We start from the raw sequence: 60,948 nt of genomic DNA, 5'->3' as shown, positions 1-60,948 counted from the left end.
GGAGAGAGGGAGAGCAGAAGATTGAGAAGAGACACTGAAACCCTCAATCACTCATCCCCACCACCACGGAAACCCTCCACCACATCAAACCCATCTGCCACCACATCAAAACCTTGATTCAAGGGAAACTAGAGAGGAAAAAAAAAATGAAAGGGAAGTGAGGGACAAGAGGAGGGGAGGGCCAAAACGGAAAATTAACCTTAATTTTCAAACATTATAATTAGTAGGCTAAGTTTTCAAACTATATTTTTTACTAGCATCTTGAGGATAAGAGGGTCGATTTTGGACTATAAATCGAGTCTTTAAGGGTCGGTTTTCATGTTCTGATCAAGTCCGAGGTGGCAATTTGTCCACGTGACGACTACCTGGAAATTGAGTGTTAGAATCTCGATTTATATATCGATGTTCAAAGGCTCGATTTGTTTTTGAAATTTCATGAAATTTCAGCAAGCGTTGGAGTACAAAACACAAACACAGATCAGCCAAAACATCCAACCAAATCTACCCCTAACAACCACCTAAAATCCAGATTTAAAAATAAATAAAATAAAAACTCAAAAACCCATTAGATCAGAGAGAGAAACAACCCATCAAATTAGATTCAGATCAGAAAGAGAAGCAACCCATCAGATCAGAGAGAGAAAGACCTGGGTCGCGGTGCGGCGACCTGGTTCGCGCCGCGGCGACCTGGGTCGCGTTGCTGCAACCTGGGTCCTAGGTCGCACTGCTCTTGGAAGGCTTGATGTTTAGGCCAGACCTCGTCGTCCAAGGCTTGATGTTCTTGGAAGGCGGCTCCTGCTCTGGTAGTAGCACCAAGAAATGTTTTGCTGGGTAAAAGAATGTGAGATGATGAAGATAATAATAAGGAATGGAACCATCAGACACGTGCTGGGAACGGGAAATGAGAAAACATTATATAAATCGAGTATCAGAAACTCGATTTCCAGGTAGTTGCCACATGGAAAAAATGTCACATTAGATGTGATCAACTCATGAAAATTGAGTTTTTAAGATTCAATTTATAGGTCCTAAATCGAGCTTCTTAGACTCGAGATGCTAGTAAAAAATATAATTTGAACACTTAGCCTACTAATTATAATGTTTGAAATTTAAGATTAATTTCCCGTTTTGGCCGAGGGGGAGGGATTGAATGAGTGAACTGGAAAAAAGAAAAGAAAAAAAAGATGAGTGTGACCGGTGAGAGAGAGGGAGGAATTGATAAAGTAAACAATGAAAATAAATAAAATATTAATATTTTTTTTTTTTACAATTGAGTTACAGTGCAATTCTAAAGGTAAAATTGCACTGTAGCACAATTACAAATTTTTTTTTGCAATAATTGGTTTTTACAAATTCAGGTGTGTGGGGAGTTTTGGACTTTTATGCTAAATTTTTCCTATTCCCAATGTGAATACTCTAATAATGTATTAGACTGTAGGGTTAACTTTTTAATTTTTTTGGAGAAGAACTATTGGGTTAATTAGAAGAGAAAAAGTAATGGCTTTTACCTAGAACTAGAATTTAGGTAAAAGCTTAAAAGGTTAACATGAATGCAGTTGGTCTAGGTCCAGGAAATAGTCAAATGTTGAATGGGCTGCCAAGACCAGAAACAAAATGGTGGTATACCGGTATACGGTATGCCGTATAGACTCCACGTTACGCGTTTGACGAGCTTGACTTCTGCTCCAAATGTGCACTGTGTTATACAGATTGTATGTGTGCAAATCTGGTTAAACGAGTGTGACATAACAGGAAAGGACTATAGTATGGACAAAATACAAAAGACTCGTTGCATTCTTCTCATCCGTCTCCTTTAAAAAAATTCACCTTCTTTGTGTTTTTTTTTTATGGTGTTTAAAAAAATACACTTATAAATCTAAGACTAGAGACAGCTCATAGTTAACACTAAACATCAAAAAGTCAAAGTTGGGGAGCCTCAAGCTTCCCCACGTCACTTCTCTTCTCTTTAATTACCTCTTATCTCCTCTATCCATCTTCATCTCCATTTTCATGGAGATCAAAATGAAGAGGTCTAAATTCTACTACATTTGCTCCCTTTTCTTGTTGGTATTGATGTTGAAACAAAACCCATCAAACGCCCAACAAGCTTATGTGAATAACAAACAGCTCAACTGCTACGAAGACGTGACCATCACAGATGGATTTGAGTGCAACGGCTTCCAATCAAGTTGCCAATCCTACCTCACCTTCCGATCCAACTCACTTTACAATTCTGCAGCCTCCATAGGCTTACTCTTAGGCGCTGAGCCCTCACTCATCTCAGAAATCAACAACTACACCAATTTCCAAACCATCCCCACCAACACCCAGATCATAATCCCAGTCAATTGTTCATGTTCAGGTAAGTATTACCAACACAACAGCACCTACGAGTTACAGGACGCCACAGAGACTTATTTTACCGTGTCCAACAACACATACCAAGGCCTGACCACTTGTCAAGCCATGATGAATCAGAACCCATATGGTGATAGGAATTTATCGGTGGGGTTGGATCTAAAGGTACCACTTAGGTGTGCTTGTCCCACAAGTGACCAAAGAGCAAGTGGGTTCAATTACTTGCTCAGTTATATGATCACATGGGGTGATGACTACTCTGCAATTGCCAAATTATTTGATGCGGATGTTCAGAGCATATTGGATGCAAATGAGCTAAAAGCGGATAGCATTATATTTCCATTCACACCTCTTCTTGTTCCATTGAAAAACAAGCCAAGTAAAATTCAGGTCTCACAGCCCACACCTGCTCCAGACTCGCCTCCACAATTACCAACTACTCCCATTGAACACAAATCTTCTACAAAGAAATGGGTATTTGTTGGTGTTGGAATTGGAGCTGGTGTGTTGCTTCTTCTCTCAGCTTTTCTGATTTGGTTCTTTTGTGGGTCTCGAAAGGCTAAGCCACAGCCAATTCCAGTCCCACCTATTAAGAGGCCCCCCCCACAATCACACTCCTACTCTGACCAGAAATCTTGGTCTGTTTCAACTGAAGGTGTTCGTTATGCCATTGAATCCTTAACGGTGTACAAATTCGATGACATTGAAAAAGCCACGGGGTTCTTCGGAGAAGCTAATAAAATCAAAGGCTCTGTCTACCGAGGTGCTTTTAAGGGTGATGATGCGGCTGTTAAGGTCATGAGAGGTGATGTGTCGAATGAGATCAACTTGTTGAAGCGAATCAATCACAGCAACATTATAAGGCTCTCTGGTTTCTGTGTGCATGAGGGAAACACTTACCTTGTTTATGAGTATGCTGAGAATGGTTCTGTTACTGATTGGCTTCACTCGAACAAGTATGAAACTAGTTCTACTTTGACGTGGAAACAGAGGGTTCAGATTGCTTATGATGTGGCCGATGCGCTTAACTACCTTCACAACTATACAAACCCACCTTATGTCCACAAGAACTTGAAGACAAGTAACATTCTTCTGGATGGAAACTTGAGAGGCAAGGTATCGAATTTCGGGTTGGCGAGAACGCTGGAGAATGAGGATGAAGGAGGGTTCCAATTGACAAGACATGTGGTGGGTACTCATGGTTACATGGCACCTGAGTACATTGAGAATGGAGTGATTACTCCAAAACTTGATGTTTTTGCATTTGGGGTTGTTATGTTAGAGCTCTTATCTGGAAAGGAAGCCACCGCTGGTGACAGGGATGGTGGAGGAGAGGAATTGCTATCTGCATCAATAAGAGTGGTGCTTGAAGGAGACAATGTCAGAGAGAAACTGCGTGGCTTTATTGATCCTTCTCTTAGGCATAAGTATCCTCTGGATTTAGCATTTTCCATGGCTCAGCTGGCTAAAAACTGTGTTGCTCATGATATCAACTCCCGCCCTGCCATACCTGAAGTTTTCATGACTCTGTCCAAGATTTTCTCTTCCTCATTGGACTGGGATCCATCCGACGAGCTTCAACGTTCCAGCTCACTTACTCAGACTTACGCCAGATAAGATGGTACAACATATATAAGATGTTTGCTACTAGAGATTATGAAATGCATTATAGACTTGTATAGTAGTAGTATTAGCAACAATAATCATTATTGTGGTTGGACTCAAGCTCCACAATATGATCCTATCATGTGTTTTTTTTTATAATCTATCATGTGTTTGTTCTCTCGCTGAGTGTATCCAGCATTTTGCAGTTCAATCAAGTTCAATATCAGTATCATGCTTTACTCTTCAAAAATGTCCAATCAAATTATTATTAAGTTATAAAGTGTCAAATCTTTCATTCCAAATGTGAGATTCAATTACTCGCATTAACATTCTGCACAGATATTTTTCCATTTTGATGCATCTGTTATATCCATATACATCCTGCCTTGCATTTGTGGAACAATAAGCTTCAATTTTCATAGAGTAATGCTACAAACACAATAAACAGATTTTTTTTTTTTCATTAAGATGACAAATTATAATTGATTTTGAGCCCACTACTAAATCATTTTGTTGTCTATCATTGACAAATTTCCACCTCAATAGTTGTGAAAATTTTGCATGTAGACTCATTGCTAAACAATGTCTTGTTGCTTGATTTTTTTTGGAAAAAAAAAGAAAAAAAGAAAAAGAAGACAAGACTTACATTTATATGGGAATTTCATGAACTAATAAAAATCCTGATAAGCATGACCAGAAAAATAAATGATCAGTTGCAAAGAATAAGTTATAATAATAAATAAATAAAGATTATAGCAGCATCTAAATACAAGACAAAAACCAAACTAGTCAAATACAGTAAACTTGGCACAGAAAATCGAAATAAGGATCAATAATATTAGAAGCACCTGTGTAAATGTTACAAATGGATAAATGTTTCTGCAATGACTAAAACCTAATCTACAGAAGCATGCTACAGTAAAAAATAACATTACATAATTTACATACAGTGGGGAGTAACAACATGACATAATGGGCATACAATTAAACATGAGGCCCTTCAGCAGCACCAGAGCCTGAGAGAGCAACAGAGGGATTTATTTCCCAGACAGATCGGTGAGCCCGATACTGCAACCTTTTGTGCAGCTCATGCTTACTTTCTAAGCAAATGTGGCACAGTTGCATATACAAATAAGTCAATCAAGTAAGAGATTTTGAACAACCGGGTGCTGAATTTGGAGGTATGCCATATCCTACTCCGAATCATGTCATAAGCTTCTGCAAAACCTTCCAATATCTAATACAGGAAGGGTTTGTATGGATCGCCCGAAGAACCCATTTCTCCGGACTCTGACAGAACTCCACATTGGATGGAGATTTGGGATCTGATTTTGATTGTCTTGCAAGCAAATGCATTTGAAAAAAGAGTTCTGCAGGCCTCATCTCTGTCAATAACAGAAAGCACATCAGAATACAAAATATCTATCAACTGTACTCTTGATTATATTGCCAATATAACCATCAATATATTGAATGTTGCTACCTCTATTTAGAAAACTATATTTCCCTTTATTACATAGGCTCTGTAATTTTTTCTTTATTTTTCTCTTTCAGCATTTCCTTAAGTTCTATTACAAACTTTGTTCATTAACTTTTTAGTTTTTACACCTTTTCAAAGTTTCTGCAACACTTTCACCATCCATGTTATCATCAAAAGTCTGAATTCAAATAATACCATGGGCAGCACCTAGCTGTAGATGCAACCTACTGGCCCTTTTTAAGAAAGAATTGTACTTCTCTTTTTCAGCTGAGATAAAAAGATAAGCCCAAAACACAATCATTAAAAGGACCAATAAATGGTGTACCAGCACACAAGTTTGGCAAACACCCCCGAACTCTTTTAGAGAGAGAGCAATGTCTTCCAATTTTGGAATATATGCATCTTCAAATAAAAACATTTAATAGGAGTACTAGGAAAGCCAAGTGAGAGTACAATTAAATATCAAGGGCCAAATCCCTAGCTAAAGCATTGAAAAGAAATCCTAAAAGAAATTATAAAATCTTCCATAAAGTATTGCTAATGTGCCTACATCTTGAAAGGGTCTACCTGATCATTATAAACAATTGTATCACACTCAGACATACTTCACACAGATATCATACCTGGTGGCCAAGCAAACCATTCAAGACGGAGGTTTCTCTCCCACTTCTCTTTAGAACTGAGGCTTCCCTCGGCCTGAGCCAGCAACACCGAGACAACAGGTAAGGGAATGAGAGAAGTTTTTTGAGCTTCAGTGAGACTCTTTACAGCAAGTGATAAGAACTGTGAACCACGTGACTGCCTGGCAAGCTCCATACAGGTGGCACCTACACCAAGAGTTTCAAGAGATGATAAACGAATTCTTTAATCCTTAGAGAGGGGGAAAAGAAAAGAATCCCAATCATCATTAAGAGACAACAACTGGAAAAATGTCTACCGCCATCCAATTAGACCAAATGTATTACAACACCATTACATATATTTAATTTTCATTGGATATATATATTCATGGTCAAGTCATCTTTCCAGTCAGAGAATCTTATCTGAATATAAAACAAAGCAGTAAATATGACAAGTAATCTTCAGTAGAACAAATTACAGTAAAAAAGTACTCAAAGAACCCAATCTGATACGGATAAATACCATGACAGAGAAAGAGGCAGCTCTCAGCACCAGCCAATGAACAAGCTTGTGCAAGAAACTCTTCTGCAGAAAGGAAATCCTGGTTCCATATAGAAATCAAACCAAACACCAGATTAAATATAGCCATCCACATATTCCATGAATAATCCCTCTCTGTTGAGCATTCTTTAAAGCACAAGTCTAAGATGTTCAAATCAGTTTGCACATGATATTGAGATTCCACAAATTTAAGACATATCCAACCAATATGATAATCTGTCTTGAGCTCCAAGCATCTTATGTACTCTTTCTGAAGATTTATAATATCACCTTCTACAACATAGGCACGACATAATTGTAAGTGTGAAAAGAAGAGATAAGCATCAGGAAGCAAAAGCTTTGAAGCATTTTTGGCATGGTCGATGCAGCAAGTTTTATTCCCACTATGCAAGCTGATCTCAGAAGCACAAAGTAAAAGCTGAAACTTTTGATAACAATTGTCTGTCTTAGAGTAAACTTCACTAGGAAGGGCCACAGACATTAACCGCTTGAGTATAATACAGAGATGATGAGGAAATCTCTCTTCACGAGCCTTTTGTAGTAAATTGAGTATAAGCAAGTAACGGATATTATGATTCCATGGTTCTCGACGCAGGCATCTGCATATGAAAACAAGAGCAATATATGTGTAAATGTTATTTTCCTTGGGAAGAGCAACAGTTTCTTCAATTAAGACGTGGAGAAAGGAACTCTTGAAAAAATAAAATTATGAAGATTTCTTAGCAAAGAATTCTTGGAAAAATCTCAATTAATAAAATAATAAGAGAAATTTAGAGTGCAAATCAACATTTTAGGAGAAAGAAAGGAATCTACTAAAGAATTGTGAAGCCAGTCACCAATTGATGACATTATATCCACAAATTTCCAAAACAGCACAACATCTTCCATGCTGTAACCACAAGAAACTGATTTTGAAAAATATAAAAACTTGTAGATTTACTTCAATGATTCATAAAGCAGAGAGACAAATTGCAACAGAAAATTCATATTTAGATCAATAACAGAAAGTTACAGTACTTCTGCAACTGCTGGATAGCTCCATGTCCATTCAGGCACTGGTATGTACATGATGGGAAAGAAAACTTGGGATTGCTATTGCCAACGGCATAACAAGCAACTGCTCCAGCACCAAGGATTTCGCTTGCTGATTTCAAACCTCCTTTATTTTGATAGTTAGTGCTGTCTACATTGCAGCACCTAGTTGCAACGTGAGTATCATTCCATTCCTTGCTAGATAGCAAAAGATAGCCAAGTAGGTTCCTGTTCCAGCAAAGTTTATCAGAAGAGCCTCCCGGGGACCATAATTAAAGACAATAATACGGTTTTCAAAACAAATATAATGCATCAGAACACAAAATAATAGACAGTTAAAAGATATGTTGATACAACATTAAATTAAGAATAGTTGATATAATAATGTCAACAGAAGCTGCCTAGAACAAAGAACACAAAAGGGAACAGCAAACTTAAAGGGAAAACAAGTCATGGAAAGAAGGAATAAAAACATGAACTGAGAAAGACTTTGAAAACTAAGTTATCTTTTATAATTCTCCATTTTGTTTTGTGATGCAATTTATTTCTTGTTTCATCTTTTATTTCTTACAATAATGTTCCAACAATTTTCCCCCTTTTTATAAGTAGCAGTAATACCTAGCAATTAATGCTATATTAGGTCTATTTTATTTCAACATATATGAACAAATAAAATATATATAATATATTTGTATGTATGTATTACACTAGCTTAGTCCAAGAAGCTGCTTTTGTATTCAAATCATGATTTATGAACATAATTATTCTATAAGGTTTAATCTCCGAGTTGCCACTAGCTCTTCTGGATAAGCAGTGACATCAATAAACTAATTTTAAACAAGTTGTCAGACCATCTGAAAAAAATAAAAATAAAAATAAAAATGAAGGAAGACACTATGGAAGTAGATTTAATAAGAACTAGACCAAGATGGCAGATTCCTAGCAAGGAAAGAAAACCAGACTCAGATGAGAGTCACAAAATTCAGGATAGCTTAGAAATCAATGCCCTCTTTTCATTGAATATTACATGTACCTTATCAAACTACTGTTAGGGTACATGTGAAGAGCTTTTCTAAGATGAGCCACACCAGACTGAAATCCAAGGCAAAATTCTGTTCCATGTTTAACCTGCATGACCCAGAAACATTGCAAAATCAAATCCAATTAATAATCACATCCCATAAATTAAAGTAATAAACCCAAGTTGGTTTAAGAGGCTCAAATTCCAACAGCTGGAATAAGAAGCTTACCAGTTTACCAAGTGCTATCAAAAAGTGCATTTCAGTGATCTCTTCATGAGATTTAAGAGCGCGCCGGCTGCTTGAAACAACTGGCTCAAGCCGATCACATGTATCAAGAGTATGAATGGCAGACACTATAAAACTAATTCCTGAATTCTGAAAGAGTTCCTTTGGCATTTTCAGTATACTACTAATTGCTGAATCTAGTCCAGACATGAAATACAGCATTCTACAGATGAAACTAACAGGGGAGGCCACAGATGTCTGCTCCATTGCAGAAACACTCGCAGCCAGATTTCTCAACACAGAAAGAGCCAAGTCATGTTTATCAAGTTTCCATAAAGAGAAAGCATATACTTGAAGGCCTTCCACGTCAAGCATACCTTAAATATCAATAATGCAATATGACATATCAGCTAAGTGAAACAAATAGTACATGTTCCAACATACAATCTAACCAAATCTGTCCAAACCTTCTTTCTTCAAATCTTCACATTCCTGTAAAGCATCTATAGCATTCCCTGCCTGCACCATGTGAAACTGTTTGCTAAAGAAAGGAACAAAATGGAAACTACAGATGTATTGCTAATACCATTTGTGGCAAGATCAGATTTTGATTTAGAAATGTCCATCCCTACAGACCAGAAAGAAGTGCAAAAAAAAAACAAGGTCCAATATGTTTACCTTACAAAGAGATCTTGCCAAATTTAATGATATATCTCTGGTATGAGATTTTGGAACACTGTCTGGAAAACTGCAGATTGCACAGCGTGCTAGCCGATAAGCAGCAGCAGCAGATTGATAATCAAATCTTGCCTCACAAACCAGCCCATATAAATTATGGGATTCAGGATATTGAGGCGCATGTTGGACGGCCTGCTGGATAGCTCCAAAAACCTGTAATGGTGATTGACAGAAGTATTAAACTAACACCTTTTGCAGCATGTACCATATTAGCTCTTATTTCACAACAAAGAAAACATATGCTACTCCTAAAGTTGATTAATCAGAGATGGTAAAACCTGTGAAGATGAGAGATGCCCTGAAAACAGAGCAAGCTTTGCAAGACCAATTTGGAATTCTGCAAACTGCGCAAGAGACAAATTTTAAGTGTAGCAAAGTACAATACTTACAATGATTCAAAATTATTTCTTATTCAAAAAAACATATAAAGGAAAGAATAATTACAGGTGATATCTGCACAGCTCGCAGGCAGCTTTCAAAAGCTTCATCTGGTGAAGGATCCCTTAAGAATGGTGTAGGTCTCATTGTTAGTAGAAACTAAGCAGCAAATAAATTTACATAAAACAATGATTCACATAACAATGATCACAAATTCCGAAAAAAAGAAAATAATTGAGATACACACTCACGCACACCCCACAAAAATAAGAATTTACCTAGCATTAAAATCCGCTGACATGCCTGCCCATGGTAATGAAAGTGAAGGATCTATACTTCTGGCACAATCAAATGCTTTCCTTGCCAATTGGTTTTCACCCTCTTCCCGATAGAGCTGTAAAAAGCACAAATTTACCACACCTATAGGAAAATATAGAACTTCCAAAGCTGCATCTAGGACGTTTTATACTGTATGATGCACCAAGAAATGGCACTCTTATGATGTTTAGATTTCATGAAAATAAGTTTACATTAGCTACACATTTTCCTCTTTTTTGATATAAGCAGTCAGGCTACAACGCCAAAAGTGAAAGCCAAGTCACAGTCAAAAACCCAGTTCATAAAAGCCCTTAATCCAAGCTCTATCCACATGATCTTTAGTTCATAAACCCTCAGGAAGCGCTTTGCCCACTCTATGGACAAACTTCAATGCAAGTTGGACCTGCTTGGTTTAGACAGCATACAAACAACAAGAAAAGCCTAATATTTGGAGTTGGCCATGGATCCTTAACAATTTAGTTAGGTCAGCCACATGTTTTTCCTCCATTCTATTCATCTAAAGTAATATCTTTGTTCCTTCATAAATTGATAAGTCTTTTTTTTTTTTTTTTTTTTTTGATAGGTAATACAAGAACTATTATTAATGTGAAAAAAAAGACAAGTACAAGTTGTTCATGATGATGAACAACAAGAAACAAATAAAACAAACAACAAAACAATAGAGAGGGTGATGCAGGACAACCAGAACAATATTGAAAGAACGGAAAAATAAAGGATATGACCTAGGAGTCAGCACCTAGGCCTTACTTGGAGTCAGCACCAAGCGGGGAAACCACTAGGAGTCAGCACCTAGGGTAGACCTGGAGTTAGCACCAGACCAAAAGAGACCAAACGTCCATTGTTTTCATTCATCAAAATATCAACTCTCCCCTCAAGGAGTACAATAGGTTGCTTATAAAGGATTACTAAACCCTAGTTCTAATTGGCTAGGAAACCCTAATTGCCTTATTACAAAAATACCCTTGCTGGCTAGGAAACCCTAATTGCCTTATTACAAAAATAACCTTACTTCTAAATTAAAATACTAAAAGCCCAATAAACTACTAGGACCTAAAACATAAAAATACAATTAACTTGCAAGCATAAATAATATTAAATAATAATTCTCTTTCATCTCCCGCATCATTCTCCTCTGGTTGGAGAAAACTCGACCTCGAGTTTTAAAGCATTGAAGGATTAGGATGCTGACAAACAACACTTGCCTCAAGTTTGAAATCACCTTAGGGAGCATAGGGAAAAGAAAAACCTTGAATTCCACCGCATCAAACTCATTTGGAATAACAAAATCAATGTGTGGAATCAGTATAATCTCTTCTTGAACCTTATGAGTCATAGGAAGCACTTTGGTTTCAACCTCTTCGACTTCACCAAGATGTAGATCTTCAAGGACTGTGGAGGGTTGATCAGAAGCACATTCAACAACTTCAACTTTCACATTATGTGCACCCTCTAACGTAATACTCTCTTTAGGCGCCATCTTTTCACCTGGTTGTTCTTCAATAGATTCATTTCCTTGCACGCTTGTTAAAGCAACACTTGTCGAGGCATGTACGTCTATGTCAACATTAGGCTTTGGTGTTGTTGGAGGATTCTCCACGACCAAGATATCACCATCAATGTTGTCTTCTATGGGGGCAGCAATAAGTTCATTGTGATCAATTATCCTTGGTTTCCCAATTGAATCAGGTTGAGTCTTCATTTGCTTCATCTGAGCAATCCTGTCTTGAATCTCTTTCATAGGCTTTACAATTAATTCCGTTGCTTTCCTGGTAGATAATTCCTTGGTAGATTGTTCAAAAGTGCACTGAGGACATGATATGGGATGAGGATGCGGATTCATCGCATTTGCTTCAACTTGAAAAGTACTACACTGAGATTGGGGTAGATACTTAGCTCGATAGTACGGTGACAAATACTCATCACAAAACTTTTATTTCATATCTTCCCACACAGTAATGGCAGGTTCATAATCCATATAGCGGAAACGTTCAAGATTCTCCCAAAACCTTTGTGCTTTACCTATTAACTTCGACTTGGCATACCTAACCTTTATGTTATCTGCAAAATTTGCTTGCTCAAAGAATCGCTCCATCCCATTCATCCAGTTGACAAAATCTCGTGGATAAGTTTCATAACCATCAAAATAAGGTGCTTCTAATATTTCCATGATTCTCTAAAATAGTTTGTCAAAAAAATAGTTTGGAGTTGGAACAAGAACCTGGGCTGCTGTGATGTTCTCTGGACAGGTAGTGCTGGAACTGAGCTTGGACTGGCTTGTCATGGGCCTGGACTTTGCTTGGTCTTTTTTTTTTTTTTTTTTTTTTTTTGCAAAATAATAAAATACACTGCTGGAATACAGACACGGACTTAAGAAACTCAAATGAAGGACTTTAAATGAAACTCAAGTACAGACTCAAAAGAAAACCACAGAAACTAAAAGAGATGAGATAATCGGCTCGGCGATGGACGGCGGTGCTAGTGGTCGACGACTGCGGCGGCGCAAGACGGGGAAGACTGCGGCGGAGTGGCAGCTGCCTGTCTTGGGTCTTGCATTGACGGTGGCTGACGTCCTCAGCGGAGGTGGGCAGGGGCGAAGATGGTGTCGGCGACGGTGGCTGATGGGTCTGCAGCTGGTGGCTGATGGGCGGCGGCGGCTGCGGGTTGATTTGTTGGTCTCGGCTGGTGGCTAATGGCTTGCGTGGGTTGTTTTTTTTTTTTTTTTTTTTAGTTGTTTGTGGGTTGTGGTGGCTGGCTTTTCTGGCAGCTGGTGTGGTGTTTCAACGGTGGCCAAGATTGACAGATGGGGTTTGTTGGTTGTTGGGTCAAAGGGCTTTGGTTGACGGGTAACCTTCTGGTGGCTTGATACGTGTGGGTATTGAAAGATGGTTTTCTGACATGGTTTGGGCAGAGATGTCGTGAAGGGATTTTGAAGGTGGTGTGGTGGCTGGATTTCTGGTGGTGGAAAATATACGGTGAAAGTTTTTTTTTTTTTTTTTTTGTCTGGTTCCGGATTGACTTGCGATGATGCTTCAAACAGATCGGTGTTTGCTCTGATACCAAAACTGACGCAGGACAACCAGAACAATATTGAAAGAACGGAAAAATAAAGGATATGACCTAGGAGTCAGCACCTAGGCCTTGCTTGGAGTCAGCACCAAGCGGGGAAACCACTAGGAGTCAGCACCTAGGGTAGACCTGGAGTCAGCACCAGACCAAAAGAGACCAAACGTCCATTGTTTTCATTCATCAAAATATCAACTCTCCCCTCAAGGAGTACAATAGGTTGCTTATAAAGGATTACTAAACCCTAGTTCTAATTGGCTAGGAAACCCTAATTGCCTTATTACAAAAATACCCTTGCTGGCTAGGAAACCCTAATTGCCTTATTACAAAAATAACCTTACTTCTAAATTAAAATACTAAAAGCCCAATAAACTACTAGGACCTAAAACATAAAAATACAATTGACTTGCAAGCATAAATAATATTAAATAATAATTCTCTTTCATCTCCCGCATCAGAGGGAGATCAGAAAGATAATCTAAGGGAAAACATAAACTCTGAAAGAGACGAAGAATCAGTAAAGCCCCAACAGCGAGACCACTCAAAAAGACTACGTTGGCATAAAACCTTTAACTCATCCAACGTCTTCTCCTTGTTCTCAAAGGAGCGACGATTTCATTCTAACCAGACCATCCACATTAAGCACCCTGGAATCAAATTCCAAATATTCGAGTTATGCTTCCCAAGCCATTGATACCAACAAGATAACAATCCCGCCACTGATCCTGGCATAACCCAATGAATACCAAAAGCCTGAAGCATGACGGTCCATAAGGTGTGTGTAACAGGACAATGAAGAAGAAGATGGGCTACCGACTCCCCATCACAACAACACATACAACACCAATTAACCAAAGGGCGACCCTTAAGCATGATCAATTCTACTAATGTTATTTTGGGTCTTCCTCTACCTTTTTTATTTCCCTCAACTTGGATCAACTTACTCTTTCTTACTGGTGCATTAATCGCTCTCCTCTAAACATGATCAAACCATCTCAAGTGACTCTCTCATCTTTTCATCAATAGGAGCTACCCCTATCTTTAAGCAGATTTCCTCATTTTGGATCCCATCTTTCTGTGTATTTTCACTTATCCATCACAACATTCTCATTTCAGCTACACGCATTTTATGAATATGTTGCTTCTAAGCAACTCAACATTCAATACCATTGGTTTTGACAGCATATTAACCAGAAATAGTGATCAAGCAATTATTGCACTCCTAAATAAGATTTTGCAACCTTCTTGCCTCTAACCATCTATTTACGTAGTTTTTACAAAGCAATCACCTACCTCGCATAAAAGAAAAAATAGATGGTTAGAGGCAATGCATAGATTCTTTTCCTTACAAGTATGACTACATTGCTCACTCATCTGCCACATATCCAGAATAAATTGCATCTACATATAATTGAGACTTGTTTGAGGAGTACATAAACATTACTCTTTGTAAGGATGGCTGTGGGTTTGGCTTCAGGTTTTTATATGATTAGTTAGCTTTTTCAGAATTTGTAACAGTTGTAGATTGGGCCCTGCTGTAGGGGTCAAGGGTGCTCAGATGGCATCCAAGTGGATAGAACATCAGAAAGATGCCATATGCATAACAGCGCATATTCTTCTTAGGTGAATGAAAGTCTTGACATCAATAAAAGAATTCCTTTGATTACATAGCTTTCAAATATTTAACTATTCTTATGTCTTCTTTGCTTCTTCTTTTTCCTTTTTCAGATAGAGCAACAAGTTAACACGCGCACACATTCACACATACAAACTAGAACAAAAAAAAAAAAAAAAAAAAATTATTGGTAAGTTACACACACACCCAATGGTACTTGATCCCATGACCTCATCCTCTACCTAGACCTTATAAGGGGAGCACGTGCCAATTGAGCTAGAGCTCATTGGCAAACTAGAACAAAAACTAAAGTATATGAAAAGAACAATTGAATAATGTAAGAGACAATACCTTCCCAAGGTATGCCCAACCAACAGCTAGAGATACGTCCAATTGCAATCCCCTAATTAAGGCATGTTGTTTCAATGCATTATGGTCAGACAAGCATCCCAATGCTACCCAAAACTCATAATTGTCACCCTCAAGTAACAAAGCCCCCAAAGCCATCTTCTCTGATAGCTGCCTGGTAAAAAGGATAGTAAGTTAACAGAGCTAATATATAGCAAAATGAAATGATCTATATAAGTGGAAAATACAGAAAGATCATACCAATCATTGAAGTCGTTTCCATCACTCATGGTTAGGGAGGATATAAGATCTGCAGTTATTGCAATGTCAGTATAGATATTAGCTTCCCATGGGGCCAAGTGCAAAGCTCGCTGATAAGAACATTTGGCAGATATGGCAGCTAAAATGCAGGTTTTCTTCCAAGAAAGAATAGAAGCATTAAAAGTTTCCACATCAAATTCTAAACCCTGGCCTTCCTCCATCCATGGAAAACACTTTGCATATGCAAGCTGTCAAAAAGCTAATTACTAAATAAGTCAAGTTAAAAAAAAATCCTGAATAAATTGATAAATATCTCCCCCACCCCCGGTTTTTTATTAGACAAATTGGTAAACATCCTGCATAGAAGAATACAGCAATCTTCCACAAATGGTGCCAAAGGCTTGATATTAATATCCGAGGGTGGTCAAAACTAGATTTAATTTTACCTGAATATCACCATGTAACTTCCAAATACATGACATATTCTCAGCCAAATGTGTACTTGTTTTTGCAACCTCAGATGCTTCCTGCAACCAATTTGAAGTGTTCGTCTTTTAATATTGCAAGGCAGATAAATTTTTAAAAACTTTAGAAAACAACTAACCTCTAATAATGAAGCTCCCCATCTGAATGCTCCCAAGTTAATCCATGCCTTTGCCAAACCAAGTAGCCCAGAAGCAAGCCCATACCGTGCAGACACACTTTCAGGTGAAATCTCTAGAGCTTGCTTAAACCGCTCAACTCCCTTAATGCAGAAAGAACACATATGAAATGTTATACAATAGGCTGCAAGTAAGCAGTTAAACATTAAGGGAAAACATCTATATACTTTCATGCTATACCCTATGTCATGAGAGTTGACTAGCAATTTGAATTGTAAGTCATTAGGCCAGTTATGTAGTAATGATACAATTTAAACACTAATAAGATCATATCTTGTGCTTGGTAAATTATCAAACCATGCTGATTTCTGAAAAGCATGTGGTTCAGTTTCTAGCATCTAGTAAAATTCCATTTCAGAAGAGATAAATGTGATCATATGACTGAACAGATAGTTTGTCAAGCACAACGTAAATTGCAAAGACAGATGTAAAGAATAAAAAACTGTGTAAATGGATGCCCATAACCAAGTACAATGACAAGCAAAACCTCACGTGATTACTATGAACAAACATGAGAACAAATCATACCTCTTTAAAGGAGCCAAGCATCAAAAAGATGTTTCCACTTTCAATCATAGCAAATACATTTGTATTGTCCAATTCAATGGCTCGCCCATAAGACTGTTCGAACGCATAGGAAGTTGGTCATGGAAGAATTGAATAACAGAGAGTGAAAGAAAAACAAAAGCATTGGAAAAGTATGACCAACATACTTAACCATAAAAAATCACACTTCACCAACATTGAATTATTAAATAAATCAAGAAACATTAAGTACCTTAAGAGCAGCAGTGAACCTGCCCAAACGCTGGTAAGCAAGACCCAAAGCCTAACACAAAGAAAGCATAATTTATTAATAATACACAAAACCAATAACAATGAAGATTTAAAAATAAATAAATAAAAAAGTAAAAAAACAAGAGAAAATATATGATCCATAGAAGACATACTTGCCATAACTCAGGGCAGGCAGGATAGCCCCGAATGGCATGTTGAAGACTTTGTACAGCTTCAGGCCATTTCTTTTGATGTGCCTGATGGACAGTAATAACAAATCAATTAATCGATTAATATCAACATAAAACAGAAAGAAATAGATACGTAGATAAATAAGGACCTGCAAGTAACCCAATCTCCGAAATGCCCAAAAAGCTCTCGGTGACTTTTCCGAAGCTTCTCTGCACACTGCCACCTCCAAACTCTCCTTCCCATCTCTATCCAACAAATCACACAATGCTTCCTATTTTTTTTTTTTTTTCAATTTCACCACAATTTGTTGTTATTCCACAAAATTAAATATCCGCGCTACTTAAGTAGTGAAGTTCCACATTGAATAATGATGACGGAATTTAAATTTTAAAACAAAAAAAATAAAAAAAATTACCCCGGATTGGAGGTCATCAGGATTGAGTGAAACAGCTCTCTGATAACACTTGAGACCCCGTTGGGTATCAAGGGAAACTCCTGAGTAATAATGCCCTAAATATCTAAATGCGGCACCGTTTTGAGGGTTTAGTTTCGCCGATATTACAAAGTGCTCCGCCGCCTTTTCCTTATTGTTCGATTCTTCTCCATTCTCCCACAACCTCACTCCCTTTTTTTTTTTGGAAGAAAAATTAGTACACAAAGAAAGAAAAGAGAAGCTAAACAAAGAATTAGAGAGTCCAATCAAGTTAAAAAGAGAGGAAAATACGAGATCAAAGTGAAGAGAAGGATCATCAGGATGTGCATTCACTGACTCCTCTAACCGTCTCAGAACAACTTCTTTGCTTTCTTCTTCTTCCTGAAATCCAATCAAAAAAAAAAACGTAACTCACAGAGAGATCTTCATTTGTTCAAAATTTAGAAGAGAAGAAAAGAGAAAAGAGACCGTTTTTTCCATTTGGGATTTTTTTTTGGTGCTAAAACCCTAAACCGCGCTTGCTTTGCTTTGTTTTTGTTCTTGATTTGAAACAGAGGAAAGGATAAAGTGAACCGAATATAGTAATAATGTAATATAGGCTCCACTCAGGTGACGGACGTTACTTTATGCGTTAGTGTCTGGACCCACCACATGACATGGCACAACCTTAGAGGATTAACGGCTTGGCGGGAATTATTTCAGATTTCAGTTTTTTTTTTTTACTCATTTTAGATCAAGTTTATTGAAATTGATGCTTTTTTTTTATGTGTTTATTTAGCAAAGTGATCTAAATTGATCAAGACTAAGTTTAGTATTTTTTTTTTCCTTTTTTTTTTTGAAGAATAAATATCTCGTACTTTCATTTAAGGAAATTAGCTATAACTTATAATCGGATTAGATTAGATTGTGTATGTTTGTAAATAAGTTTATGAGATATCAAATTATTACTTGTGAATTTTTTTTAGAATATATATAAATCCATTTTGTGGAAAAAATGGTGAATCTTATAAATTCCTAAGGATTTTGTATGTTGTGAGTGATGTGTGTGTAGAAAAATGTGTTGAGAAAATCATAATTTCATAGCTTGGATGGTAAGGTGGTAAAGTAGTGCACTAAGACTTTTAAGAGTTACCTTAAGCCAAGAGTCTTGTAACTCTAGAACCTTCTAGTATTTCCAAAAGGGACATTTCAATATTTAAATTCCTTCACCTCGTTATAATTGTAAATAAATAAATAAATAAAGACAAAATTTAGTTACAAAATTGCTTGTAGTTTAATACTACAAACTCACTCAATATATTTTTATTAGAAATGAATTTTGACAAATCCACCTTTGGATTATACTTTCTTCTTATATCCTCCATACTTGCAAAATTTCAAGAAAATTAAAGATTAATAGCTATGTCATCAATATATTTTTTAAATTGCAAGTTTTTATAATTTAAAATATAAGTTTATAGATCATATTAGGGCTGTCTAGACTTGACCGAAGCTCGACAACCCGGCCAAACCATCCAACACTAACTCGATTCCGGCTCAAACCGAAGGTCCAATTAGTTGGCGGCGGGTTTCTATTTTCAAGAACCGACACTAGCAAGTTGAGTGGCGGGTTTGCTTCTCCAAAACCCCAGCAACTCGAACTCAACCAAAGCCATGTAAAAAATCCGGCCAAATCTGCAAAAACAAGCTAAATCCAGCAAGATTTCGACCAGATCTAACCAAATTTCAACAATTTTTAGCGAAAAATGCAGATTTTGGGGACTTTTTCCAAATTCCAACGACTTTTTCACAGATTTCGATGACTTTTTTTAGTTTCCAGTGACTGACTAAATTGACTGACGCTTACCCTCACCCGAAATCGACTCAACCGATTGATTTTGGTGGTCGGTTTCGGGTTCCTCCACCCAACGTCAGTGGGTCGAGTCTGGGTTGGGTCCAAAACCGACCTGGCCCGACCCGTGAACAGGCCTAGATCATATAATAAATAATATCCGATTGACACAAAATTTGACGTGTATTAAGAGTATAAAGAACATGCAATTCACAGATTAGATTTTCAAAATATGTTGCAATATTTATTTTATTGAGTGAGTTTGTAATTTTAAGTTACAACCAATTTTATAATTAAACTTTGTTCAATAAATAAGTAAATAAAGAGCTACCTTACAAGAAAATTTGGACCCTTTTTTTTAGTTAGGATAACTCTCACATGCATAAAGATATATATTTTACCACTTACTTTCAGTCATTAGCATTACTCCAATACTTAATAGATGTCTATCAATTAGATGGCTCAATCATTTGTTGGCCATCTTTGATGACAAAATCTTTGTTTAAAAATTTCATCCATAAAACGCGTACTTTAGCAATCAGTCTGTTTGGATACTGCTTATTACTGAAAACTGAAAATACTATAACAAAATCATTTTTAAATGTGTGAATAGTGCTGTGGGACCAATTTTTAATAAAAAATTTTGCTAAAAAAAGAGATTTGTGGGTCCCGTGAACAATGCACAGGACCCAGGTTTGGACGCAAACGCACACGTAAATTACGTCTTCAATAAATTACATGAACGATCGTTTCAACTCAAAAGAACGCGATTATTTCCATACATTTAGAAACCAAACGGAAAACATGCATAATTCTCAATCTTACGCACGTACGTGTACTCTACGCATAAGATACACATAAAAACTAACTGAATAAATTCCTCATCAATTGATTAAATATAATCTTTTCAAAACATTAGTATTAATGATACAATGATTACTTGATTGACTTTTTTTTTTTTTTTGATATTAGATAGAATTTATACTCTAGTTTAATCTAAGTGTATATGTGTATGAAGCTCATTCCTGAGACTTGAACCCCGGCCTTTGCTCTTCACACCCCACAAACACTTATACATGATTGACTTGGCAATGGAGCACATGTAAGGCAGAAAATCAACCTTAGAGGCACAACCTATGGTCTCCAAAGCTTAATTTAGTGATTTTTCAGGGATATAACACTTTATTGTAGTGTTTTTTTTTTTTTTGAGTAAATCTATTTTAGTGTATTGATTGCTCATATCTCATTCCGGTGAAGAAACCATGAATTTATGGGCTTGATGGTGACGAATATTGCTTCTTAATTATAGCCACTAATGACCAATATGATTTTCATCATGAGTTTTTCTTTGATTAACAATCCTCGTATCAACTTGGTGATTGTACACTTATAATGTTACCCCATTGCTATGCTAGATCAGTTTATATGTACTTTTTTTAGCAACCATCCATGACTCCATTAACAATCCCTGATGACATTGGATTTTTGCCAACCATCCATGACTCCAATGACATTGATGTTCAAGCAATTCTAGTCATATTTTTATTTTTGACATATTATTTACCCATTTATTTTGATAATTCCATAGTTAAGAAAATGAGATTTAAACTCTGGACGTCCTAGTTAGAAATATAAGGAAGTGTGATTTGAGCTACATGACTATTGACAGATTATTTACACATTTATTTTATTATGTATGGTTTAAAGGAGGGTTAGCACAGGGTAGGGTGGGAGGCCTGGGGTTTGCCTGTGGCCAAATTGGGAAAAGGTCAATTAGTTTCATGTCCTCGCCCTATCATATTCATGGATATAAGACAACGATAAGTCTAGATGCACAAAGAAGTTTACAAAAAAAAATTTACAACTATCGAGATGACAATTTGTTATCGGTAGATATCAAAGTGGGCTCAAATAAGAACCAGTAAAAATTTATTAACTAAATGTTGTGAAAATTATTGTCAGTAGCATTATTCCATGAGACAATGCTTAAATGGCTGAGGATACATAGAACACTAGTCATCCCCTTTTCATGGTGACCCATTGTTAGCTGCAGATCGCAGCATGAAGTAGAAGCATCTAGATTATTCAATAGATAAAAAGGAAAAAAGTACAGTACTCTGTTGTGCTAAATGCCGGCACACTTTCCCTCACGCCGTTTGATTTTGGCGGGGGAAGGAGGAGGGGAGCATGCACCAAGTAACATTCGAATGCAGAAATCACATACACAGTGCCACTATCATTTAGGAAACTTGTGTTCATCAGTCACTGAAAAGAGTAAGAGTTACCATAAGAGGTTGCTCGAGATTGTATGTTTTGATTATTTTCCACAAGTGTAGATATAAAACCATTTGTCGATTTGGTGGCCTGCCTGATCACATGGCCTGCTTGACCAAATCCCCTAGTAAACTGGCCTGCTCTCGAGCAGTCTCTACTAATGAATCCTACAATAAATTAATATACCCAAGCCATATATCAAATCGGAATCTTGTGAAAAAATTGCATTACAATTGGTAACAAACCATACCTGTGCAGCTACCAGCCTTGCAATTGTTCTCCTGCTTGACTCTTGAAGCTCCCCAGCAAGCAAGAGCTCATCCAGTATATAATAAGCCTGCCAATTCCAAGGTTTTACAACAGTCATTCATCCAAAATTAAGAAAAGAGAAGCAACTCCCTCCTCCCCGCAAGTGCAAGTAAAATCGCATTCTTCCCCTTTGATAAATGGTCTCAAATCTGGTTTTTCAAGCACCTTTGATTTGTTCTTTACCTTTAATTTCCCATTTTAGTCTCTGCATACTCAAAACAGATATCTCGTATAATTGGTTCATTTAAAACAGAAGAAATAGACAAAAAAAGAAAAACTGTTGTAATTCAATTAAAAATATTTTCTGTCTGGCGTTCACTGAATTATATAAACATTGAAAGTTATAACTCCAAAAAAATTTATGCTGTTATACGTATACTTAGGACCAGCAGCACATGTCCTCTTCCACCATTAAATGAAATGCCATATCTCTAGCTACTCTTGTTACATACTAAAATATACTTTGGGAAGTAAAATGAGAAAATATAAAAAAAAGATCTCAAACACAAACCAGAATAACAAAAAGAGATACCTTGTGAAAATTATAAATCAAGTCCAGCTCACAGACCTAATAAGAACGCAGAAGGAAATGACAAAAACTCAGTTTCAGATATTACAGTCATCAGCAGTCTATTTTCGGGTGAGGGTCTAACATGCTTACATTGAGAAAATAGCGGTCCAGCATCTCAACATAATGGTGAATTATATCAAGGGTCTCCAATTCATTGTCATCCTGGTCAATGCACATACTGAAATAGAGGCCGGCGTAACTGGACATGATGACATGTGAAGTGAAACAGTTATGCCTCTTCAAGATATGTAAAAACATAGAGCAGTGACACTATAAGAGAGCAGACAGGAAGTTGGAACAAAGAGATTAACAATCACACCATACCGTTTATAGACAACTTTAAGTCCCCTCCACTCCACAAAGTTACAAAGCTTGGGGCCCCGACTTAGTATAATGCCAGTGAGTTCTCGAATTACCTTTACAAAGTGTGCACCCATATAACATTTTAAGAATTTAATAACTGCATATCACTTTCAAGAAATTTCAACAGTCATAAATATAAATCCAAAAGGCTTTGTTATGTGGAAACAAACAAAATTTGAAAAAGAGATAGCTTATAGCAGCATGTTCCAAACACAAGACAACAATTTTATTAATTAACAAAGGGAAATAGAAATTCATATAGAAGAAAAGTTGGTTGGTTCTCCAATTCTTTACAAGAAATTTATGATATTTGTCAAGCAATGCACTCATTATCTGTAAGACCAAGATTCTGAAAGAAGCAAAAATAAAGGATTTTATCTCTCTGGTAGCATTAGTTAAGTAGGAATAGGAAGCATGGACACAAACACGGATGTGGGTACAACACAACGATACGAGCAATTTTTGAAAAATTATAACATGACATAGCAGGTACGACATTAATACAACACGGGTACGTAACTCCAAATAAAGTGTCCGTACTTCCTTGCAGAAAAGTTTCATTAGGATGGTCCTTTCAAGGACCCAAGTAGAAATGTGGAGCTGTTTGGCTTACATTGTTGAAAGGAAATTCAATTGCAGACAATGCAGTTAGAAAGTAGAAAATACCTTGGATCTTTCCTTTTGAGAATAAGTTGAATACCATTTCGTCAGCCTAACCTTTCCTTGCCTATTATTGAGAATGACAAAGTGAATCTGCAATGCATCAATTGAAAGAAGCACAAACAAACAAGCCAATTACACCAACAGCAACACAAAACAAATGCTAAATGTTACATAGATTCATCAAGTAGTAACACTTATCAAAGGGCTACAAGCCCAATCCTTTGAGACCAAGCTAATAAGTTATCAGGTAAAAGAATTCCATAAATTTTGGCTTGAATGAAATGGAAGAAACCAATTATTCGTTAACAAAAAAAAAAAAAAAAAAAAAAAAATTTGTTACATTACATTACATAATATAAAATTAAAATAATAAATCGTACCATTGTGATTGCGGTGATGGCGAAACGAGGCTTTTTCTTTTTGATCAGATTAGATTTGTTTCTGCAGCTTGGCCTGAAAATGCTAAAATAAATGGTATTATGAGTAAATAGAAAGAGTGAAAAAAGAGTGAGAGCTCATCCATTAAGATTTGGGCAGCTCCTTAAGCCACGGCGGATCAATCATTCACGATTTCATTTCATATGCCTCTTTATTTTATTTTATTTTATTTTAATTTCAACACTCTATTTCTTCGTAGTTCGTACTAGGCAAGCGGGTGTTAACAGAACGATCCCCTTTTTTTGGGCTCTGTATCTGTAATCTGTTTTCCGTTTTTGGGAGAGTTCTCTTCTCTTGCAATTGCAAAACAAAACGGTGCGTTTCAACTCTCATTCACAGCAGCAATGACACGTCGACATGTTATCGGTGTCACACTCTAATTTTATTTTTTCCAGTTCCAGCCCTGGGGGATTGTAAGGAAAAAAAAAATGGTTTGACAAAAAAGAAAGCCACTTTTATATATATATATATATATATATATATATATATACATACACATATACATATACATAGGCAAATGTTAACAAGCACCCTAAGTGCTTGTTAAGGTGGTACAAAAGTGAGTCCTATCTAATAAATAAATAAAATAAATAAATGAAAATGACATAAAATTAGTCCTTTTGATTATTTTAATATTTTTTTCCTTTATAAAGTTGACCCCACACTGAGAAATATGATATAAAACTGTAAAAAAAGACAAAAAATTGTAAAAAAAAAAAATCAACGGTGTTCGTTAACACAATCCTATGAAAAAATGCCTCTCATAAATATGTGTGGGGTCCACCTGCTTGTAAGAGGTTAGTCTCATACGCCTGACACATGAGATACTAGCTCATATATATTTATTAACAAACACTAATCACAGCTTGTTAAGGTGCAAAAAAGACAAAAAAAGATATCAGAATAAAAAGTCAAAAAAGACACCAAGCTGTATTTATAAAACTGAAAAAAAAAAAATTGAGATAAAGCCGTAAAAAAAACAACCTCTCTCTCTCTCTCTCTCTCTCTCTCTCTCTCTCTCTCTATATATATATATATATATATTCTTGAATTGGAAGGCACTTATTGATTCACTTGTAATTTACTGCATTTCAGGAGCCAGCTATGGGATCATGAATTACAACTTACAAGGCAATTTAGCACCGAGAGACAAGGCTAGAGCCTAGAATAAGCAATATCATGTTCTTCTATAAAATTTGTACGAGTGATTTTTGTGATCCCAAGGGAAGAGGAATGACGGATTTGAACTAGTGACATCTGTTTCATAAATTAATGACCTCCATTTCATGAGACGTGATTCTTAAGGAATTGTTTTATTTTTCATTTTTTGATAGAATTGTGTTCTCTCTCTTTTTCCTTTTTTTTTTTTTTTTTTGGAAAAATATTGATCCAAACTTATTTATCAAGCAGTGCATTTTGAAATAGCTGATTCCTCATTGAACGTATCTTTAGCCATGAAATAACTTATTTTCTTATCTATTTTACAACCAATAAACAGTGATACTATCCCTTTGTTCTCAGTCTCATTGTTTCAAGCCTTCCAAATGGTTTACTTTGTAAGCAAGTTACTGTAAGATGATAATGGACAACACTCAACGGTGGAAACAATAGACTTTCTCAAACAACCTAAATGTATGTACAAAGAAAGTGGATGTGGAAAATCCTGTAGTTTTTTCACTCTAATTACCCCTGTACAGCTTGACATTTATCCCTTATTTGGTTAAGAAAAAACAAACTCTTTACGATCCCTCGTACATACAGAGTAACGGTCAATCACACTGTTGTTCTCCCTTTGGCTAATTCTGCATGGATCACATATCGAAATGTTAAACTCGGTGGTAACCAATGGATGCACTTATCGACCCTTCCCTTAATGCATTTTTTGATAGCCTTCTGTTGAACTTCTGATAGATTCTCATGTATAACCTCCAAGAGCCCATGCATGCTTAGTGACATATCCTTTGAATAGTAGTATAGGATTTTTGGCAGATAAACCTTTGTTTCCTTGTTGATGTGGACACTGGTTTGAATGAACTCTTCTTTAGCAAGTCTGAGATCCTGAAATATATTCTTTGCTGTGTAGGCTCGAACCTAGATCCAATAAGAAATGTGTGACCACATCAGACTATACCAAATGCACATACTTTAAAAATAAATCCGAAAGTATGGTTTCAAACTAGATTGTGGAATTAGATAATGTTACCAATCACAAAGTTGAAGAAAAAAAAATGCATACCAGAGGGTCAGAGTATGCCCCTGAGCATAGCGCAAAATGAACCAGTGGCTCAGGGTATTCTAAGGCATATATATGTCTGATGCTCCCTGTCTTGAACTTCCTTCCTGGATAAAACAGTGTAGCCAGCCACTGCATTCCATTTTGTTAAAGAAGAGATTATATGTATGTTAACTATGCTTGAAATAATTATATCTTGCTTTATGCAGAATGAGCTTATACTTAGCTTGAAATTATGTTAAATCAGTCTACTAGTACTGTATAGTATGACTCAAACCCCAATTGAAATATTTGAGGCACCAGTGTAAGTGCAGATGGCCGAAGGCTACTTATCATCTGTACCGTAGTTGACATGCTGCTTTTCATAAAAATAGAACATGTGGGAAATAGAGGACCAACCCTATGGAGCCACGTGGGCCAATAAGATGAGGATTATGGTACTATAAATAGTAAATTGTAATCACTTTTTGGGGATTGAATGAAATTGCCAATTTGTGTTGCTTAGACTTAATTGTCTTGCCTTGGAGGAAGAGACTCCCTAGAAGAGATCTCAATTGGAGAAGGTGACTCTCTCGAAGAAGTCACACACTTTCATTTCCATCGTCTATTACATTCAAGCGCCCACCTTTAATCCATCAACCTCTATTCTCATCTTACAATCCCAAAACCCTAGTTGCATCACTATACATTCTAAGCCTTTTACCTTCAAGAAACTATCTCAAACCCTTAATACACTTGCTGCCCTAGCCTTGGCCAATTATCCCCATCATCTAAACCTCTCATTCTAGTCCTCACATCAACAACTACCTACATCCACACTTCTGCATTCAACCAAAATCCCACATAAAGATACAAGAAACCCAAATCCCTCATTGTTTCTATTCAAGATTCTACTTGAGTTCCCTTAAGAACACTTAAGCCATTATTGTTTTCTTAACGCAAAAATTCACAATGATATTCCCACATAGAACACTGAGTACTGCCCATTGCTTAGGTTGAAGGCCAGGCTACTTGGAATCTCTAGGGATACCAATCCTCAAAGCAATAAATGGCATTATGCAAATACAGGTCTGCTTAGGTCAATAGCAAGGGCCAATAACTTTTAAACTCGCATGGTGCATGTGAACTAGAGAACTAAATTCACCATCCACCAAAATGGTACCTGCTACTCCAAATTACCACAAAGGGAGGACATGTTAACCTCTTGGGACTTGTTACCCCATGTTGTAGCATTACTTTAACATCGATAGAACCTGACAATGAGTTTACGAAGGCTTCGAGTAGTGCGAGATCCCCACTCATTTTTTCTCCCTAGATGCCTTACGCATCCAATCAAGCCAAGGCCCCCAACCATCCTTATAATTTCAGGTGTTTTTACCAACTTGTACAACCCCACAAGCACTTGGAGACGGTTAGGAGACAAACTAGGAAATTTTCACAGTTTGGGAAGGAAGTCATATATGCCTTCATGCTATACATAGTGAACATAAGTCAAAGGATCTATATGTTTCATATACAGAATATTTGTCGGATTTTAAAGTAAAATGCATACCGGTGTTGCATAGTGTGATCGGATTCCTAGAATGGAGACTTGTATGTCATGGGCATTAATACAATGACCACCCACATTGTATGATGCCTGCAGATATATGACATTAAAATAACAGTAAGTACATTTACTGATAATATATTGTGAACATGTTAACAATCAATTCATGGTAAATTTTCTACCTTAAATATGGAGGTACTTTTTAGTCGATTATGAATTCCATATGCCAAATATGCCTGCAAGGAGAAACTCATAACACTTACCATATGCATATTACTACTATAGCCAATTGCACGTGAGTTTATAATAGTTAAAAAAAAAAAAAAAAAAAAAAAAAAAAAAAGTTAGATCAACTAAGACAAAGAATCACTTATCAAAAAAACATTCTATATTACTGTTAGACTGTAGTAGAATCAGCATGCACAATTGCTAGAGGGCTGATCATTTGGGGCATCTTATTTTGGGCAGCTTATTTTTAAGTGGGGCCCATTTTATTAAGTGAAGCTTTTGATAAGTTGTACCTAGAAAATAGAAAGGCTTTAAAAAGTTGTACCTAAATAAGATGGGGAAAATAAGCTGTAACAAACAGGCACTAAAGTCTACTTAAACATAAAGGATACCATCTACTCTGAATTAGTGCTAAATCCACAGTTGTTTTTAGCTTTCCTTAATAACCCTTTTGGACAAGAAAACCAAAAATCATACAATTGGGTTGACACTGATGTATATCATTTAAGAGGGATTCCTTGTTAGCAAACGTTCTTAGCATTTCCACCTCATGACATAATTTTCAGTCTATAAAACATTTTTGTTTCTGAGCAGCAGCATTTATTATAAGCAAAAGCTAAAGAACTTCAATTGAGGGTCATACATGCATGACCAAGGCATTATGAATATTGATCCAGAAAGCAAGCTTCTCCTCACGTTTCATCTTTCTAGGATCAACCTTCTCCAGAATTCGAACCAATGACCTACACAGCATTAAGAGAAATGAGAGAACTTTTGAAAGGATACCACAAATTCCTTTAACAGGGTGCTGAAATCTCCATCAGTGTCCCTTTTTCTGGATATTAGAAGGATAAGACTAAAACAGAACAAAGATTGGGGCTATAATATTTATCTAATATATTGCCTAATCATGATAACTGATTATGAAGTATATGTGGACCACCTGAAATTTTGTAGCATTTTAGCAGCAAAATTGAAACTATCATCGTCCAAAGATATCTTCAGAACTTCTATCATTGCAGCATATGGTCCACTATCTTCTTTTAATCCTTCAAGTTGAGGGCACACTGCTGCATCCTCAATGCAATGTGGACTCCAACTATCACATCGATTCTTAGAAGAAAATATACTTGAGGAGCTAAAGGACGTAGTAGGAGAAGCTGACAAGCCTGAATGTGTCTGAGGGTGGTTTGCAAGTTTGCAGTATATGGAAGATATGCATCTCACAATGTCTTCAGAAAGTCTATCTGGAGTATTAAGGGTGTTATCACTGCAAGACACAGCAAGGTGATCTGCTAGGCTGCGATGACCAGAATCACCATTTTTTCGGCCCTGCAAATTCTCACCACAGAAAAATTTATAAAAATAGACATTTATATAACAGATGTGCATCTCAAAATGTATCAAAGATGGAATATCCCAGAGCATACATCACAAATTTATAAAGAATTGTAAGCTTGTATGAAAAAGAAAAGGGGGGTTTTATAATTCTATTAACCAATTCTAGGTTGGACAAGGAGGGGTGTTTACCCTACTAGATGTTGATTTTAGGCTTGCAGCAAAACTCTGATTATCTGAACTGGGCCAACCATGTGCAGGGAGGACTTCATCATGATGGACTAAATCACCTTTGCCCACATGTGGCTCCATTTTGTAATGTAATTGATTTGGTAAAAAATTTTGTGATGATCTTGTCTTGTACTGTGAATAGGGTTCAGGAGTATTTGATAAGGTGGATTGATTCCCATCAAAAGCTGTCCGGTAGAGTGAAAGAAGATAACGTTCCAAATGCATAATTTCAACCTCAAGTGTAGCAATCTCCTCTTTCAATTCCACGGTTGACTGCATTTTTATATAATAAAAAAAATATAGAATATTAAAACAATATAAAACAGAATGTTAGATAATGGCCTCATTTGGTGCTTGAACATGATTCTTGAAGATGGTAATAAATCATCTGAAGTTTGAGTAGAGTTTAGATTATGAATGCAAAATTACTTCAACAACATCAGATATTTGCAGCCCAGGGCCCCAGACATGCATAGGAAGTACTCGACAATTGATAAAGTTACTACCATTAATGGCAATAAAGGTATGTATAATATACAAACCTTTGGAGTTGGAGTGCCATCGGAAGGAATAGAGTTGATGGAACAACCCACTGCCTTCCTGGAGTCCCAACATAGGGAAGCCTGGTCAGGTAATGTTCTCTCTGTCCGTACAATCTGTTTCCAAAGATACAGAATATAATTGCATGAAGATAAAAAGAAATGGAAAAGAAAAGAAAAACATGATAAGTGGTACTAGTCAAGGCATTTATGTGAACGAGTCATTCTGAAGTGCAAGCTCATGATTTTTCTAGTCAAGATTTCATAAAACATGGTATCTTAGGCCTAGTTTGTTTCAACAGATAATGAAGATTTTCATCTTTCATCAACTAGTTGACAGATAGTCAGCCTGATTCAAAGATGGACCAGGTACTTGGCTAAAGATCTGGGGCTAAATTTGATCCAAACACCTGGCTATGAATTTGGAAGTTCAAACAAAAAATACATTAGTTTGAGAAACATAGTGTGTTATTTATTTATGCTAAGTAAGCCAAAAAAAAAAGTTTGTTGTTGCTATTCGACAAATTATGCTTGTGTATATGTATTTGTGGACACACACACACGCACAAAAAAAAAAACTGATTTCCTTAATTTGGAGGATTGCAGTGATATATCCAGTTCACCAATCCTCCACAAACAGAAAGAGGCTTTGTTTTGTGTTTGACTCATTTGATGTAACCGGGTTGTATGGTCCTAGAATATGGTGTCTAATCCCCATGGACTAAACAGAAGGGTATGTGGAAGATGTTGATCCTTTTGTTCCGGGAGGAGTAGCCTCTTATCATATTGCAATAGGGATATTGGGCACGGTTGTTGCTGGAACAACTTTTCAATTGAAGTATATGGTCCCGTCGTCTTCAATGCGATCAGGGATACTTCCACCAAGAAATATAACCAAGAGTTGGCGCTTGGTAGTTGAAAGTCAAAAGATTATCAGAAGCCTGGTCTAAAATTCCAGAATCTAGACATTCCCACAAACACAGCCTGAGCTGAAGGAGGGGAACACACTTGAACCCCTCAACACTCCCACTAGCATGTTAACTTGTTAAGCAATGTTAAGGAAATGAAGAACTCAAGAAACAAATGGGAATAATATTTTACAAGCATTTGATGAGCAAGAATTAAGCAGGCGAAAAATCTCAAAAGTACTTACAGGATTAAAATAGGATGATAATCTGGGTGACATATTTAGAATACTACCGGATTGTCCATTCTCAGGAGTACTACAAAAACACCAAAATGATAAAAACAGTGGAGAAGAAGTTACTTGAATAAATTGAAGCAATAAAATTGGAACAACTGTACAGGCAAAAAAAAAAAAAAAAACTGTTTGACTAGAAAGCTACCTTGTGAAATTCAGGTGAGGAGGAGAGAGGTAAGAAGAGGAGGAAGAGCGGCAATTCACACTCAACATCCTCTTGTTTCACACAGAAACCTTGGATAATTCTGGTAGATCATTCACTATCAACAGTTAGCATTACAAAACAAAAGGCAAAAATAGTAGGCAACATAGATACAGAGATAGAGGCAAAGTGAATAATATGAGACCACAAAATTGAGGCTGAACCATGAAAAGGGAAACAGTGTTACCTAGTCAAATGTTGGATACATATCAAAGCTCCACCACCTTTTTGTCATAACTAATGCATATATCATCAGCTACTACTGCCTAATACCGAGTAAGAAAGATGGAGAACAATTAAACAAGTAGTCAAGAGGCTGACATTGCCAGTTAAGGAAATAATTAAAAACAGAGAAAAACAGTAAGAAAGATGGAGAACAATTCAACAAGTAGTCAAGAGGCTGACATTGCCATTTAAGGAAATTATAAAAAACAGAAACAAAAACGAAAAAACTACCTGCAAAAGCAATCGGACAAAACACCGGCAAATGCTTTTGGAACAACGAAACCACTCTAGTACAGCAAAAAAACTATTAATTGGGTCAAATTACATGACACAATATAGGACATGGAGTAGGTCCAAAGTCCAAACTCTAAAAGTATTTCCTTTCCTTCCAGAAAAGACCCTTTAAAGAAAAATAAAAAAATATGTGCAAGAAATGAGTAAAAAGCTTTCAATCAAACAATATCTTTTGCTAGGTGGGACGAGAGAATATAGAAGAGAGACGACCCACTAAGATGGGTTGAATTGTGCATTAAAAACAACAATTATGAGTCATTGTCCCTTCAAATCATAATTAAAGAGTACCCAAGAAAGAAAAAAAAACAAAACCCAGAAATGATGATTAGATTAGGTGGAGGAAAGTAATAGTTATGATTACAAATCTTCACCAAAAAAACAAAAGTAGCAGGTTGGCACTGCCGACTCCATCCCCACTGCACTAATTAAATCCTCGCATGCTTGCCACTACATAAATATATATACACATATTGCTCTCGGCTCTCCCCATCTCCTGCATTGTACTATTGTAGTACAGAATTGATTAATACTTTAACTCAGTACTTCAACTACCCAACAAATTATGGAGTTTGGAGATTAACTACTTACCAGAAGAGTTACTTGGTAGTAATTACAGGTGGTGGAGCATTGCATATATTAGTTTGCAACTTGCAAGGAATGTAAACATCAATGTGTGTTGACAGAACAGAAGAGTGTAATTATGTTAAAGGTGTCCGAAGTTTGAAGGAACACAAAAACGGGAAGATGTAATGGAAGTGCGTAGACACTACAGCTGTTTGTGTAATTACTACATGGGGTCCATTGTTAAATACGCTTAGATCCGATTACCTAGATACCCTACCTCTCTTTCCTATTTCATACTTTTAACAGTACTGTTTTTTAGGTTTGTTGTTGGTACTAAATAGTAATTTAATAGTTCTAGGCTTGTGCGTGATTGTCAAAATCTTAGAAGATCTTACCATCGAACCCCATTAAAATCAGTGTAAAATCTTTCATGGGGTTAGGATTGGTATGGGATCGTGATTTGGACAAATGTAACATCTTATGATTCTACTCTTATAGAATTTGTACGGTTTTCTCCCATAGAATCAATTTGGATTGGTATAGAACCGTTCCTATAGCTTCTAGGCAATAGAATTAATGTCCGTTAAAGTTATTATAAATTCTTTTGTAATCAACAGTGATATGTAAATGCCTTTTTAATTCTTTTTTTCTCTCTCTCCATTTGCCTTACTCTTCCCCTTTGGCTTGTGTTAAAGGTGGGAGGGCCATGTGGGTAGCTGTCATATAATAAAAAAACATTAGAAAAATATTATTTAAATAAAAGAGGGTGTATAATAAATAAATTGATGTGGGTATTTTGGAAAAGTAGTAGTGTAAAATAAAAAAAGTAGGTTCTTAAGCTAAAATAGACGGAAAATTTTTACATGAATTGATGCTATTGCTCTAACTTTGCTACTACTTAATCCCTGAGGTTTTTTTTTTTTTTTTTTTTTTTGGTTAAGAACAAAATTATTTTTATTTATAATTTTTTAAAGGGTATGGTTGTTTATTTTTGATAAAATTGGTTGGTTGGGCTTAATTTTTTTTTAAAATTTTACTATTAGTAATTTTTGTTGTTGAACAAATTTTTTTTTGGGCTTGTATATTTTGTTTTAGATTTATAAATTTTTTTTTATGGTCACTAAAATAAGGAAAATGTTAGAACTACAAACTTTTTTATTATTATAAATTACTGATGTAATAAGTGTTTATTAGTAAGTAAAAAAATTATGTAAGTGATGGGTCCATATGCAAACCAATAAAAATTTGTTACCAAAACAATTTGTAAAAATGTTGTAAAAAAGTTTGTGAATATAGCATTACTCTTAAAAGAATCAATAATATTATTAAAGGGGAACAAAATGTAATTTTATAAAACAAAATTGATAAAATTAGTACATATAAATATATATATATATATATATATATATAAAATTAGGGGGCTAGTCCAACCGTGGCTCCGGCCCTAGTTGTAAAGAGCTTGGCATTTTTCGTTATCTTAATACAATTGAATTTTTTTGCAGAAAAATCTTGTTACTTTGGAATTGGGATGATTTTCTTCTTGTAGCCAATAACAGATTTGTTAATTTGCAGCTTTATGTATATTTTTGGTGTTTAAAATTTGAAGTTTGTCATGTGTTGATAATTTGGTACTAAATAGTTAGTATCTTTTATGAGTACTTTGTGTGACATTTACTCTCTTTTTTCTTATAATTCTTTAGGGTTTAAATTACACATGATATAACTTTAAGTAATATTACACCATCCAATAATTCGTTATTGAATTCATATTTTAAAATTTTCATTGTTGGATTACATGTTCTATATGTTCTTAACATGCATTCCAATATTCATGCCAATTAGTTGTAATTTACCATTCAATTCATAAACTCATCTTTTATGCATTATTTTAAACTGCAAAAACTTGAATTTAAAGAATTGATTGATGACATGACTATTGATATTTAATTCTCTTGAAATTTTGCAAGCATAGAGAATGCATGAAAATAATATAATCTAACGGCTAATTTGTTAAAATTTGCATTCAATTAAAAAATATTAAGCGGTTTAACATTTCTTAAAGTTACACCAAATGTAATTCGAATTCAACCCAATTTTTTAGTATATATTATCATTATAAAAAGTAGATTTTTACCATTCTTGATCTCATCCTAACATCAAACCCAGGAAACTCTCTCACTGATTTTATGTAGGCTGCCACTCTCGACTACTTTCTATAACGTCCAAACATAGTGTTACAAAGTAATCCCGTACAATACTTCAAAAGGAAAATTTAGCATGTGAGTTACTGAGCCACCATTATTTTGTTTAGATTACATATAATATAAGGAAAATTTAGCATGTGAGTTACTGAGTCCTTACCATTATTTTGTTTAGATTACATATAGTATAAGGTTGCATAGTAGTGTACCCTCACTTCCCTTGTCTTACACGGCATTTAGACATAGAAAATTTATCAAGTAAAAAAAAAAATTTAAGGAATATATTAAAGGTTTTTTCACTTTGATTATTTTAACCCTTATTTTTGTATTTTATTCCAATTTTGCCCTTTAATGACGTTTGTTAAATTATTTTTTGTCCTTAATTTTTTTTAACAGCAAATTTTTGGGGAAAAAAAATCAATTTGAAATTTTCAACTAAATAGTGAGTGTAATTTCGAAATTCGTGAAAAATTGAACACCAAAGAGTTCCTTCCATTTCTCTCTCTTTACAAACCAAGTAAAGGAAAGGTGACTTCTCAAAAAAAAAAAAAAAAAAGTAAAGGAAAGGTGAAATATATTTTTCTCATTCCCTTTGTCATTTTTTCATTTTTCTTTCCTTATCTGGCCACAACCAAATAAAGTAATGACGTTTTTCAGTCAAAAGGAAAGCCCAGCCCAAGAGAGGGAAGAAGAAGTGAAAAGGAAGGTTAATTATTTAATATAGTATTTATTGAAAATGGAGACAGCAATCCAAAAGAGCATTTATTGGTCCTTCTTCTCTTAGTCCAGACCGTGCCTTTCGGATTAATCCCCACCTATCCATCAATTCTCCATCCTCTTCAAAAGTAAACGTCAATCACTCTGAATAAACAAATAAAAATTTTAGTTGCATCTTATGTACGTATTATTTAATATTTACTCATGGCGGTTGATTTTATCAATTCGTAGTTTAGAAATTGTATTTTCTTTCCCTAAAAAAAAAAGGGTGAAACTGTACTTTCTCAATATATATATATATTTTAAATTGGTTTGTGGTGGTTTTGGATTCATAAAAGAGAAGGAGATGGGAAGAAGAGAGTGAACATATTTGTGTTTTCAGTTCTTAAAAAAATGGTGTCAAACACATTTGTTTGCACTATGAGATCTGTATGGTTAGTTTTTCTATTATTTTGAATGCAGTATAAATAGATAATATAATATGATCTATTTTGTAAAATAGATATAAAAAATAAAAAAAAGTAAATTCTTATATTAAAAAATAGATAAATATTTTATATGAGATATACGATTATTCTACCCTTACCAAACAAGGCCACAGTTCTCTGTTAATATTTACTTGGAAATGAAGGTCTTTCGAACTTTTTGTTTCTAAGTTCTAACCTTTTATCACGTAATCATTCATCAACCGAATTTCTTTCTTTTTCAATTTTCTGTTTCGGCCATAGCAAGCTTTGTGACTACAGGCTTACAGCATTTAATTAAGGTATTACGTACATTGTTCATGATAACTCTTATAAAATATTGAGTACGATATTTAATACAGTTAGCTAGTTCAACACATTTCTGACAAAACTGGAAAAAAGAAATAGACAACCATGCAATTCTCTAGGTAGTCTCGAGAGTCACTATTGGTGAACAGAAATTTTTATACGAAATATATGAACATTATACCCTTACCAAACGCCCACATTTCTCTGTTAATATTTACTTGGAAATGAATGTCTTTCGAGTTTTTTTTTTTTTTTTTTTTGTTTGTTTGTTTGGTTCTAACCTTTTATCACGAAATCATTTATCAACCAAATTTCTTTCTTTTTCATTATTCTGTTTCGGCCATAGCAATCTTGTTTGTGACTACAGGCCTACAGCATTTATTTACATAAGGTATTACGTGCAGTGTTCATGATAACTCTTATAAAATATTGAGTACGATATTTAATACAATTAGCTAGTTCAACACATTTCTGATAAAACTGGAAAAAAGAAATAGACAACCAAGCAATTCTCGAGGTAGTCTCGAGAGTCACAATTGGTGAAGTATTATTTTGTTTTTGTCCCTGAAAAATTGGTGAAGTGAAAATATTGAGACCAAGTTGATCTGATTCTCTATAAAGGAAGGTAGGAGGAAGTTGATCTGATTATTAATTAAGATTCACATTGAAATAAATGACAAAGATTTACATTTTTACGATTAATTATAAATATATATTTTTTCCTTTTAGAAACTAATTACAAAGAGTTAAAGACACCCTCACGATTCCTAGCTACAATTCACCACATAGTGAAAAATGAAATTCAGGACATGATTTGGTGATGATAAGTGAACAATTAATCTTCAAAGGAAAAACTACTTCAAAGCTAACCAACTTTGTAGAAAATTCACTATAGACATAATAATTACAATAGTTAAAACATACAAAACCTAAATTCACTATAGACGTAATAATTACAATAGTTAAAACATACAAAACCTATGTAACCTAAACTCTCTCTTTACAACATTAGCAAATAACACATTTGCTTTCCTATCATAGTGATTACAGAACTCTATAATCCTTTTGTAAAACTTCTTCCACAAACGAACTTGTTTGTAAAACTTCTTTACAGTATGGGAATGTGACAAGTATGTTGATTTGTTCATCATGGAATCAATATTCAGGCACGGGTAGCCCATTTTTCAAATTATAAAATCTATTTACATAAACAAAAGAAACAAAGTTGGTAGTACTCTAAGCACCATTCGTATATATAATTATCATTAAATACAGTGATGTATATATAAGGAAGATCATGCTTTCCATTTCAAGTAAAAAAAAGAACTTATATTTTGAATTTATATTATATAAATTAAGTGCCATATCAATTTAAATTTTAGATTTATAATATTTAATCTGAATAATGAAATAGATCCATTTCAAATGGAAAGGATCCTAATATTCCATAGAAAGGATAAAAACTCAATACAGTAAAAAATTCAAATCCCAAATTAGCAATTAGAAAAAAAAGTGATGTCATTTATTTATATACAAGAAATGTTATATTTACAACATTTTTATAATAAATTTTAAGTGACAGATTGCTATTGATATGGCAAAAAATCAATTTTAATGATAAATTCAAATTATAACCAATAATTACTAACCAACTATGATTTGTTGTGAAAATATCGTGGATATATCATTTATCTTTATATACACCAATTTCTTTATTTACTGTTTTACAAAAATTTTCATTACAAAATAAAATCTGTCCCATTGTATCAATTCATTCAGCAAAAATCATGTAGGCTATTTTAAACACGAGCAGATCTTCAGATTTTTATTGTTAGGCCCAGGTCCAAGCGCAACATAAAATTTGGGCCATTTGGCAAGGCCGTAGCCCGTAGGACAGGATGGAAAATCTTCCGGAACTGAGATTAAACCCTATCATATCTATTCAGCAAAAAAAAAATCATATATATATTTTTTAAGGAAAAAAAAAAAAACCCTATCATATCTAAAAATAAAAAGTCTAATAACACAATTTTAATCATAATTTCTTTGTAAGATATCATTAATTGAAATTGATACACAACTTGTTACTATGACGTATTAAGTAGCACTTATTAAATCATTTAAATTCTCATTATTGAAAGGAGTTACCCAATGAATTGTTAAAACATTTTTACAATGGTTAGTGTGTGAATTCCTTATATATATATATATATATTTTAAAATAAAATATATGAGACCAAAACTCACTACAATTGAAAATGAAGATGTTGTGACAATTTGTTATGTCATAACATCCTTGTTTTCAAATGTGATAGGTCTTGCTCTAATATATCTCACAACAATTTAACAATAAATTCTAAATTGCAGTCTGCCACTAGTGGGAAAAAATAATTTTATTAATAGATTTAGATTAGAACCAGAGACAACTTGTTATTTAAGATATATTGTGAAATAATTGTAAAAATATTGTAAACATAGTATTACTCAATATTTTATTAAACGTCTTTTTTTTTTTTTGAACTTATAAGAAATTGGATCACAAAGTTGTTGTGTGCATAGATGTGGTTGAAGTATGAAACATGGATCACAAAGTTGTGAAGTTGCACATAGTTGAGGAGATTATAAAAGCGGTCAATGAGTCTTCTTGGACACCAACCAGATTAGTGTACAATGTGGATAGGTCAGACAGAAAGTATCTTTTTATTTATAAAAAAAAAAAAAAAAAGAAAAAAAAAAGAAAAGAGGAAGAAGAAAAATGGTCCAGGGTGTGTGTGAGTTTGTTTGTTAACATGGTCCAGGTTCAAAATCAGAAATTAATTATTAAATAAATTGGACAATTTTTATTTTCGTGGTCCATCAGGTGTTGGGACTAATAAGTTGATTTTTGCCCTGGGGACCAAGTTGTGGTCGCAGGCCCATTAATTACGGTCGGCCCACCAAAGCACTCTGTTTTGTTACACCGAAAGGGAACCCCTAGAATGGGTCGGTGACTAGTGGCCCATATGTGTAATGAAATCAGCTGGCGCACACGCTGTATAGTTAGGATGCATAGAAAGAGGGAGATCAGAAAAGGCAGAACTGCATGACCATATGAATTTATGATGCCTATTGAGGGTGCTCAATCTGCGGCCATGGATGTCTACTTTCCAATGCAAATATCTCACGAAAAAAATTTAAAGCGGTCTAATTAAGAGATATTCACGAAATAGTGAGTAAAGGTCATTTCTTAGAAATTATTTTCTGCACAATTAACATTATTGGGAGCTCCAAGTAACTCCATTCATCCAATTTCATTTCCTCCAAAACTCACAGGCCCACTTACTTCCTTGGCCCAAATTGTTAACAATTACCAAAGGAATAAAATTAACCACCAACCTTTACTACCAAGGAGGGGTGCTATATATATATATATATATGAGCCCTCTCGTTTTTTGATAAGATGCAAGGTGGAGCATGGGGAGGAGGTATAAGTATAATTGCCCATTGTCCTGAATTAAAAAAAATTAAAAAACAAACACCATTTTTTTAAAACTTTTATTTTTGTTTTCATTTTTATATGTCAAACTTCATTAAAAAATGAAAAAAAATCTTTTTTTTTTTTTCATTTTATTGGTATTTTCTAAAATTAATTTTTTTAAAAGAAAAGAAAAGAAAATAAAGAAGCAAAAGTTTTGATTAAAGAGAAAAAAAAAATACCAAAAAGGGTTTTCTTCCAAGAGGGTAAAAAGCTCTAATTCTTCATGTGAAAAAATAAAGAAGCAAAAGTTTTAATTGAAGTTAAAAAAACTAAAATTATTTCAGCAGTGTTAAGAGTTAAAATCTTCATGTAAAAATTTATCATCTTTCATACAAATGAGTGTACAACTAATAAAATTTGTGAATAATTATATTATATGATAAACTCCATAATTTTATATATTATTTTGAAGTTAAACTTTAAAATTTTAGGTGTATAATTTAAAATGTTTATTAGACTTAAAGTTAATTGTTACGAGTTAATCATTTTATGAGTTTAACAAGGTTGATGTACGTTATACTTGAGATTTATGTAATTACAAAAAAATCATTCCATGTGAATTATAGGTTGAATTTTGACTATATGAGAAAAACTACAACACGGTCTATCACATATAAAAAAATTGTAACAATTAAACATAATATAATAAATATGTTATCTTTTATGGGGTTTTTAAATATTAAAATACTGTTTACTACTAATAGTCTTATAACTCAACTAGTATTTCCTAATATTTTTAGTAGAGACTATAGGGTTTAAATTTCATTCCCAATTTTCAACATTTTTTATATATTTAAAAAACTGCTTACTATTCACATGATGAGTGGTATTTACACGAGTGTGTGTGTGTGTTGTGCCTCTGTAATATGGATGGTAGTTATAAATTTTTGCCCCTAAAGTCAAAGCTTTAGTGTGTCACTTATGGGGTGATGAGATAAAAGTAGAAGATATTAGGTCATATCTTCTGGTTTGCAATGGTAAAACTTAAAGGGAAGGAGAAATAGACAAGGAAGGACTATAAAAGTGGAGTTGGTGGAGCCCTTGTCTACGTGAATAGGCAACTCGTGTGCATGTCCATATCTGTGTATCCTATCCAACTTTTCTTTTTTCCTCTCACAAGAAAGCTGTTTACAAGCAAACACATAGATATTGGGGACTCTCTTATAGGGGACACAAAACAAAGTAATCACACCCCGCTGGAAGTCACCAAATACATGTTCTAACAACAACAGTCCTTAAAAAAAGATTCAATAATTAAAGGTCGAGTCAACAGTCAATCACATAATCATGGACTCTGATGCTTCAGTTTATGGATATGCATGGCAACAACAAGAAGAAGAACAAGCCAAGAACAAGAGCTATAGTATCACAGATGATAGGACAGCACAACTTATGGCGCTCCTCTCTAACTAATTTTCATAAAGTTCTTGCTGATTATATTGTAGCATCTTGCCCGTGAGCTAGCGATGACCACAAAATTAATGAAAGACAATGCTTGTTGGGTCAATTTTTCACATTAATTTTATTGGATCTTTCTGTTTCTCCTACTCTATGGAATTGAGCTTGGGGAATATAATAATTATGACACTAAACAGCAAAAGAACAGTCAACACGAAGCTAGATGCATCGTTGTAAGAGGCCAAGGCCAACAAATTGATACATTTTAATGCAGACAAAAGCTGTCCCTAGCTCCCTTCACTAATTCTATTTGCCTGTCAGCTATATATGACACTTCCCATTCCAATTTATTATCCTCTAATTCCTCATATATGTTGACTTTAATATTTGTTTGTAATCACTAATCACTAATCCCTGCATTGCAATTCCTGTCTCGCCCTTCCAAATGCCATTCATCTACCCTTAAAATGGCAAATTATCAAATTTGGGTTCTTACCTTGTGGTTGTGGACCTTCGCAAAGTCTGGGGGAAGGTCCCTTATTTCAAAATTAGTACTCCTTAACTGCCCAAAATTTTATTTTTCGATAATGAATTCGATAATTGTAATGGAGAAGAGAGATTTGTACCCTATATAAATGTCTTGAAAATACCATGAAATAGCTAACGATTGAACTACAAAATTCTTAGCAATTATAGCGTTCAAGTTAATGATAATTATAATTGGATTTTGTTTAGATAAGTACGTAGGTAGTAGGGGAAGGGGGGAGTTGGGACTTGAAGACGCCCCACCTCCCCCTTGGCTCTACCTATGATTGCAAGTAATTAGCACAAACTAGCTAAAATGTTAACATTTAAAACTTTGAATTATGGAAAGCATGTGGTTCTTTCACTTAAAATGACATGGTATATATCATTTACACGGTTAAATACAAAAAATAGAATATTAATTATGAAATTGGAAAAGACAAAATGTTGTGGGTTGGATAAGTTTATTTTCATTGTCTATATTTAAAAAACAAGCAATTTAAAAGTACATTTGTACTTAGAAAAAAAAAAAAAAAAACGAGGCTTTTGGAGGTAGAGAAGTTTTACTTGATATGATCCATAGAGTAAAAAGATTCTAATAGTCATTCTATGATGAAAATAGAGTACATAATCTTACATTTTATACTTTAAAAACCCCAAAAGTTCTATTGCCACTTTAGTTTTTTTTATTTTTGAGAAAAATAAAATTTTTTGCTGATTTTTTTTTTTTTTTCACCGGATCTTGGTGATTTCTTTTTTGATAAACTATCATTAATTTACCCACAAATTAAACTTAGCGACAGAAAAGGTTGGATTAAAAATTAAACCAAACTTTCATTTACTGCCCCTCATGCATATGCTCAAACTCTCAGTGTATGAGTGGGCCAAACACCTAAACCTTTTGGTGTGGTTTGGACACAACCACCTCTATATCCATTGTGTACATATCTAATTGGCTAAATCTCTCACTAATCTCCATCATAATTAATGACAATGCATCACAACTCACAAGCTTTCCTATAGGAAATACAATAAGATAAACATGGTAATAGTGAGACAAACAGTTGAGAGTCATGCAATTAAATAGCATAACTTGGTGTTTCTAATGAAAGTGTTGATAAATCCCTTTACCTAAAATTATTTATATATAGAAAAAAAAAAAAAAAAAGACATGTCAAATTATGATATATAATATATAATACTATCCAGTAACAAAATATTTTTTTCTTTTATTTTTATTTTGAATATAAAATTGATAATTGTGGTAGCTATTTAATTACTAGATGTCTAATGGAAAAATATAGGGAGGCACATAAAGATCTTATATTGTTTTGTTGATCTAGATCGAGATCCATAGAGAGATTATTTGGTGAATTTCCAAAAAGAAATAAGTTTCTCTAAAGTATATTAAGTTGATTAACGACATGTATGGCAAAGCTATAACTAGTGTGAGAACAAGTGGATGAATAATAAGTGCACTGCCTATCACTATAGATTTGCATCAAGGATCAACACTAAGTCTAGGGGTGTCCACGGGTCGGGTTTGTGCCTGACCCGGAACCGACCCGAATTTCTCGGGTGGGCGAAAACCAGAATCGAAACCGACCCGTATTAATGGTCGGGTTGTTCGGTTCGGGTCCATCGATTTTCGGGTTTGTGTCGGTTGGTTTCGGGTTTCACTGCTGGTGCCAAAATTTCGCAGAATCCGGCAAGATCTGGCCGATATTTGGCCGGATCCGTCGAATCTAGACTAGATCTCGATGAAATATTGCTGGATCTTGCTGGATCTGGTGGATTTCAAGTAGAACTTCATCGGAAAAGCAAAAATATCACCGGTATTTGTCATTTTTTGTCGGAATACCTTTGAATGTCGCCAGATGTTTTGATTTGATGGTCGGGTCGAGTGGCTCGGGTTTTTGGGGAGGAAACCCGCCAACCGACCCGAAGGGTTCGGGTTCTATGCGTGGCGACCCGCCGCCGACCATCAAATTGGTCGGTTCGAGTGGTGGCCGGTCGATTTCGGGTGGGTCTGGCGGGTTGGTCGGGTGATGAGGACCCGTGGACACCCCTAACTAAGTCCATACTTCTTTGCAATAGTGATGGATGAGCTTACAAAACTGATCCAGGAAGTCTCTTGGTATATGATTTTTTGCTGATGATATGATTTTAATAAATCAAAATTAATGGTTGAATTAATGCCAAGTTAGAAATTTGACAAGACGCTCTAAAATCTAAAAGTTTTCGATTAAAAATTACTAGAATAGAGTATATAGAATGTTAGTTTTAGTAAAAGTAAAGACATAAATGAATGAGTGGAATAACTTAATAGCATTGCAACCCAATTAATTCATTGGGATTTATTGATATGGACTTGCCTCTAAGATATGATCTGCTCTAGTTTTTCCCTATTGTGGAGGAGAGAGAGAGAGAGAGAGAGATGTTGAATTCTTATTACTATTATTATTAAAAGGAATTTTTTTTTTTGCTAAACTACTACTTAGATTTAACTATGGCTAGCAATTATTTTCATCAACTGCAAAGTAAACTATCCCAATATTGTTGATCCTCTTTTTTTCGAGTTAATTAACCCTTTTTTTTTAATGATGGGGTGGGAGAACTCAAATTATACATTTCTCCGTTAAAAATATCAAGAAGTATCAATTAAGTTATAAGGCTCTTACCTTTTGGTTAACTGAATTAACTTAGTCCATTGTTAAAGCTTTTGAAGCGTGAAGGGTAAAGATGCCTGCCACGATTATTGGATTTTTATTTAATTTTTATATTATACTTTTTAAACAATAAATAAGTTACACAACATTTTCTATTAATGGATTTTAATAAGGACTGAGATAGCCTGTTGTTGTTGTTGTTTTTTTTTTTTTTTTTTTTTTTTTTTTTTTTTTTTTTTTAGATATCCTGTTGTTTTCAGTGCAAGATACAATCATAAAAAAAAATAAAAAAAAGATATAAAATATTCGAAGAGATCAGAGAGTATAAGACTATAGTTTTTCGTTGCACATCCGAACTTAGATATTTTCATCATTTATAATACATACAAGCAGTAAGAATAAATTTTCCTAATTAAGACATGAAGATCGGAAACCACATAATACATTGAAATTCACTAGTACTACAACTACAGTATAAATACTGGTCCAAATAGCAACAACAATTTGGTGCTGGGGTTGTGGCTCCTATCATGATCTGAAAAGAAATATGCTGAGCTCTTGACCAGAACTCCCAACTGGGTTAATCATGTGAAAGGCCTCGGAGTCAGTCGAGCTGACTCGGTCAAAGCTAGCTCTAAGGTACATAAGGTCACCATCCTCAGACTTTGGAGCAACAGGCAACACACCAGCTCCTACAGACACTGTCTGCATCTGCTTCAACACAGCCAAATCACTCTCTGTCATCTGACGCCTTATGGCGAACCCAACTTTCCTTCCGTTGCAGTACATGGACCAAACAGGCACGTTGAAGATCGAGCAACCAGTACTGGATTTGGAGCCCATGTTCATTTCCTTTTGTCTGGTACACTCGAGAGCGATTCTGAGCAACCCGTATTGCATCTCTCGAGCGAGGTAAGCTGTGGGGACAGCAAACTCGAGAAGGAGGAGTGGGGAGCTTCGAGTGTCATCTTGGAGACAGAAGCTGACTCTGCCTTTTCTGTAACCGAAGAAAGTTCCGGTTACTGTAGAGGAGGAGCCACCGTGAGTTGATTCGGTGTCGCTGGAGAGTGAGTCGGAGGGTTGGAACCCACAGCATGGGACCATGCACTCGACTATGGATCGAAAGGATCTTCTGAACCTTACTTCTCTGCCACAGTCTACAGAGGTTGCTGTGTCCATAATATGTAAAGGGCCTCTTTGGCTTCCCAAGTCTATCATCCTCATGTTTGTATATATGTTTTACAAGGTAGCTAGCTAGGTATAAGAGGAGGAGAGAGAGAGAGTATGGAAGGTGGGAGATATGTAAACCAGGTGGAGCTATAAGTAGGTGAAGAAGGAATGAAGGGTATGAGAGAGTATAAGGAGAGTGGTGAGAGCTAAAAAGCCAATAAATAAGCAAAAAAGAGGAGCAAAGTGACGGAAAGACATTGGGGAATGAATGAGAGAGTGGGGGCGAGGAATCGTGGGCAATAATTATGCCCACGAGGGCGTGCGGGGGCCTCAATCTTGGAAGTACTTGGGTGAGTGGCATGCCTGATGCTGAAAGCTTTGCAACACTGGTATCATCTTTCGGATTCTTTCTCCTAAATTACCAGTGTCAAATTAGCTAGCACATATTACTTACCTTTCAAGTTTTGCATCATTGATTCTCGTACACTCATTATTGTAATTATCTCTTACAGATCATCAATTTCAAGTTTTAAAAATGGATATCAATATAAAAAAATATGTGAAATTATAAACAACGTGTGCGAAGTGTACATTAACAAGTGTGAGAGAATAATTATCAATATAATATTATCGAGTTAAAGGGTTAAGAGTAGCATTTTTTTAGAGGGTGTAAAACTATGTAAAACACTTTGTGTGAAACAAATTTAAGCCTAAAGATATTAAAAATGCTACCATCTAGGTCATACAAATTAATACATAGTTATTGATAAAAAAAGATAATATGGACATTTATATATATTTTTTAATATATAAACAATTGAGGTTGAATTAATATTTAAACCCTAAATTTTTGTATTAGAAACGTTAGGAAGTATACTTTTCTCTTGTAATAAAAGGATTATAACTTTAGAGAAATATTAATGGGCATAGTAAAGTATTCGTTAAGGACGAGTTTTTGTAAAATCTAGTTAATAAAAAATTAATATAAATTGATGAAAAGACTGAATATACTACTAATAAGTAAAATTTAAAAAGTTAACTCCATATTTTATAAAGCTAATAAAAAATCTAACATAAAGCAAACATAAAGTTTTTTTTTTTTTAACTATCATCTTATGTGTCCGTTAACACTAGTCTTTACTTTAATATTTTTCCAAAAATCAAGGCAAGAAAAGAAGCACCATTAGCTTATAGTTATAGGTCATAATAAGGATCAAAATAAAGCTAATGTGTAGTCAATATGAATGCAAACTAATGTGTGTTCAAAACTGATGTCGACCATAAAGTTTTATTTTTAACTATTCCGTTAACACTAACCTTTGCTTTAATATTTTTCCAAAAATCAAGGCAAGAAAAGAAGCACCATTAGCTTATAGTTATAGGTCATAATAAGGATCAAAATAAAGCTAATGTGTAGTCAATATGAATGCAAACTGATGTGTTCAAAACTGTCCACCATATATGCCGACCATATTACAGGCTTACAGCATTGACTTTAGGTTGTATTGGGACAAACGCCATATCTTTTAGGGGTGGAAGACTGAGTGTGTAAGTGTTAACAACTTTTAACTAATTGACCTCTTTTCCGCCAAATTAATTTTTTTTCCAATATATCTTAGCAGTTGGAAACGATGCCATTAACAATTAAAAATAGAGAAAAAGAAAGGTGAAAAAGAGCACAATAACGCGAAACTGGATTGGAAGTTTTACCAAGCGAAAAGCAAAAGAGAAACACAAAAGAAACAAAGGTTCAATAAAGTGGATGGGATGGCATGCATGAGTATGAGCAGGAAGCATGCCCGAGGCAATGATTAGACCCAATTAGTCCTGTCTGTCCCGCAGTCTGCCACCCCAGGATTCTAACACCAAATGTTTATCCTTTGATATAATTTTTTTTTTATATATATATATATATATAATAATTCTAATACCATCTAATTTTTCGTAAATGTTTTATGTGACATATCATAAGTAAGTAGTAGAAAAAAATTATGAATTTATATATATATATATATATATAAAGTTAATAGATATTTAAAAGTATTTGTTTATGAATTATTTTTAAAAAATTTTTATAAGAAAAAAATTATTTTAACAATATTTTTATATTTCTTACGAGAGTTATATTAAAATTTTCTTAGAATAGTTTATTAAAATTTTCTCTAAAAATATCCATTAATAAGATGTTTTGCACCAAATATAAAAGTGTATGATACTAAAATTATTCACCATACAATGAGTGAAAGGCTAACCGAGTTTTAGAGTAAAGTTTTGGCCTCAATATTTTGAGAACTTTTACTCTAACGGATAGGTAGTAGTAAATTAGTAATCTACCCAAAAAAACAAAAAAAGAGCAGTAGTAGTAGCCTAGTAGGGTGGTTAAGGGGTCTTAGGTTAAACTAAATTTCTAAATTTCTAATCAATCTGATGGAGACTCCATAAATTTTTTTCATTTCTATTATTTAATTCGATAATATTTTTAATGGAGACTCAACAAATTAACACAATAAAAGAACAAAAATATTTGAAATTCTCATAATATTACAATAGTAAACAAGACCATGATAGGGGTTAAATTATTGTTCATAGCATCCATCATGTCTTATCCATTTTGGTTTTTGGTTTGTCAATGTACAATAATTGTGTAATCTCTTTTTAATTTTTTTTATAATTTCTTGTTTGCGTAAAGTACAAACATATTTGAAGGCCTCGTAATGACTGAAGAAGTAATTCTGTTGATGGTTGTACGTAAACACTTGATACAAAGTATTCTTAATTATAGACAGACTTAAACAAATGGTTAGAAAAGCTAATCATGATCAGAGGTGCGATAGGAGAGAAAGCAAATACAACAAAGGCGAGTGATTAACTATGATAAACAACATAGTGGAGAGAATATTCTTTTTAGAGGGAACTAAGACCTATGTATGTATGCTTGTTTGGTTAGGCATATTTTGCAGTTTACTAGATTAAGTCTTTTTTTAAAGCTACAATTGTATTTTTATAGAGTTGATCTTTTTAAATAATATAACCCATTAAAAATAAGTTTATACCTAAATGTGCTCCAGTCTCTAACTCGATTGGTTTGTGTTCTTAAAAGTGTTATAAAAAAATTGTTTTACTATTGGAAAAAAAAAAAAAAAAAAAAAAAAAAAAAAAAAAAAAAAAAAAAAAAAAGAAGAAGAAGAAGAAGCTTTTTGGTGTTTTCAAAATAAAAAATTTATTTAAAATATGTAACTCAAAAATAAATTATTAAAAATAAAAAACTTTAAAAAAATTGTGAGAAAAAAGAAACACCTTATATATATATATATATGTATGTATGTATTTATACATTAATCCTTTCAACTCGATCAATCATCCGGACAAAGAATCTTGCTAAGATCAAGCTTTACCAATCGAGAAAGACCGCCCAATTCGCCAGGTATTAAAGAAATGAAAAAATGGTTCTTTAGATTATCAAATTTTTAATTATGGGCGGCATAATCCCTTTTTAAGGAATCTAACAATTAACATGGAATTTAAGTGATTAACTGATTAAAGAATGCATGGACATGAAATTAGGCATGAATAAACAAGTAAAGCATAAACTATGAGCAACCCCCAGAGAGTAAAGGACACAATATTACCGATAACACATAATGTGTTATCAAAGAAGAAAACCTAAAATCTAGGTAAAAAAAAATCTCTTCGTGGCACCGCAACCAAAACAATCTACTAGAATGAATAATTGCAAAACAAGATACACACAAAACCCTCCAAGCTAAGTACTATTTATGTACTCAAGCCTTTTGGGCTTCTACTAGCAATTGGCTTCACCAAAACCTTTTTTCAATTTAATTAAAGCTGAGTTTGGATTAAACTGAAAACAACCCACGTCTACATTTGGTGTTTTTTTCCTGGGTCTCGTGCACTGTTCACAGGACCCGTAAATATGGAAAAACGCAAATTTTGCTTTAAAATTGGGTCTCACGATACTATTCACATATTTAAAAATTATTTTCCTATAATGTTTTCAGTAATAAATTTTCAGTTTTCAGCAATAGACGGTATCCAAACAAACCCTAACTACTGGATTTGCAAGTTGAGTTGCCAACTGTAAGCAACCAAGTCTCCTTGGATTTAATTATAAGATTGCTTCAATGATTCCCAAGGCTCCAAACAACACACAAGTCACAACACTTAGGTGATGATGGGTGTGAAGGACCTAATCTCCCTCATAGGATATGGCTATCAGTTATGGGTATGTATTTGCCTCTCACAAATGAATATGGTTCTCTCACTCTCATATAGGACCCACAAGTATGGAAAAACACAAATTTTACTTTAAAACTAGGTCATACGGTACTATTTACATATTCAAAAATTATTTTGTTACAGTGTTTTCAGCAATAAGTTTTTAATTTTTAGCAATAAGTGATATTCAAACAGACCTTAATTACCAGGTTTGCAAGTTGAGTTGCCAACTGTAAGTTACCAAGTCTCCTTGGATTTAATTATAAGATTGCTTCAATGATTCCCAAGGCTCCAAGCAACACTCACAAGTCACAACACTTAGGTGATGATGGGTGTGAAGGACCTAATCTCCGTCATAGGATATGGCTATCAGTTATGGGTATGTGTTTGGCTCTCACAAATGAGAATGGTTCTCTCACTCTCATACAGGATATCTTTTCGTGGAAAACGATGAATATATATGGTAGGATAGAGTTGGTACAACATAGGAAGTCTTAACTGAATTTCTCAGGTTCTACCATTTCGTAGGAGTAGAAGTCCCATGAAGGTCTCACGAGATTGTCCTCAACTGAATTTCAAACTGAAACCATGTGTCCATTTCGCAGGAGAAAGATGAATTTCGTAGGAGAGAAATGTTCTTCTCAGCAGCATCAACTTCAGCTCTAAACCTCTACCCGATTACAAATAACTCACAAAATTATTGAAATAACTTACAAACAAATTTGCACAGAATTATAAGCCAACACAAAATGAGAACTTAATTAGTCTTTATACTTCCATTCACCATGGTATGCTTAAGTTGGAATTGTAAGTGTACTGGGAAATGGGAATAATCACACCATCATGTACTAAATTGTATCCACGAAATGATGGTTTATTTCACATATATTGGTTATATAGTTTAATTTCGTGAAGGGTTTTGGCCTTTAAGGGAGATACATCTAGGCCATTCTAATCTCACTACAAACTTTCTTTCTAATGTGATTACCACCCTCACCAAAGCAGTCCTTATCTAGGACCAACAAAAGTAAAACATGATTAAATTTGTATGGGTGAAATTAGGAAAGGGAACAGTGGAAAACGCCATACAAGGCCTCAGTTTTCCATTATCTCTCAAATTATCTTGTTATTTAATAAATAAATAAATAAATAAAAACTTCATAGCTGACCCATCCATCCTTTATTTCATTCATGTCAAAAGCTATTGGCCCACCGCCCACACTAGTGATTAAGAGAACTAGGTTTTTGCACGCTTTGCTGCTTTTTTCCACCTTATGATTCAATCATTCATGCTTCCCTATATAGCACTATTTCCACCACCGCTGCAAAAGCTTGTGCTTGTGTTTATTTTATTTATTTATTGTATATATGCATATATTTCCATATGGTTGTCCAATTGGACCGAGCTCTGTGCTCTCTGTAGGAAAAGCCATCTCCACCTTTTTGTCGACTCATTCCAGGAAGAAAACAAAATGTTAGGATCGATATCTCCCACATCCCTCTTTTCTTTATACAAAAGCAAAGCCTTCCCCTTTGATTTTTAATAATGGGTCGCAATCGTTTCATGCCCTACGATAAGTGGCGTGCGTGATATGAGGGCACGACAATGTACACATTCATGGGGTCATGGGAGATTGGGAGTATATTGCAAGTCAAATTGATATTTGTTTCAATATCACCCACCCTTTCAAAAACACACAAAGCATGCATATACTCCAGAGCCTTCAGTTTTTCTAGTGATGCGTATTTTTCCAACACACAAAGTATATATTCTAGAGTCCGACACATACATTGTCTCAACTTACTTGGATATCTCAACGGATGATAATTGGATTACGTTTCTAGAGACATATACTTTGCCACAATTTGAAGACCACTTTCCTAATATTCCTAATTAACAATCTAGCATTGTGACAAAATGTATGTCAAAATGCGTATCAAAATGTGTATCCTATAGTTTTTGGTATGGAATATAACCAACTCGAGAGTATGTAGTATTATGTATTAGGAAAGTGACCTTAGTCCATAGAGGAGACAGACAGCATAAACTCACTGGAAGAGGTACTTTATAATATTATAGAAATAAAATAATGCCCCACCTTCTTTTGTATTTGCAAATAATAATGGAATAGCTTTTGTATTTTCCATTATGTGTCTTTTATTCCATTACAGATTATCCTTTTTTTTTTCTTTGATCACCTTTTATAGTTTATAAAGCCATATGATTAAGAGAAAATGCAGGTGCTTATGTCCTATTATTAGTGGAGGACGGAGGAAATATATGTTAATATTATTATTCCCCCCATGGTACAAGGGCGACTTTGTATAACATTTCTTTTTTGTTAGCAATTTGAACGGATGACATGTTTTCATAGACTGATTTTTTATTTTTTCACATATTATTTATATATATATATATATATATATGTATGTGTGTGTACTGGACGGAGGCCGATTCTCATTATGGAAGACATTTTTAATTGAAACTTGAAAGAATACCTAAATAAATGTAATCTGCGTTGTCTAAAAGGCATAAATTATTCTAAGATGTAAATTTTCTCTTTAATCTTGTGGGGGCCAGTCAATCAATAGGCCCATTAAGGTCAGGATCGTTGGGCCTGTGGCCCATCTGAGGATGCAAATCCGTCCGAGGAGGTCCAAGTCTGGTCGTAAGGGTAACTACCGAGGGGGAGGTAGTCAATAGCATGAAAGTAGAGTTTTGTATTCGTCCGAGGACACCATACTCCTCGACAGTATGCGTCCGAGGACGATCAGGACGCGGTCTTGTTACAATCAGACCTCGGAATTATGTCACCACTGAAGATGGGATAACAGACCAAGGGTAAGAAAGAAAAGACAAACAAATATCTATAACTACAGCTGCCTCCGCATTAATTGCCTTTCAACCAACTCTCTGGCCGCATTAATGTGGAGGTGATACCTGAACAGTAATGAAGCAGCCTTACAGCTGCCCATAGGAGGTTCCAGGAGGCGCTAGATGAGACAGAAAGAAATCTCCTGAACCCAACCTACACGTGTGTGGTGAGGATGGAACACAGAGGATGGTATATAAACTGAAATAAGAACATGCAAGGAGGGGATCGGAACATAGAAAAAGAAAAAAAAGAAAAGCAAATACTAAAGAAGAAAAACCTGAAAAGCAAAAGAAATATATCTATTACAAGAAATAAACCGAAGGTGGTGCCAGCTCTGAGCCTTCAATATACGTGAGGGTAAATCTTTTCATTCTACGAAAGTTAATCTAGTTCTTAATACCCACGCTCTACAAATTATATTGTTTGAGCCTGTTTACGTGCGAACCCAATATCATTTTGGGTCGTTACAAATCGAGTCGTTACAAATCTTATTAGGTATTTGTGTGTGGTTACTTTTGAAAATATTGCACTATTCATTTTTTTATATTTTTATATTAGGTTTGTATTTTAAAAACTCCATGTTAGATTATATTTTTTCACTTACACCATTTGTATTTATGAAATTTTAATATATTTATAGATCAATAGCTATTTCATCTATAATATATATGTTTGTATTTTAAAATTATACACAAAATATGAGTTTATGGATCGAATAATAAAAAATAATATCCGATTAATATAAGATTTGTCATACATGTTAAGGAGAATAAGAACTTGTGATTCAAAAGTAAAATTTTAAAATATTAATCAAATAAAAAGTTATTGAGGAATGTAAAGTACTAGAATCTGGGGATGCAAAAGAATTTCTATTTTATACCCTAAAAACCTAAATTATCTATTTTATCATCTCATTTTACAACTCACCCAAAATCTAGGTTTTTTTTTTAAAAAAAAAAAAATCCATACAACTTATTAAAATAATATAAATTACAACATGAAATAATATAAACAAGTTGTGCTTGACAACTGGGAGGTTTTTACATCCCAATGCTAGTGCTCTAAGATGAACAAATAACAGATATAACACTTGATCTTTTTTAGAGAGACATGTGAAGAATGTAAGTTTCACATTTCTTGTTTATGCTTCAGTTTTCTCAAACTAATTAGCATGATGGTGCTAGAGTCTAAAGCTTCCTAAGCTTTAATTTATTTATTTTTTGGCTGCCTTTAGTGCATCAAATTGTTGGAGCATGATTGAAATCTTTGAAACTATTGATGGTTATTTTGATAAGAAAGTTTTATTATTATGATGTGTAACATATATTAATGAAACTTTCTATAACACTTATCAAATACATATGAAACTTGTAAGCTTATTGAAGCAATTCATAATATTAAATAATGCAAAGTTAGCTTTTTTTTAGAGGGGGGGGGGGGTTGGAATGAGACTTTGGTCTCTAGGGGCCATAGGTGAGCTACACAAACACCCCTTCAAGTTCAATATAACATGTACAAACTTAGGCACACTAATAGGATTCACTGTTAGAGAGTTAAACGTAAGTTTTATTACATAATACTTGAAAATATATCTTTGCTTTATACAATTTAGCTTTTTTCAGTTGTGGTGATTTAAATGCAATGGTGACATAATACTTTTAACGCATTGCTAAAAGTGTTTCTTGTATTACTAACATAATTAATGTTTTTACTCGACAATATTGGTGTATCTTTCTTTCTACTTGTGGCGCTACTTGAACTCAATTTCATTTTTGTAATGTATGGAAGACATCTTTCATCTATATATTGTTATAATTGCTTTGTGAACAACTTACTTCAATGGTTTTAGATTATAATGGTTATTTATTTACTTTTTAGATTGTATGGATGATTTTGTTTATGGATGTGATTGGAAATGAATGGAAGATTTGTTTATGGATGTGGTTGGAAACAGGGGTAGAGGCCCCCCCCCCCCCCCCCAAAATTTTTTTTTGAAACCCTCTTGTAGTATTGTATAAAAATAAATTGGGCCCCTACAAAATGTAATGATTGCCCCCCCCAAAATTTTTTACAAAGGCAAGATTACACTTAACTTAGTTTAAATCATATCATACTAAAAGAGAAGATAACCAAGCAGTCCACCTACTTGCATTACATGCCAAAAAAAATGAAGTTTTCTAAACTATTAGGTAGAAAATAGTCCTTGGTTTTAGAGTTCCAATTAGCTATGGATGTTCATCATCTTCATAGTTCATGCTCATTTTTTACTGTTGTTTTGCTTTGTTTTTTAATAATGAATACTTATGACTTTTCTTAGAAAATGTCACAAATGTTAGTGTTAGTTTTTATGTTTTTTCTTTTTAAAATCTCGCAATAACCAAATTTAGCTATTTAAAATTCCAATATTTAGTTAGTTTCTCAAGTGTACACCCAAACAAAACACACACTTTTACCAAAACCAAATAAATCCCTAGCTTCCAAGTGCCTTTCTTTTTATTTGTTTCTAAGAATACAAATTGTTTACAATTGTAAAATGCAATGTGCGTTGCTCGAATTTGTGTTTTTTTTAAAAAAAAAAAAAAAATTCTTGATCTTCAATTTTATTTATTTATTTCTCTTATCATTATCACCACAATCATAATTTTTTTTTTCACAAAATTTGATCTTTCTCTCATATCACCAATTTGTTTTCTTCGTATTTATATTTTTTTTCCTCACATTATCATCATAGTTATAGTTATATTTCAATAATAAAATATGGTTATTAGTTATGAGTTATGACTAACCTATAAATTCATGATTCGGCCCCCCAAGTGAAAAATCCTAACTACGCCCATTGTTGGAAATGAATAGGTTAATGTAATGTAGTGGCAAGTTAATGTAAAGAACATTAATAAATTTAAAAAAATGGTGATGAAAATTTTTGTCACTAATATGTTGAACTATGAATAATTGAATATAAGCAGAAATTGTGATGAAATAATTTATCGTCTAATCTATTGAAATTAAAATTTTTTTTTGTAAAAAATCAGTGACAAAATATTGTCATCAAATATGGAAAAAAAAATATAAATTAAAAATCATTGTTGAAAAATTTATTTCGTCTCTAAATATAATGTTTAGTGAAGAAAAGATTAGGTTACGAAAAAATTCCGTTGCCAATTGTTTTTTTCATTAAAAAAAATTAGGTGTGTTAGTGATGAAAATTTTTATCACCAGGACATTTGGTGACCGAGATTACGCAATGAATAGTGTTTCGTCACCATGTCTTAAGCGACGAAATAAGGACATTTCATGATGAAAAATTTCGTCACTATAGGTCTTGTTTGTTGTAGTGACAACCAGTGACGCCTTCTAGCAGGTCTCATTGGATTGCCCGTGAGATGTATAAGGTAAATAAAGAATTTGAGGGAATATGGAATGCATAACTTCTAATGTAGGCCCAACACATTTTGTAGCCTAATGGAACAATTTAAAGTGAAGCATTTCATGAAAAATTATTAGTTTCTTCCCATATCCTAATGGTGGTACTCGCTAAATACTTCTTTACAAAACCATCAATTTGATTTTTTTAAAAACAACTTTTGCCTCGATGGTTTCTTTGTACTAATACCACTATGATCATGCAAAAATCATGAAATATTAACCTTGTTATTGGCTTGTTAAATGCCTTTCATGCACAATATGACCATATTTATATGAAAATTTTCATATGCATAGAGCATTTAAATATAAAATAAAAAATTCTAAAAACTTGTAAATTCTAAATGGTGTCATTTTCATTGAATACCTCAATTTAGTTTCAAACATATTCATTTCAGTAATAAATTTTTTTTGAAAACTATTGATTCTATTTTTAATTTTGATAAAGATAGAAATGAAGAGTAAAATTTTTGGAAAATTGAAAATTTTTACTTTCTTAAACTATGTCAAACATAGTAAAATATATTAATAAAATGTTGAACATTTAAAAAGATTGTACACTATCTAATTTTTTTTTTTTTTTACTTATTAAATTTTTGGTCCTTAAATTAAAATTTTTACATTGTAAGACAAATAGAAAAGACATTCTATCTACTAATAAAACATTTATTTTCTAAAAAACGCCACTATAGGGTACCTAAAGTGGCATTTTTTATGAATGCCACTAAAACAAACACCACCATAGGCAACTTTATTGTAGTGAGTTGAGCCGCCTCTACCCCCATCTAATGAAAGGTTAGCATAAATTGAAAACATAAGTTACACTATGTTTGGGTCATGTCACAATTTGAGTCAAATATATATTAGCCACATATATGCTACTCCTAAAAAGTATTAGTTACACTTAAAGCTTCTCATGATCATTTATATAACTCATATTAACTTAATACATGCCCTATATAGAACTCAGTAGATTCTCTCACAAAATTTTTTACCATCAAAACCTTCATACAAATGCATGTAACATTTACTAATTAATTGAGTACGATGTGAGTTATATAAGAGATTATGATGGACTCTATTTGTGACTAATCCTTTGGTATTACGGTGAAGATATCACTAAAACTTTCCTATGTTGTGACAAATAGTATTTGAGTTAACCTAATAATACTACATAACTCGAGGGCATGGTATTGCAACTCAAACTTTAATAGGACACAGGGAATTTAAGTGAGTGAAATTGAAATACACAAAATTGTGTGGAATGTATTGATTGAATTTGATAAGGGCATTTTCGTCCAGTAAAACCTTCCTCATCCTTCGGGACAAACGAACATCGCTCACGGTTCTTCAGGTAGCAACTGTCCGCCTCCTAAACGATCCTACCGGGCATCACCTAGTCAAACCAACGGTTGGCTTATGCTTAAAGACTGTCTGATGAAGGACTACATTTGCCGAACCCTTGCATAATGTTCACTCATATGGCAGCAGATGGGGTGACCATGCCGATGTATGGATATTCATACCGACGAACAAATGACCAAGCTGATGGTTGAAGATGGTAGGTCCCACCAATCTTCGCTTGTTCTTCACTCATGAGTCTCTACTTGGAAAATAACTTGCACCCCATGCCCAAAGACCCTACTACACGTTCATATCTTCTTTATATGGTAAGAACCCTAAGATTGTGGAACCTTAACTCCAAGATCTTCCCCATAAGGAAAAACCCTTCATATAAGGGATCCTGATTAGGCCCTACACCACCATATAAGCACCAGACCTCCTTCTCTCTAAGGTTCGCAGAAAATCTCTAACTCTCATACTATTAAGTTCATGGTGATTATTCTTTTATTTATTTAACTTTCGGAGGGTCTTTAGCCGGCACCCTATTGGTGCTTTTTGTTAGTTTCTTGGTTTTCTTGTTTCTCAAGCACCCCATTAGAATGCTCGTGGACTATTAGCTCATTGACGATTTTTGTGCATCATTAGAATTCTTTGAATAAATAGGCATTTTCCTTGAATTATGACAAGTCACTCCTATATCTTATTCACAGTATTATTGAGTAAATGCTATTATTGCTTAATGTCTTCATCAACCCACATCAGCATTTCTTAACTTTTTGAAATTGGAAGAACTGACATCATGGAATTCAACTCAACAAACTCCTTCAGCTTTTCCCATACAATTTTAATACTGTTAACAATGAATGCAACTGCATTCTAGGCAAATTGATCCTAACTTATTCACTTCTCTGTGTCTCCTACTAAAATTCTAATCAATCTTGACAAATAGAACTAGTTGACCATTTACATTACTGAAACTGAAATATGCAGAAATCACAAGCTTCTCAAAGTTGATAACACTGATCCAAGAAAATTCTTGTCATGTATCTTTAGTTCATACTTCATAGTTTTAATGCTGCAAATAGATAGGCCTAAGAAACATATGCTCACAGGTTGATTCATAGAAAAAGAGGTTTTGATGCAATCACCTTGCGGTTATGACAATTATAGGTGATTGGTCTTAAGCTTTTCTGGTTTATGTTAAATAATGCACAGTCAAGAAGGATCCATCGTTAAAAGCTTTATTAAAATGTGAAAAACACCGAAAATACTCTTGTAAATGAGAATGACATGGTTAATGAAAGACCACAAATATTTTTTATTTTTATTTTTAACAAACAAAGACCACAAATTTGGTTTAAGTTGAATTGACAAAATAAGAGCTGTTAAAAATTAAAGATGATTGGACAATAGGAGACTAGAAAGGACATAAACCCACCAAAACTGATACTAATGGACGGTATTAATTTCTCATGGATCGATCACATTTGAGAAAACACGTTCCCCATTATGAATTACATAACTATTATGTCTAAATCAAACATGGTTTGATCACTATGTTTAACAGGGCAAAGCATAATAAGACTGGTTGTTTTGTTGTTTGTCTTGTAAAGAAAGGATTAATCAATAAAACCAAAATTGACAATTGCGAGTGGTTGCACGTGGATAGCGAATATGGGATGGCCTACAAGAGAGCAAGGTGTCATGACAACGTCTCTCACACGCACAGAAAAACGTTTAATTAGGTATTATAGTAATGTTGAGAGTGATACACGTACTTTTTTGATACAGCCAATGATGAGGGAACAAGAATAGTTACTGCTGTGAAAGTGGGAGTCTTCACAAACATATCACGTATTAAGTTCGAGTTAGTGGCAAACCTGTGGGGTTATGTGTACTGTGGGCGTCCAATGTATATGGCTAAAAGATGTAAAAGATTGAAAGCCCCAAAGATATAGATTGATTGAAACTTTACGTCTGACTACTATGAACACCTTGAAACATATAAACATTAGCATCTGCTTCAATAAGTTTTTTTATTTTATTTTTTTTATTACAGCTATTTTGACTCCTAAAAACTCCACTTTTGTTACTTTAATTAATCTACTTATTTACAGCTTATTGCATCAGACTCAAAAACTCCCCATGTATCTAGCCATTGTTCAAAAACTACTTTGGCATTAAGTTTTGTTGAGGCTGATGCATGGGTGTTTTAAAGGAAATTTGGAAAACTTTGGCTAAGCAAGCTCTTTGTTGAGCTTGCTGCGAATACTCTAAGGGTATTCATTTAGGAAATACTTGTATAAACTTTTTATAGGAAAGGAAAAAAAAAATTGATTTTTTGATATTTTTTTTTTATTTCTCATAAAAGTTTTATCAAAACATTCTTAAAATGGTTCATTAACAAATGACTTAAGGGCATTCGTTAACTGGATTCTTACTCTTATTTACTATCAAATTCAATCCGAATAATGCAAATCATGGAAAACTTTCTCAGGTGCTAAAATAAATCGAGTCAATTTGCAATTTGTTCTCGGAAAGTCACTTATTTTTTAACCTATAAAACTCATTGTTCTCATCAAGGGATATTCATAGTTTTTAATGTATTTGATTTTTATTTTTTTTCATTTCACTCACTGAATATTTTGTAATGAAAGAAAGAAAGAATGCATGATTGGTTGTGATTGGTGGAGTATAAAGTGCATAACCTAGAGTGGAACAAAAGATTTGTTTCAAATCTTTATGGTTGGTAAAAAAGAAGTTTTGGGTTTTTCATATATGATAAAAGGTCATGGATAAAATTTTTTCTAAACTCATTTATTTGAAAATTCCTTAAATTCATTATGTGATGATCGGATTTGTGATTTTAGTCATATAACATATTTAACGGTCATATAACTTGTTTAAATGATTTAACAAAAGTTATGTGATTAAAATACACATGAATTATTATACATGGAGAAAATTATTTTAAACCGGGTTTGACAAAATTTTTGTTCATAAGTTATTGCTCAAAATACAATTTTAGCTCCCAAATTACAAGTTAAATTCTAATTTTGTTCTTGAATTAACAGTTGTTTCAAATTTCAATACAATCCTTTGATGTTTTGAAAATGCCAGTGTTATCATTATCATGACTTACCATCATTATGTGAATGACAATATATTCTCTTAAGAAATGAGACAGAGTTAAAGACTATTGTTTTTTTTTTGTTCAATAAGATTATTATGTTTTAGTGATATTATCATTATCTTCCCTATGAAAAGTATTTGGATTCATTGTTTGCGAACTAGACTTTACTCAAATGATGTTGACACCAATAAGAAACATATGGA

General features: G+C 34.2%; 5 protein-coding genes across 8 annotated transcripts; 1 reads left to right on the top strand and 4 right to left on the bottom strand.

Moving 5' to 3' along the window:
* Nucleotides 1-1,897: 1,897 nt before the first annotated feature.
* Nucleotides 1,898-4,265, top strand: LOC115974737 (protein LYK5). The gene has a single exon (XM_031095240.1). It carries the CDS (start codon nucleotides 2,011-2,013, stop codon nucleotides 3,973-3,975), a length of 1,965 nt encoding a protein of 654 aa, XP_030951100.1. The 5' UTR covers nucleotides 1,898-2,010; the 3' UTR covers nucleotides 3,976-4,265.
* Nucleotides 4,266-4,780: 515 nt separating this feature from the next.
* Nucleotides 4,781-18,238, bottom strand: LOC115974736 (tetratricopeptide repeat protein SKI3). Its single transcript, XM_031095239.1, has 22 exons — nucleotides 18,179-18,238; nucleotides 18,002-18,091; nucleotides 17,693-17,902; nucleotides 17,426-17,548; nucleotides 17,259-17,342; nucleotides 17,087-17,137; nucleotides 16,837-16,929; nucleotides 16,251-16,391; nucleotides 16,093-16,173; nucleotides 15,647-15,894; nucleotides 15,389-15,560; nucleotides 10,299-10,414; nucleotides 10,087-10,144; nucleotides 9,921-9,986; nucleotides 9,583-9,795; nucleotides 9,372-9,423; nucleotides 8,908-9,281; nucleotides 8,691-8,785; nucleotides 7,643-7,885; nucleotides 6,587-7,224; nucleotides 6,067-6,270; nucleotides 4,781-5,348 (listed from the first exon to the last, which is right to left on the bottom strand). Exons 1-22 carry the CDS (start codon nucleotides 18,188-18,190, stop codon nucleotides 5,167-5,169), a joined length of 3,546 nt encoding a protein of 1,181 aa, XP_030951099.1. The 5' UTR covers nucleotides 18,191-18,238; the 3' UTR covers nucleotides 4,781-5,166.
* A 3,197-nt stretch (nucleotides 18,239-21,435) lies between these two features.
* LOC115974735 (AP-1 complex subunit sigma-2-like) lies at nucleotides 21,436-24,463 on the bottom strand. The gene is made up of 7 exons (XM_031095238.1): nucleotides 24,102-24,463; nucleotides 23,725-23,811; nucleotides 23,020-23,111; nucleotides 22,786-22,894; nucleotides 22,657-22,692; nucleotides 22,066-22,152; nucleotides 21,436-21,982 (listed from the first exon to the last, which is right to left on the bottom strand). The coding sequence occupies exons 1-7, from the start codon at nucleotides 24,102-24,104 to the stop codon at nucleotides 21,914-21,916; spliced, it is 483 nt and encodes a 160-aa protein (XP_030951098.1). The 5' UTR covers nucleotides 24,105-24,463; the 3' UTR covers nucleotides 21,436-21,913.
* Nucleotides 24,464-25,842: 1,379 nt separating this feature from the next.
* LOC115974734 lies at nucleotides 25,843-32,944 on the bottom strand. Of its 4 annotated transcripts, XM_031095235.1 has the most exons (14): nucleotides 32,788-32,944; nucleotides 32,571-32,702; nucleotides 32,137-32,192; nucleotides 31,868-31,946; nucleotides 31,624-31,723; nucleotides 31,431-31,500; nucleotides 30,281-30,394; nucleotides 29,700-30,011; nucleotides 29,113-29,501; nucleotides 28,813-28,912; nucleotides 28,124-28,177; nucleotides 27,945-28,031; nucleotides 26,396-26,524; nucleotides 25,843-26,250 (listed from the first exon to the last, which is right to left on the bottom strand). In XM_031095235.1, the coding sequence occupies exons 5-14, from the start codon at nucleotides 31,689-31,691 to the stop codon at nucleotides 25,933-25,935; spliced, it is 1,641 nt and encodes a 546-aa protein (XP_030951095.1). In that variant the 5' UTR covers nucleotides 31,692-31,723; nucleotides 31,868-31,946; nucleotides 32,137-32,192; nucleotides 32,571-32,702; nucleotides 32,788-32,944; the 3' UTR covers nucleotides 25,843-25,932. The 4 variants fall into 4 exon arrangements, with proteins under 4 accessions (XP_030951095.1, XP_030951096.1, XP_030951097.1 ...); XM_031095236.1 differs by lacking the exon at nucleotides 32,571-32,702; XM_031095237.1 differs by lacking the exons at nucleotides 32,137-32,192; nucleotides 32,571-32,702.
* Nucleotides 32,945-44,883: 11,939 nt separating this feature from the next.
* LOC115977744 (protein MIZU-KUSSEI 1-like) lies at nucleotides 44,884-45,971 on the bottom strand. Its single transcript, XM_031099763.1, has one exon. The coding sequence runs from the start codon at nucleotides 45,785-45,787 to the stop codon at nucleotides 45,092-45,094; it is 696 nt and encodes a 231-aa protein (XP_030955623.1). The 5' UTR covers nucleotides 45,788-45,971; the 3' UTR covers nucleotides 44,884-45,091.
* Between the last annotated feature and the right edge of the window lie 14,977 nt (nucleotides 45,972-60,948).

Source organism: Quercus lobata, chromosome 2, assembly GCF_001633185.2.
Source record: "Quercus lobata isolate SW786 chromosome 2, ValleyOak3.0 Primary Assembly, whole genome shotgun sequence".
Classification (NCBI taxonomy): domain Eukaryota; kingdom Viridiplantae; phylum Streptophyta; class Magnoliopsida; order Fagales; family Fagaceae; genus Quercus; species Quercus lobata.
Note: the sequence above shows the minus strand (reverse complement) of the source record. Positions and strands in the feature narration are given on the sequence as shown.

Bases quoted from the DNA above. Each gene is read 5' to 3' on its own strand.
- LOC115974737 (XM_031095240.1), top strand. From the start codon at position 2,011: ATGGAGATCAAAATGAAGAGGTCTAAATTCTACTACATTTGCTCCCTT.
- LOC115974736 (XM_031095239.1), bottom strand. The intron at 15,895-16,092 runs GTAAAATTAAAT...GCTTTTTGACAG, and splicing joins AGTTACATGGTGATATTCAG to CTTGCATATGCAAAGTGTTT. The intron at 5,349-6,066 runs GTATGATATCTG...TGTTATTGACAG, and splicing joins ATGGTTTGCTTGGCCACCAG to AGATGAGGCCTGCAGAACTC.
- LOC115974735 (XM_031095238.1), bottom strand. The intron at 23,112-23,724 runs GTATTTTCTACT...CACTTTGTAAAG, and splicing joins CTCAAAAGGAAAGATCCAAG to GTAATTCGAGAACTCACTGG. The intron at 22,895-23,019 runs GTATGGTGTGAT...CATCATGTCCAG, and splicing joins CTTAAAGTTGTCTATAAACG to TTACGCCGGCCTCTATTTCA.
- LOC115974734 (XM_031095235.1), bottom strand. From the start codon at position 31,691: ATGTTGAGTGTGAATTGCCGCTCTTCCTCCTCTTCTTACCTCTCTCCT. The intron at 28,178-28,812 runs GTATGACCCTCA...TTCTCCTTGCAG, and splicing joins ATAATGCCTTGGTCATGCAT to GCATATTTGGCATATGGAAT. The intron at 28,032-28,123 runs GTAGAAAATTTA...ATATATCTGCAG, and splicing joins AAAGTACCTCCATATTTAAG to GCATCATACAATGTGGGTGG.
- LOC115977744 (XM_031099763.1), bottom strand. From the start codon at position 45,787: ATGAGGATGATAGACTTGGGAAGCCAAAGAGGCCCTTTACATATTATG.